We start from the raw sequence: 71054 nt of genomic DNA, 5'->3' as shown, positions 1-71054 counted from the left end.
ATATTTTTGTTTTATACTTAATAATTTTGCTTAAATCTATATCATAAGATTAGAAAATATTCAAGACCTTTGATGAACAAACATAAACAAACAAACACTAACGAAGACGTAAACGAACATTATCAAACATTAACAAACACAACTGAACAGACATAGCCTTTGTTCGTGTTCGTTCTTTTAGTTAATCGAACGAAATTCATTGTTCATGTTCGTTCATTTATTAAACGCTTGATTAATTTACAGCCATAGTTTCTTCTTTCTGCAAATTAATGGTAATTGTTCAATTTTATCTTCAGATATATGCATCTATTTTTGTGATACTGAATCGCTCTCTGCAGCCTTGAATTGTTATATGAAAACTTTATGAGATCACTTTCAACAAATTTATCTGGCTTTAATCTTTTTTTTTTTTTTTTTTTGCCAATTATTATCAAGTTTCAGATCATATATGCTGAATTTGTTATAAATAATAAGTTTACATTTTGCTATGGTGTTTTAGGTTATGCAATTGTAGAAGGAAGGTCTGTAAGACAGAGGCGCCTTCCGTGTTGCGGCATTGGTGTAGGGTGGTTCTTGTAAGTTTTTATCTTCTCGCATCATTATTTTCAAAGATTGTCAGTTACATGATATAACAGACTTATGATAATGATTAGTGGTTTATAATCTTTATAAGGGTTCATTATTGGTTTCTTTTTGGCTGCAATCCCCTGGTTTATTGGAGTATTCGTTCTATTGTGTGCTCGATATGATCACCGCGAGAAACCTGGATTTATCGCATGCTTAATTGCTGTAAGATAACATTCCCACTTCTATGTTAATTCAAAAGTTTAAAGTTTGATGATGAATAATGTGTAATGTGTAATTTGTTTTCTTGTATTGAAGGCTATTCTTGGAACGATTGCTGTAATACTTGGTGTCGCGAGTGATGACTGGTACTGGGATTGATGACGTGTCAGCCATGCGGGCAAGCGAAGGCAGGTGTACAGGCCTAAGAAGTGGATTGATGCATATATGAAATCAATTCAGTTAAGCTGAATGGTGGTTTAAGTTGTTAAATCACTTTCAGTTTATCGGTATTTATTTTTATTATTTTTTGAGTTTTTATAGAATGCAGTATATATATAACTATCAGATGACTATAACTGGATGATTGGATGAATGTATAAATTTCCTTAAATCTTTCTCTCTTGGAAAGCGGTTTTTTATTTCATTCATTGATCACTGTAATCTCGGCATAGTGGAACATTTAACTCGATTGGTGTTTTGTTTAAATACACATGTTCATGCGCTATAGAGCCTAAAAGAAGGAAACATCACTCAAAGGTTAATATACATGTTTATTATGATGATGCTCGACCGAATAATAATCTTATAAAAGCAACCGTAGTGCAACATGCTTGCACGAAAAACACATTATACGAAAAACACATTATACCAAAAACTAAATTCACAAAACAAAATGAAAGAAATCAAAATTTTGTGACCGTACCAAGTACATTATACCAAAAATCCAAGACTCTGCAAATTAGCCCTTACAAGCATCTCCATTCGACATCATGGTAAACAACAGTAGTTTGGTAATTCGCAATCCATGAGTTTTTGTAACTAATCACATATCCGAATACCTATCTCATTATCAAACCTCATGTGTTTTGGGTTATCTCGTCAGGTTCAAATTCTTTTGTCAATCCCTAGACGCAATTCGATACCATAGTTTATGTTAAATTACAAATTTACCTCAAAGTCTGTCCTCTTCTTTTTAAAAATTTTTATTTTATTTTATTTTATGTTATTCAAATTAGCTCTGTATTTTGATGTGGAATGATAAGAAAAAGTAAACCAAAACAAATTTGAAGCAATGGATTTGATCAGTGCAAACTACAAAGAACCACAAGCTAAAACTTGTCATAAACCTTAAAAAAAGCGATTTTTAAGATATCCCTATTCAATTTGTGAGCAATCTGTTTATAAATCAAATAAAAACTTCTATAATCTTCCATGCCAATCATCTACGCATACTGGCAGCCCCCATAACCTGCATAATAAGTATAAAAGTATGAAATAAACTTCATATATATTTTTAATACGGATCAAAACGGGCTAGTTGATCACTTACTTGGGTCACTGAGTGTAAGGAGACCAGAGTTTTTAAAATTACAGTTCCAAGTGTTTCTTCCTTTTGACTGGAAATACAAGTTCATGGCTACGGATGCATGGTTGATTGCATAATCCGGAGAATAGCAAGGACCGCCCTGTTGAAGACAACCACAATCCACTTGTGAGCATGCAAAGTTGATATTTTCTAAAAGAATCGCCTGGCTCGATGAGGGTTTAGCCACACACCATGTTTTCTGCAACCCAATAATAAAAGAATAGTTAACATGACCTAAACGTTAAGTACAATCTAGCATGCATGTTCTTGATCAGATATGAATAAAAGACAGTCAAAATGCATCAAGATTGTGTCAAGATGCCATTTTTGGTAGATCTTATTAGAAATCTTGATTTTAATTACCTGTGCATGAACGAACCTCAGTGTCCCAACTGTGAAAAAAGAAGAAAGATTAATATGCAAGCAAGATTCATCATGAAATGTTAAATTCAAGAAAATATTTTATGAGTTCCCATAATGCATGCTAGATTTATGGAAATTTTGCAAAATTCTTTGGAAAATGAGTTGCCCTTAAATCCTTTGATGATAATTTTTCGGTATACAAGATAGAAACCTTTGTGTTTTGTACTTCTGAATACTGAATATAATATACCGTATTTAAGATTTTGTTTGGTAGCTGTTGAAGTCGCAACTAAGGTAGCGACTTCAACTGCTTCAAGACAAAATGTACTATCATTGTATCAGTTTTATGAGCTTCAAAACACAGGGGTCACTATGTTAGATACAATTAACCTAGATACGTAAACAAAACAAATTTATCCATTTCTTATCAATCCTTTTGAAAAACAATATTCTAGATTTTTGCAATGTAGAGTAAGGGCAAGAAGGTAAATTGATCACCTGAAAGGAAGCACAGCAGGAGGAGGGAAACATAAGCAGATAGTTTCCCAGCCATTGATATTTGATGATGTTAGATCTTCTGGTTTGTTGTTTATGTGAGGAAGCAAACGGTGGTATTTAATGGGAGTGTTGAGGAAGCAAAAATAAAATGGAAAAAGAAAAAGTGTTTCAAAGATTTCAGTTACATGACTTTACAGCTCAGTTTTGATTTCCATTGATATGTAACATGCATAAAAACTGGTATTATTTTGGTTATAAAATGATTTTGGTGTGAGTACATTGTATCTATTGTTTTAAAAATGATAAATAAGACGGTGATGCAACTACTTACCTTATTTTCTTCCGTCTCGTTGTATGTTAAATGTATTAATGAGAATACAGTATATTTAATTAGTCTTGAAGGAAGATATATGGAAGTGATGAAAGAACTCAAGAGTGATGGGATGTCAAATACCAAGGAGAATCGAATTAGATCTAGCTTTGGATTTCATGTATTCTATAAAGAAAAAAGAGATTGAGGTACTTTTGGTCATGTGAGTTAGGAAATCTAAAAGAAGTACATATGCCATGAGACTTCCAACATTATTCTAAAATAATATCAATTATTAATACAATTCTGAATGTAAAAATGTCTTGTATAAAACATCAAGCAGTATATTTAACTATTACTTCTACTTCTGAATTTTTCAACATATGTTCACTGAAATGCTCTTTTCAAGTTGATATAAATCATCCTCGCTTCTTTTCGATTCACTTCTTTCACTATTTGAATTTCGTTTCACTTAATTTGATACTGATTGTGAATCTCGTTTAACAAATATTAGCAGTGATCACCACTTTATCATCAGTAGTGATCACCACTCCTTACATACAAATAACTTTCACAAGATTTATGATAAAGTGTACTTTTTTTTGTTCTAATATTAGAATATTAGATATTTGTATCTTGATATTTTTCTTCATTATAGAATATGAGACGAGCTTAAAGATCACTTGTAGAAAAGATAGATAAATATGTGATTTTGAACTGACAAAAAGGTTTTCCAAGGTGTTGGAATGATGAATCTGTAAGGCTATCCGTTATGGTGGGGGGCATCGAGCCCCTCCACCGTGCCACGTCATCGCATCGTAGAAAATGAGGCATCGAAGCCCGCCCCGCTATGATTTAATGCCCCTTGGGCGCCCCCAATATGTGTGTGTATATATATATATATATGCATATATATGTATGTGTGTATGTGAGAGGTGAAGAAAGAGAGGGCCCACCACCCTTCCTTCCGCGCCCGTCGTCCAGACGATCCTTCTTCCCTCCGCGCCCTTACTGACGGCGCCCCGCGGCGGTGTTCCGCGCCCCGTTCCTCCCCCTTCCGCGCCCCATAGCAACCATAAATAGCTGTGAGAGAAAACTTAAAATTTAGTCGATAGTCGAATGATCAACCGTGCTTGCTCTATAACAAATCTTTCTCAAAAAAATTTATCACTTGTAATAAGTCAAAACATGTTCAAAAGTTTTACCATAGATCTGCAATTGGAAAGAAATTAAGAGCAAGATTTGTCATTTGTCCAAGAAAACATTTTTCATTAAACACAACTATATTCACAAAAAGCATGTCTATTTATTGGACCATCTGTAGCGGCCCAACACCTCCAACTATAAAAGTTTTCTCACTTTCTGGTAAAAATTCAACGAACACAAAAACTTACCACATTCCCTCTCACCGCATCATCTAAAATATCAAATGGGTTGACGGGTAGTAACATAGTTATAAACTTGTTGATCGATTTGATGTTTGGTAAAAAAAATTGCATTTAATGAGTCATAAATAATTTATTGGGTGGATCTGCTTAATTAAACAGGTTAAACATTTTAACACAAACACGCTCAATTTATAAATACAGGCCAACCAAACACGATATATTTATTTATTTATTAAACTCAAACCCGACTATTTTTGTACTTATCGTTTTCGTTAATGTTTGTCCTTTTATAAAACGCCCCAAAGTCTACATCGGCACACAGTAGCCGGCCACTACCAGTCACGATTGCCAAACTTTTAAAAACCATGCACAATTTCAAATTTAAAAAACCACGTCCACATATATTAAATGAAATCCATGGGACCCTTGCATTGCATCTAGTTGAAATGGATAAGGAGTGTTGATTGAACTACATCAAACTTGTTTTCTACTGCTTCAACAACTCGATATGATAGGAGAAGTTGCAGCTGTTCCCAGATCACTCTGCCTACTTCATCCCCAACGAAAAACCGGATCCTCAATTCCAATCTCAGTTTCAGTCCCTACGATTCGAACCCGGTTTCCACAAACACTTAGGACTTTCTCCCTCCAAAAATTCACCAATGCCCGCCTTCATACCTTCTCAGTTAACATTGCGGCTGCTTCTTCAGGTTTGATCAATCTTTTCTCATGTACCAAGTTATTTGATCATTTTTTGTTGTGCTTTATTATAATGGATTTTACAGTAGGAAATCCTGAGTATGCTGAGGAACCAGCTACAAATGTGAAGTTTCAGACATCTTTGGATCTTCCTGGTTGCTCGACTTCGTTATCTTTGATCGGAACAGGTTAACACTTCAACTTGAAATCCCACATGCACATTGACCCAATCTAAGATTTCCTTTTAATATTTTTGTGTATTTCTCTAAGCGAGCCAGGCTAGATTGGGCTCGGCTCCTTTAGGGTGGGCGAATTGGCGAAGCTTGAACGGTTACGAAAACACAGGGATACTAGGACTCTAGGAGAGCTATGCGAGGCAAATTGGGTAGGAATGTAGGAATATGAGGTGTAACAAATTTAGTCTCTAGTGGGTTGAATTAGGCAGGTGGGTAGTACCTAGTTGGCTAGTTGCTAGGTAGGTCATTGGTGGCTCTTACAAACTTATGTTTATCTTAACAAACTGAAACCTTTGGCTTAAGCTAAAATTGCAAAAACCTTGAGCCGGCTTGTGGCTTGTCGAACTAGCTCGTTTATTTAAATATAATTTTATATTTTTATAAATATTGATAAACACAAAAAGTGTATAACGAGTCAGTTAAATGAGCCTAAAGGGTGAGCCAACAAGCTGCATAACAAGCGAGTCAACAAGTCAAGCTTACCTGGTTTGGGCTTGGCTCGTTTATTATGAATCAAGCCAAGCCAGCTTTGCTTAATTACAAATGAACCGTATCATGTTTTTCATTTCTTTTGGAGCTAGATTCTAGCGAGTAATGCACTTTTTGAGTGGTTCTGTTTCTCTGTTTTGCACAAATTTAACGCACGCTCAACATCTATCACAGGATTCCGGGAGAAAGTGTTTGCAATAATCGGTGTTAAGGTTTATGCGGCCGGTTTATACCTAAACCCGAATATCTTGGACAATCTAAACCCCTGGAAAGGACGAACAGCACCTGAAATCGAGCAAGATTCTTCATTGTTTGACTTAATTTATAAGGGTAATCACACATTGCTCAACAATCAAATAATGATCAAGAACTTAAAAGTCGACATGGTTACATAATTTAATTGATTTCTAATGAACTTGCAGCTCCTTTGGAGAAATCATTGCAAATTGTTTTGGTTAGAGATATTGATGGAAAAACGTTTTGGGATGCTCTAGACGAGGCTGTATCACCCAGAATCAAATCACCAAATTCCATTGATAAAACAGCCCTGTCCACATTTCGTAGCATCTTTCAAAATCGACCGTTAAAGAAAGGAACTTTCATATTTTTGACATGGGCTGATCCTTCCAAAATGCTGGTTAGTTTGATCTTATTTGATGTTTAGATTTGTGTTTTATAATAATAGTTTTTAAAAAGATATGCTTATGATTATCTAGTATTGCATGATCATTTTTAAAACGTACATTCAAACGCTCCCTAAATGTTATTTTTTTATTGTGGGATTTACAGGTTCATTTATCTAGTGGTGGGTTTCCATCAGCTGTGGAAGCTACGATTGAGTCAGAAAACGTGACGTCTTCTCTCTTTGATGTATTTTTTGGACGTGCACCGGTTTCTCCTACGTTAAAATCTTCAATAAGCAACAGCTTGGCTTCGTTTCTCAACTAAAGTTAAGTTGTTGGCTATATGAGTATTTAGCACAGCTTGGTTTTGTGAATTGAGTTCTTTTTTATGGTTTCTTGAATAAAAGTAATTACATCTTTATGCTGATGAATGTTTCAAGAAAATAGTTGTGATTTGTGATCTAGAATATGAGGCTTTGATCATACAAGGTGGTCTGGTTTGATCTTTATCGGTATCTTTTAACACTTCAAACATGTTTGGTCTTTTTGATGGTTGTGTTTCTTCTAGGCACATTAATGTTATAACAGATACATGACCAATTCCATTTAAAGGATAGCATTCTGATATCTTATCAAGATAATATTCTTTCTTCATGTCTTGAAAACTGTTCTCAGATGTTGTATTAGTTCAAATGACTGCTACATCACTTAAAATACACTAGAAAAATGTCTGAACGTTGGCTTTTAAAGACTAATGTTACAAGCATTGTTAGGCTTCATCCGACGATTTTCTCCTGGTTAAAAGCTCAGTAAAACGACAACAAAACTATATGCGTTTGAAGAAACACTAAGTAACCCCGGGCAGATTATAGGTAATCTGAGGGCCAGGTAATGTTTCCCACGAAGGTTAGGTCCAGCAGAGTAAGTTGTACTTCAGGGAACCTGCAAAACAGACACCGTAAGCTCGTCACTGAGAAGGGGGGGGTTCCTCCTTGTGACCACCCTCCGGCGTGAGAATCAGTCTATATTGCTCTTTGAATATAAAAGTATATGAATACTATAAGAGCAGTTATCAAGTAAGTTATACGAGATTGTAGATGATCTTACCATTCCAAGATATTGGAGTATTTATAGCCGAAGGTAGGTTTTCTAGAAGGTACAGCCGGCTGAATAGTATTCCTGTTCAACCAACAGTGGATTACGCACAGGCCATACTGGTTGGTGGGTAGGTTACAGCCAACAGTAATAAAGTCGGCTGCACTATTCCACCAACTGTAGACCATGCACGTCCCACTGACTGTGGATTGTACGCAGGCCATGCTGGTTGGTGAATTGGTTACGGCCAACAGTAATACTATTCCACCAACTGTAGGCTGCGCCTGCTCCACAGTGAGGGTTGGTGAGTAGGCAGCGGCTAATAGTGACAAACAGTACTAGAGGGTGCTCCTCCTCGCACTGTTGTCGGTGAGCTGTCACCCTGTGATTGGCTCATGGGCTGTTCTGGTCAGATCGTCTGTCCTATCCATACCTTGGTAGGTATGGTACAAAAGATCTTTCAGAATCAGACTGGCTCATTTGGGCGGGATTGTTCCCGCCTTGCTCATGCCTTCACGTGACTGCTGAAGTAGGTAGTCTTGTACGTGTAGCCCTGCTGTCTGCGGGTAGCCTTCCCTGATGGCTTGTATCCGCAACTGCGGGAACAGGCGGGGTACTTCACCATTGGGAGGCTTTCCCTGCGTGTACAGCTTGCGTACTGCGCGTAAGATTCTATGAGCATGGTGGGTCCTGCGGGAGCAGATGGCCTTTGCGCAGACAACCCTGTTCAAGGTGAGTCTTGCGGGACCAACTGGTCTCTGCTGGGACCTACCTCTTCAAGTCCCCCCAGTCCAATGTTCTTCTCATGCGTGTTTAATAAAGTGAGGTGAACTTTTGGACTTAAGCAAAGGGTTTTGAAAAGGGTTTTGTAAGGTTTTCCATGGGAAGTCCTTGTCACTTGCAGAAATGCCCGAGTTTCCTGCTTAGTCTTTGGGTATGATGCGGGTAGGTCTGTAACCTCCTCGCAAGTCAGGAGCATTGAGTCCCAGTTGTATGTATTTTCCATGAGGTTTTGGTAGTTTCGAACATAGTGATCAATTATGTTAAGACCACCAATTCCATCTTGGAGCTTCAAACAACGTAGTTCTCGACGCTCCCGCTATGCGGGGATGTTATTTCCGTTTCCGCAAGCATTGCCCAGAAGATCCTTCTTGGTTTCAATTCCCAGCGGAGCGCTAGGTATGTGAAGGGTTTTGCCTTAACACTGTACCTGCGCTCGTCTTACGGTTACTTTACTTCCAAGGTATTCCTGGCGTCAATTCCCTGCGGGTGCTAGGTATGTGAAGGATTTTGCCTTTACACTGTACCCGCACCCGTCTTATAGTTACTTGGTTGCCGAGGAATACTTGGCTTCAATTCCCTGCGGGTGCTAGGTATGTGAAGGGTTTCGCCTTAACACTGTACCCGCATCCGTCTTATGGTTACTTGTTTGCCAAGGTTTTCTTGGCTTCAATTCCCTGCGGGTGCTAGGTGTGTGAAGGGTTTCGCCTTAACACTGTACCCGCATCCGTCTTACGGTTACTTGTTTGCCAAGGTAAGGGGGGATTTTCCCGCTTACTTTTTAATATTTTCGAATTTTGAATTTTGAAATTCGAAGAGTTGGTGAAAAGATAAGAACAGTCCAAACCTCTGAAACGTCGCGCGACAGTTTCTTCTGACTGTGTCAGGACGTGCAGGAAGTTATGGTGACGTGACAGAACATGGTCATTCCAGTCGCTTTTTCAGGCGCGTGGGCGTGATTTTTCTGGCGCGTGGCCGCGAAATTACTGGCACACGTCCTTTCAACAGCTGTTGCCAGCCTGCTTTTTGCCACGTGTCATAGTTTCATTGCACCTTTGATTTCTCTCTCCTCCGCATTAAATTCACCGCATTAATTGCGATTACTATATAAAGGGGAAGAGAGTTATCTGTAATTCACACTTTCACCTTTCTTCTTCTTCTCAAGTAATTTCCGGCAAATTTTTCTGTTCAGTAAAGCCTTACTCTGAAATCTTTTTCTTTTTTCCACCATGTCTTCTCATGATACTGATGATCAGAAGACTGCTGGCGAATGCCAGTGTTCTCTTCCTGTCGATCTGTACCAGTATATCGTCAGGAAGTTCATGCTCGAGTCTCTCGAGCCTGAGTTTCCTGAACCCCACCATACTGTGTACGATGCCCCTAGTGGCAAGATCGGGGTTTATGCTGCATTCTTTGTCTACGGAAACCTTAGGTTTCCGTTGACAAAGTTTGTGTACCGTGTCCTGGAGAGGCACGGTGTGCACCTGACAGAGGTGCACCCCATGGCCATTGCCAAGGTCCGGCACTTTGAGTGGGTGTGCCGGATACTGGGCCTTGAGCCCTTTGTTGACCGTCTGATGACCTTCTACACTTGGAGGTGCATCCAGGGGTGGTACACTCTTACAACCCGTATAAAGGGTTTAAAGATTTGTACCACCGAGCGGAGTCTTCGCTCATGGAGAAGAGAGTTCTTCTTCATATCCGCTCGCGCCGTCCCCATCGCCATGAAGTTTAAGAATGGCCAGGCGCTTCCGAACCTTCCCGCCCTTAACTACGAGGAGGCGGAATGGTTTTCGAAGATATCCCGGGTCCAGTCCCCGGTTTTCCGTTTTCCGGAGTCGGCGATGGTGATGCTGGGGATGAGCCGGGTGTGGAAGGCGGCGAATGCGGATAAGGTTCCGATCGTCCTTGAATATGGTTCGAACTCTACCCCTTATGGTATGTCTTGTTTCTTTTTTGCTGACTACGATTTTTTCTAACTTTCTTGTTGATTTCAGAGGGTAACGATCTTCAGTCGCTCCTGAATCCGCGGGAGGAAGATGGTCCTGCGCGGATGGGTACTCGTGCTCTGGACGAGAACGAGTTGCCCATCCTCGAGCAGACTGCGGGTCGGTTCGTGGAGGTTTACCCGCCAGGCCAAGAGATCCTGAGCCACCGTCGGCCAGGTAAGCCTATCTTCTACCCTGAACCTCTCAAAGCTGTGCCTGCTGCTGGAGTTCATGACATTTCTTCTTCTGAGGAATCCGCAGAAGGTCCTCCACTGGTGCGGAAGAGAAAGGCTGCCGTCGCGAAGGGCAAGGAGAAGGTGGCCTCTACGGCCGACCCGGTAGTCCTATCTGACTCGGAGTCAGATAATGCAGAGGTGGCGGGGAAGCCCGGTGGTGAAGAGACCACCGCTCCGGAGGCTGCAGGTGTCACCTCCGAGGAGGCAGCGGCAACGACGGTTACCGGTGTCAAGAGGCCGGCTCCATCGGGTTCGCCCCCGCTCGTCCGTGCGTTCAAGCTCAAGAAACCCCGTAAGTACCCCCATAATTCTTGTCTAGATTTGTTGTTTAAAATAAATTTTTCTAACACTTTTGCTTGTGTAGGTGTGGATGTTGACGCATTCCAGGGTGGAGTTGGAGCAAGTATTCCCCCGCCAATGACGGTAGGCTCGGTCAGCCTTCCCGAGGCATCGACCCAGGCGTCTACGCCTGCTTCCGCTGGTTCCAGCCTTCCTGAGGCTGTTCCAGCTGAGAAGGTGTCTCCGCCGTCCGTGAGTGCAATTTTTACAGCATCTTTCACGGAGCCGGCGGTTACTGTTGCTGAGGAGGTGGCGCCAACCATGGCTACCACAGCGGCTGCCACTATACCTGCGCCACCGGCACCGACGGCCGGACCTTCAGGTATGCGCCAGGCTTCCCGCCGATCTATGCCACCTTCCCGTCTGCCTGACCTGTTGGATGGATTTCCTTTAGGTTCAGGTGATGGGTTTGGCGGCTATCGGCCTGTTATTGACCCTACAGGTACGTAGGGTTCTTTTTCCTTTACATATTTTTATCATCTTTTCCTAACTGCCTTGTTTCTTTTGCAGTGTCGGATTCCAATGAAGTGTATGTTCCAAGATGGAACATACGCCGAGGAACAACCCTTCGCACCCCTGTGGAGTGCGTTGACTGGGCTCGCCACGCTGCTCCTCATGGTGCGTTGGGGGAAGCCATGGCTAGCTACCAAGAGGGTAGGCTAACCAATGAGCTTCGGGTTCTCCAGGCCCGAACGCAGCCCCGCGTCGAGCTGCTTTGTCGTGAAAACGACAAGTTAAAAGCAGCTCGCGCCAAAGATATATCTGAAGCGCGGGCTCTTCGGGAGGAGAACCGGCAGTTGGCCGCTGCCGCAGCCGAGAAGGAGAAGGCATTCAAGGCCCTTGAGGTTGAAGTCCAGGCGCGACTCGAGGCCCGCTCCAAGGCTGCCGAAGCTGTGAATGAACAGCTTCGGCTGGCCAAGGAGACTGCGCGAAACTCAACTGAGAGGGCTGCCAAGGCTGAAGCTGTTGCTGAGCCACTTCGCGAAGAGAATGAGCAGCTTAAATGCAAATTAAAGGCTCTTCAGCATGCTCATGACGCCTTGGCAATGGAAGATGCCAAGAAGCTGCAGGAGATCCTTGACCAGAGGGGGGTGCTTGACCGTACTGAAAGGAAACTCAAAAGCGTCGAAGAAGCTGCTGCCAAGGAAGTTCAACTTGCCAACCTTGATAAAAGCGGAGCCGAACGTGCTTGTAAAGAAAGTCAAGCTACCCTCCAATGGTTGCTTCGAGAAGCGTTGCCTCAGGTATCCTCTTTTTCTTTACGCTTTCTGCTCGTAATTAGAAAATGTTCTAAGTATTCTTTTGTAGGTTGTGCGTCAGGTCCTCTCAGAGACCTCTTACGACGATGCAATGAGCGCAGCCCTCAACGCTTCTCATGAGGATGGGCAGAAGACTGGCTTCCTGCTTGGTCTAGGGTTTGCTGAGAGAGGCTTTCCGCCCTCCAACTTCCCTTTATTCAATGTTAATACTGAAGCTGCTTATGACCAAGCTGTGAATCAGTACGCTGCCTTCCCGCATCCAGTGGTGGAGAAGGTGAATGAAGTCGCTGCTGCTGATGATGGGCTAAACATCCTTAAGGCTTTCCTTGGGCAGCCGCGCTCTGATGGTGCTGGCCCAAGCGGAGGTGGCCCTGAAGCCTGATCCTGAAGATCCCTTCCCGCTGCTAGGATAGACTTAGCTTTGTATAGATTTCTTTTAGGCGGGTAGTTACCCAGCCCTTCTTGTAATTGATTGTGAAATATTAATCTCTTTGCGTATAAGATTGTTATTTCCTTGGGTTCTTTGCTTTATAAACTTATGACTTGCGTACTTAGTTTAAATTAGCAATTTCCCAAGTGCTTAGAATAAGAACCTTTGAACGTGGTTGATGATGGGTTAAAGTTTCGCCTCCTCCTTCGTGATTGTGCGGGTAAAACCGTCACTTGCACTTGGTAGGATGGCTAATCTTTACCCTTTATCTGACCTGCGTGTAGGTTTTTCAAAATTTCTAAGGCATTAAGTTAAACCTTTGAACGTGGTTGATAATGGACTAAAGTTTTCGCTCCCTCTTTCGTGATTGTGCGGGTGTAACCGTCACTTGCACTTACTAGGATGGCTTTAACTTTAGACCTATATCTGACCTGCGTGTAGGTTTTTCTTGTCCTTTTTTTTTTTTTTTTTTTTAAGTGTTCATAAGTTAACCTTTTAACGTGGTAGACGGTAAGTTAAGTTTGGCTTCCTTGTTCGTGATTGTGCGGGTAAGACCGTCACTTGCACTTACAAGGATGGCTAAACTTTACCTACATCTGACCTGCGTGTAGGTTTTCCTTAGAAACTTTTTTTAACATTTTGGCGTTGTGTTTATGCGGGTATTGCCGCCTTCCACACGCAACTACTTGTTCCCGTAAGGGAAGTTCATAGGTTACAAGCTATCAATACATCATGAAAGGAGAATCATTTCCATTAGAAGCGGCTCTAGGCCTTTTCTTTACAAGTTGGAATTGATCTACATATAACATTTGCGTAATTGAGCTCCATTCCATGTTCTAGGGATGGGAGTGCCATCGAGCCTTTCGAGCCGGTACGCGCCCTTTCCCAGAACTTCTTTGATAATGTATGGCCCTTCCCAAATCGGGGCCAACTTTCCTGGGCGTTGTTGGTTCGAAGCCTCGTTGTTACGCAGTATGTAGTCTCCTTCGTTGAAGTTGCAGAGTTTTACCCGCGTGTTGTAGTATTTTTGCATTTGTCGTTTGTAGTTTTCTTCACGCACGGCGGCTAAGTCTCTGCGCTCTTCGGTTAGCATAAGGTCTAACCATCTCTCCGCATCATTGTCTTCTGGTTGGATTAAGACCCTTGGTGAGGGTAAACCGATTTCGACTGGGATCATGGCTTCAGTGCCATAAGTGAGACTGAACGGGGTTTCTCCCGTACTGGTCTTCTTCAGCGTTCTGTTTGCCCAAAGGACGTGTGGAAGCTCGTCCACCCAACCGGATCTATGTTCCAAGAGTCTTTTCTTTATGCCTTCGACGATGCTCTTATTTGCTCTTTCCACCTCACCGTTACCTTGCGGGTGTGCCACTGAGGTAAAGGTGTGGGTGATTTGAAGTTCTCTCAGCCACTGCTGTAGCTTCTTGTCAGCAAAGTTGGTGCCATTGTCGCTTACCAAATTCTGTGGAAGTCCAAAACGACAAATAATAAATTCCCAAATAAATTTTTTGATATGCTTTGCGGTTGTTTGGGCTAAAGGTTTCGCTTCTATCCATTTGGTGAAGTAGTCAATGGCTACCACTAGGAACTGAACATTCCCAGCTGCTGTTGGAAATGGGCCTGTCACGTCGATGGCCCACTTCTGAAATGGCCACGAGGAAGTGACAGGAACAAGTTCATTTTTCGGGCGATGCGTGTTGGGTGCGTAAAGCTGGCAAGATCTGCATTTTCTGATGTATGCCAACGCGTCCATATGCATCCCCGGCCAGAAGTATCCCGCGTTGTTTAGCTTGGCTACCACAGCGCGGGGGCCTGCGTGTACTCCACAGATGCCTTCGTGAACCTCCCTTAGGAGGTAGTCAGCATCTTGGTTGTCCACGCATCTTAACAATGGGCCAAGAAAGTTACGTCTGTAAAGGGTGTCATTGACCAGCTGATAATTTAGTGCTTTACAGCGTAGTTTTCTTGCCTGTGACTTCGACTCTGGTAACGTTCCTGCTTCAAGGTATTTTATTATTGGGGTCATCCATGTTTCTGTACCGGTTTGGATGACACAAATTTCCTTGTGCGGGACTGATGGTGTTTCGAGGAGTTCCACGCGGATGTCCTTTCCCAAGTGGGTGAAGGCCAGTGATGCAAGCTTGCTTAACGCATCCGCAGATTTGTTTTCGCTGCGCTTGACGTGTATCACTTTACAATCATTAAAATCGCGCATGATGGCTTTGGCTTGGGCAAGGTACAGGGCCATTGTGTCGTTCACAGCCGTGTACGTCCCGTTTATTTGGTTTGCTACTAGCATGGAATCAACGTGGGCTTCCAAATTTTTTACACCCATCTTTCGCGCAATCCTCAATCCGGCCAGGAATGCTTCATATTCAGCTTCGTTATTCGTACTTGGAAAATCCAGCCGAATAGCATAAGTATATTCCTGGCCTGCTGGATTTGTTAATTTTAACCCTGCGCCCGAACCCTCGTTACTAGCTGCTCCATCAGTATAGAGTCGCCAGACTTCATCGATTTCGTGTGCTGGGGAGGGTTGAACCTCCTCCTGGCACTCTTTCTCCCGTGAGGCGGGGACTTCTGCAATAAAATCAGCCAGGACCTGACCTTTAATGGCTGGTCTCGGCTTGTATTGAATCGCATATTCTCCCAATTCAATTGCCCATTTGGCTAGACGTCCCGATAACTCGGGTTTGCCTAGAACATTTGAGAGTTTGAAGTTGGTGAGAATAGTGATTGGGTGACCCTGGAAATACCGTCTCAACCTGCGTGACGCGTGTATAAGTGCCAAGACCAGCTTTTCCAGGGTAGAGTACCGGGTTTCCGCGTCTGCCAGCACGCGGCTAACATAATAGATTGGCATCTGGATGCCTTTTCGTTCTACAAGCAGGACTGCCCCGGTTGCTCTATCGGTTGCGGAGAGGTATAGGATTAACTCCTCTCCCGCTTGTGGTGCTGTGAGTGTTGGGAGTTCGATCAGTCGTGATCGAATCTCCTGAAAAGCTGCTTCCGCTTCTGGTGTCCAGCGGAAGTGCGTTTTCTTTAAACAATTTCTTAGCGTTGACACAAAAGGGAACGACCTATCCGCATGGTTTGCCAAAAAGCGGTTAAGCGCGACTAGTCGTCCATTAAGTGTTTGAGCCTGTTTTATGGTGGTAGGTGATTCCATTTTGACAATGGCTTCGACCTTTTCAGGGTTCGCTCTGAAGCCATCTTTAGTAATAATGACCCCTAAGAACTTCCCTTCTTCCACCCCAAATGAACACTTGCTCGGGTTGAGCTTCATGTTTATCTTTCTGAGCGTGTTGAAAGTTTCCTCAATGTCTTTCAACATCGTCTCTGGCTCGGGGCTTTTGATGACCAAATCATCCATATAGACTTCCAAGTTTCTCCCAATTTGGGCGTGAAACTCTTTGTCCATTAGTCGTTGGTACGTGGACCCCGCGTTCTTAAGTCCGAACGGCATCATTTTATAACAAAATGTGCCATCGGGCGTCCGAAAGGCGGTTTTGTCCTGGTCATCCACAGCCATGTGGATTTGATGGTACCCCTTATACGCATCCAAGAAGCATTTAAGGCGAAATGGTGCCACCGAGTCCACCTTAAGATCAATTTCTGGCAACGGATAACAATCTTTGGGGCATGCTTTATTCAAATCTTTGAAATCTATGCACATGCGCCATTGTTTGTTATTCTTCGGTACCATTACGGGATTTGCAACCCATGTTTGATATTTGCTAACGCGCACGATGCCCGCATCAAGGAGTTCCTTGACTTGGGTTTTGCACGCGTTGGTTTGCTCGGGCCCCATTACTCTGCGCTTTTGTACGATCGGCGTTACGGCCGGATCGCATTTGAGCTTATGCTCTGCCTTTCCCCGGGGTACACCAGTCATGTCGGCTGGTGTCCACGCGAAGATGTCTGCGTTTCGCTGCAGTAAGCGCTTGAGTAAGGTGCGTGTTGGATCAACAATTGTCGGGCCAATGGTAACGGCCTGATCGGGATATTTCCCATTGAATGCCCACTGTTCAGGCTCAGTGATGGTTTGTTTGGCCATCTTCGGTTTGGGTTTAGAGGAGACAGATGCGATGCATACCTGGGGAATGCCCGTGATCATCGCTACGCCTTCAGTTGTTGGCCATCCCATCATGCCGTGGACTGAGGATACCACAGCGTTGAATCTTGCCATCCCGTCTCTCCCGAATAGGATGTCATACGTATGATGTGGTTTTTTCATCACAACAAAATCCACATCCTCCGTGCGTGAATAATTCCCATCAGTGAGAGTGACGGGGAAAGATAGGATGCCCAAGGGAGTGTTCATGCTGCCGTCAAACCCTTCCATTGAAGCGTAGACCGTCTCCAGGCGTTCCTTGTCTTCATCATCGAGCTTGTCGAAGAACTGCCTGTACATCACTGTCGACGATGCGCCATTGTCAACGAGGGTGCGGGAGGTGATGTAGTGCCCCAGCTGGCTTTTAATGACAATGGGGCCTTCTTTGTTTGGGCCTCCCGGCACTCGCGGGAAGCGCACTTCTGCTTCCTTCCATGCGCATGGTTCGGTCATTGGTCTCTTTCTTCCTCTGACCTTACCATGGACCATGTTGATGCTAATGTCGACGGGCTTCCGTCCGTTACCCCTGTACCTGTTGTCGTTCCTTCCTCCCTTCTTGATAGATGCCACGAGGTGTGCGAGCCTCCCATCCTTGACGAATGTCTCGACGATGTCCCTCAAGGATGTGCACTCCTCAGTGCTATGGCCCTTTGTCCCATGGAAGTCACAAGACTTGCTTTGATCCGCATTGGGTTTCTGTCGGATCACTGGAGCTTTTGGCCATGGCAGTTTTTCCGTGGCAAATATCTCCGTGACGCTCTTGGTGAGTGGCGTCCAGCGGTTTTTCCGGTTCAAAGGGTGCGTTTTGTCCCTTCCGCCAACCAGAGGGCGAGAGCTTGAGGGGGCGTCAAAGTTTATCCTTGACTGCCAAATACCTTGCCGCCTCTTTTTGTTTAGCCGGGCGGTTCTTACATTATTCTCCCTTGTCCTCTGCGTGTAGAGGTTTGTATTGTGGGGGAGATCTCTTCCCAGCTGTTTCTCTGTTTCGGCAAAGCGCTTGGCTGCCGTCATTATGGCATCCCACGTGGATGGCATACCGTCTTTACCCGTCAGAGTGCGGATGAGTTCTGGGTATTCAGCGCCCTGAATGAAAGCGGCGCGAACGAGGTCTTCACTGATGTTGCCCAGACTCACCTTCTTGGAGTTGAAGCGGGTGATGAAGTCCAGTAAGGATTCATCCTCTTCTCTGACACAGTTGAGGATCGTCCACTGCTCCTCAGTGTGTTTCCTCTGTTGACTAAACTGTTGACTGAACTTGTTCTGGAAGTCTGCCCAGTCATAAATGTGGTGGACCGGTAAACGGTCGAACCATGCTCTGGCTGCTCCTACCAGAGTCATCTGGAACATGTAGCACCACGTGGGTTCCGTCCAGTTACTGACGGTTGCCCCCGCAATGAACCTGTTCAGATGGTCATCTGGGTCGGATAGACCATCGTATGTGCCAATATTGGACATTTGTTTGGCACTCCTCGGGGCGATTGCTTCTGCAATGTCCCTTGCAAATTTTGACCTTCCTGCGTTTGTAGCAGTAGGTCTAAAGGCCTTGGAGAAGTCACGCTCGCTTTTTTCTGTGACTGGTTGGAATGCTTCCCCAAAATTCCTTTTTGGCTGGGGATCCGTTTCCTTACGCTTCCCTTTCGTCCTATGGCGAGGGTTCGCGTCGGTGTCGGAGTCTTCCCCCTCGCCGTCTGAGTACTCGTACTCACTACTCATGTTGAGGTGCTGGCGAGTACTACCGAATTCCTCAGCTTGTTGGACTGAACGCAAGCGTTCGTCCAACTCAGCCTGAAATTCTCTTTGACGTGCCTCGGCCCATGCCTTCACTTGATCAAGTGTTTGGCGAGGGGCTCGAGGTCGTTTTTCCAGCTGGGCATCAGTGAATCCCAGTGGAATATTTACTCCACTTGCCCCTACATGAGTGACTGGGGTAGTGTTCGTAAAATGTATTTCACTTGCCCCAGCTTGGGTGGCTGGGGTAGTGTTTGTAAACATTGTGTTGCCGGTGTTTACCCCAGTGGCTGGGGTTGTGGTTACCGGAATTTCTCTAGTCATCTTGGAAGTTTTGAAAAACTGGAGAAGGATGTAGTTCTAGCTTTATGCACGGATGGCGCCAATGAAGAAACACTAAGTAACCCCGGGCAGATTATAGGTAATCTGGGGGCCAGGTAATGTTTCCCACGAAGGTTAGGTCCAGCAGAGTAAGTTGTACTTCAGGGAACCTGCAAAACAGACACCGTAAGCTCGTCACTGAGAAGGGGGGGGTCATCCACAGCCATGTGGATTTGATCATCTAAATGTGTCAAACTACTTTGTACACACAACTATACTGCTTAATAAAAAGCATATTTTAACACGTCTACTAATATATTAACAACCGATTTGGTTGAATTCTGTCTCTAATGGGTCAGTGATGTTGCTTAAAAAGGATTTTTCAATAAGCAACCGGATAGGTTAAATCGTCAAAAGTTAGTCAATGTTATTTTAAAAGGGATCGATTTTATAATAAGCGAAGAGATAAGTTAAAATGTCAAGGGTTGACTTCTAATGCATACAATTTACAAACATTTTACTTAATATTTGATGATGCAGATTATTATTGTAATGATAACATTATTTATTTATAATGACACACTTAATAATAAGCAAACAGACAGTGATGTTTGTGAAAATATACAATAAAGAAATTTCATCCATATTAATTAAAACGGGGCTAATCTCTATTTTACCTTATGGAAGGGCAGTCTTGCCATTAGGTATTGTAACTCGGCATGTTGTAATGGTTTTCATGCGGCTGATCCTATGAAAGGATGGTCTAGCCATTAGTATTGTAACTCGGCCGTTGTAATGAATTTCATGCAGCAGATTAGCTCGGTAGTCTTCATTGGATTATCATTTCATGCATGTTTCTATTTTCATGTAACCATGTATTCTTCTTCCCGTGTATATACACACACAAATAGACACGTATGGTCAATTGATATATAGGAACAAAATGTATTAACAAAGATGGAGAGACCGACCATGATAATTATTAATTAACGTGTGAACTTTCAACATAAAAATTAGAAAAGAGTAAGGTAGCGTTTGGTATACAGGAATGACAGTAGGAATGGAATGATTCATTACGTGGAAATGGAAAAAGTGGTGTTTGGTTGCTCAATGGAATGAAATCATCCATTACACATGGAATCTCATTCCATCAAAACCATTCCTTCTCACCCCCCTTCTTTTTTTTCATTTCATTCCTCCTTCACCATACTTTCTCAACAACACTACCACCTAACAACAACCACCACCACTACCATCGGCACCACCACCAACTGCCGACACCACCGCCGCCGCCGCCACCATCGCCACCATTTTCGTTGCCGGAGCTATCACCGTCGCCATTGTAGTTTCTTTTTTTTTTTTGGTTAAAAAGTATTTTGAGATACGAGTGTTTTTATTATTTCTATTTTATTTCTACAATTTTTTTGGATACCAAACACTAAAAATTAATAATTGATTTCATTCTCATATGTTAACCAAACAAGACAAAGGAATGTAATGATCCATTTCATTCCTTTGTCCATTTCATTCATTCTCCCATTCTATTCCCCTTTCATTCCATTACCTCCAACCAATACCCTAAGAAAACTTGATGCACCATTAAGTGGTATCCTGTTAATTTTATAATAATTTAAACAACATATGATAGTTGAGTAAGATTAAAGATTCAAAAAGTTTTGAATAAACGTAAGGCAACATGTGAGAAACTTGAGCATTGCTGTATAAATAAACTAGAATGGAGCCTTTGTGATAAACGGTTGGTTAAAAGGTAAAATAAAAAGGTTAAATTTAATAATATACATATTAGCATGTCTTATGGATTCAAAAGATATAAATAATTTACTAAAATAAATAGATTAGTAAGAATAATTTGTATTTGCATTTTAAAAATAATAAAATGGAATGTTGTGAATTTATACCAATTAAGAAAAAGAGAAAATTGACATTAATTAATCCTAGTTGAGTTGGTAAGCCATAACATTTTAAAAGTAATGTATTGAGTTCAATTCCCACCAATAAAAATTTATATACTAAAATTGTAAAAGAGAAACTTGTATATTTGAAGCCTATATGAAGGATCTAATTGAATGATAAGTAGAAAAATTGCGCTGCTTTAATAACATATAGTTAGACTTATTATGTATGGAAATTAATTTGAAGTATTTAATAAGTTTCTAGAAGTTTTCCTGTAGAAATGCAAAATAAAATAATAAACCCACGTGTGCTATATGTTCTATATTATTATTATTATTATTAAATTATATTAAAAACCTGAGAGATGAAGTCATTGGTAGTTGGAACGGCAACTAACGGTCGGTGCACCTTGCCGACGACGTCGCATTCGTCAACTTTGTGAGGTATGTATATTTGTATTGATGGTCAACGGGATTATATTCTATTAAGGATGGCGTCAAATCCATTTATAAGATGGTAAAAATGGTCTTAAACATATTTTGACTAATAATCAAATACTTAAAATACCAATTTATATGCCAAAGTTGAAAAGCAATTTCAGATCACATTTGTTTCTTAAATTATTAAGTTAACTAGATTAATAACCCGTGTATTACACGGGCTGAAAATGATATAATGTGAATAAAAAATATTTACATATTTAATACAAGTTATAAGTGAAATCAAGCATATAAAACAATTATAATTATTTAAAAAATCCATAATGCCAAATAATTTTGTAAGATATAATAATTTCTCATAATTAAATTATATATTACAATAATTATAATAGTGACAAAGGATTTAAACATAAATTATTCATAAAGGAAATAATTCAATGGAAAATGTTTCCATCGGGTTTGAAAATACCGGTTGTTTCAACAAACTTATTTTGAATCATATATGAACCAGAACTGCTCGTTTAAATTAACATAAAACTAAAAATGCATGGATAATGAATTTGACTTTTAAGTTAGATAATACTATCATTTAAAATACCCCGTTTCGACTCAAACTCATTATGTTCATAACTCTTTTTTACCCGCTCGTTTTCACCCGAACTAATTTGATACTCTTTTAAAACAACTTGTTTTTACCTGCCCTTTTAAATTAACATAAAAACTAAGATGACATGAACAATAAATTTATCTTTGTTCTATATATAAACTTTTATGTAACATTGTAGCTTTTGCTGTTTTTTAAAAGTCATGTAAAGCAAGAGGTTGAATCTTACACACACACATAAAATAACCATGACCATCTTTTTATTGAAACTAGTCAAGCTTGCTCACTCACATATAGAGAAACGACCTTAGTCACAACACCATTAGTTATGTCATTTACCGACTATGAGCGGATTGGTTTTGTCCATTATGGGTTAATCACAATTGTTAAAAAAAACAAACTTTGAGATAACCATAAAAATAGTATAATGACAAATTATTTGTGAAATATTATGAACTGTTTGTGAAATTATCCTTGAACCTAAAATATATCAAATTGCTATAATTTCTTTTTAACTATGCTCCAATTTTTATGTCCAAATGTAGTCAACTTATACCAGACACTTTTGACCCGTAAATCTGTTATATCTTTGTTAAAAAAAATTAAACCAATTAATCAAGTTGTTAAAACCAGCTATTCTTTCCAAGGTAATAAATTAATTGAGTTAATTAGAAATTGTTAGCAATATAATGTTAAGAAAATAATAATTGGTTTAATTGAGATAATTAATAAATATTAAATAGTAATAAATGTATTAATTGTTAAATCATTTAACATAAAAATTATTAAATTGAATGAATGGTAATTAAAAAATTAGTTAATTAGGTGGAATATGTATAAATGGGAATTGATTAGTTGGCATCCTATGTGAATGACATATTTAAAATCCATATGAAACATGTATTGCTTTAATATATTAGGTAGATCAGATATTTGAAATTTCTAGCAAAGTGAAACCAATAAATTATTATGACTTTTTAAGTTAATTAATACATTTTAATTGTTAAGAATTGTAAAACTTTTCTTCAATATATTTATTTATAATATAAGTATTTAAATATTCATTTCTTTTGTCTTATTTTATATTTTCTATAAGTATCACTACAAAAAAAATTAGCCTGCGGCAATCTTTATTTTATAAAAAAAACTATATTAAATGAAGTTGCATTAGACCTGATGCAACCTTTTTATCAGATAACGTGACTGTTTATTTCAAATGCAACATTTTAAAACGTTACATTTGAAATAACAGTTGCGTTATCTAACAAAAATATTGCATTAGGTCTAATACAATTTCACCTAATGCAGCTTTTTTTGTACAATAAAAATTGCTTTAGGCCAATTTTTTAGTAGTATATTATTTTATTATCGATATTACAAAACTTTGTCTTCTACACACTATAGTTTCAATACTAAATTTACCAAACTTATAATTTACAATTTATTCGTAATATGAACTTATAACAATCTACAAATCTAACACAAAATTATGAAGTATGATTTTAGTCGAAACTATGGTTGGGGTAAGTTTTTAGTCGAAGTAGTGGACATATTCATATAAATAGGTTGCATTTGGGTCCATTTTGACGGTTCACGGGTTATTTTAAAAAATGTTTAAAATTAGGTTATTTATAATCATCTATATCTAATTTTAGTAGAAAGAATTAGGCGTGATTTCTTATGGGGATGTACGGTGGAGAAAAGGAAAATTCATTGGGTGAGCTAGGAAAGGGTGACAGAAGATTACAAAAAAATGGAGGTCTCGGTCTCAATTCGTTAAGGGACACAAATCTTAGTTTGTTAGCAAAAATGTGGTGGAGATTCAAAACGGAGCCGAAAAAACTTTGGAGATGAGTGGTGTCTGGCAGGGGCGGACCTAGCATTTAGTTAGGGGTAGCCTCTGTGACATTCGTCAATTTCGGGTCTTGTTTGTATTCGTTTTTGTATTTGTTTATTATGTAAACCGACCCGATTCCGAAACTTATGTTATAATCAAAATAATGGATTTATGTTACAATATTGTTTCACACTTGTTGGGTCTTGAAAACATCATATTTTTATTTTTATTTATTTATTTATTATTTATTTATTTATTTATTTTTTTTTGTTTTGTGTTTTTGTCTTGATCCATTTTGCATGAAAACTCTTTTGTCTCACACCCATATTTGACCACCAACATTACCCTATATATACACCACATTTCCTCTTCATTTTCCCTTGCTACAACTCCAAAAAAAAAAACTCTCTCAAACATCAAAGATTCAAGATTATCTTCTTAAGTGTTCTTGAAGGATTTTGGTTTTTCATCTTAATTAGTTTATATAGCCTTATTAATACTTGTTTATGGTTGTGCAACATATATATAATATACACCCCTTGTTTACCTTTGGTAGTTACTTCTCCGATTCCGGTCGGTGAGGTTTAGGACCCCATAAGGCAAGGCTTTATGGAGGACTTCGTGTCCTTGATATATATACATCTATATAACTTGTTCATACATATTAATCTTGCTTATTTTAGTTTGTTGGTCATGTTTACAAGTTCCATGGTTATGGGTTTTTAAGAGTCTATGCTTCGGTTTAACCGTAAATAGCTCTAAACCGTAAACCGAACTTTGTTACTAGTTTTGTTTGTTTAAACATACTTAGTGTTAGATCTAAGTTTCTAAAATCATTTTTACAAATTCTATGGTTATGGATTTGTAGAATCTTACCTCGGTCTTAACCCGAAACACGATCCGAACCGAAAACCGAACTTTTGTTTAAAGACTTTATTGTTAACTTTTGGTATTTTTTATTTGTACATTATTATACAAGTTATTTAGTGTTTGGACATGTGGAAACCATCTATGAACTTGTTGTAAGATGGAAACCGAACCAAACCGATTCTTGCTCGCTTAAGACACACAAGTGTGTTTTTTTTAGCCATCAAGACTTGTATATTTCTTTAAAAGTAGTTACAAATTGATTTTTAAATATTTTCTTAAGTACTTGGAAATGTTGGATCCAACTTGATCTCATAAAAAAGTTTGGACCGACAAAACCGAACACTCGCTTAACGTGCGTTGTTAGTTCTAAAACAATGGAACTACATACTTGGTTAAGTCTTATTACATTTTATTGAGTTATCTCATAACATTCAATATTTTGGAAAGTTGACTTTGGGTTTGACCAATTATCAAGACCCGAACCGACAACCCGAACACTCGATAAAAAAAAACCGTTTTAGTATCTTTATTCCAAAGGGATTTGCATTCTTGTATTTTACCCACCTTATTACTTAACATAGGTTGAGTAAATATTAAGGTTAGATACTTTAACCCGGTTTCGAGCAAACTTACATTTTTAAAGGGTTATTATTATAAATTCTTAAATAGTTACATTTTAAACCTTGAACTTTAATTATTTACATTTCTCAACATTTATTTTGTTTAAAGACCTTTAAGACAACCTTTCTAAATTCAAGACTTCATTTCTTTTTAGGCATTGTGCGTTAAACTCATCGTTCTGACAAATCTCCAAATTATCATATTTCAAGTTTACTACTTGAAGGTGAGTATTTCATACCCCATTTTCTATCTTTTATTTTCGGGGTGACATTTCATATTTATTCAACAAAATGTTTTATATTTGAATCTTAAACCACAAACGTAGTTGTATACTTTACCTAAATAATTGCTCGATTTGGTGTTCTATGCTTATATGCCTATGTGTTTATCGCTTTTGGTTGGTGGAACTATAAAATCCTAGACTATTTGGCATCCCCTTATAGCAAGGTGTCGTTAACGGAATGAAATTAACGATAACTATAAAATCCTAGACTATTTGGCATCCCCTTATATCTATTTATCCAAATTACCACTTTTATTTATCGTTTCGTATGCAAGTTTTGTGGCTATCTTTATTATATACTAATATGATTAAACTTATGAATTGCTCACCAACCTTTGTGTTGACAAACTTTATTTTATGAAATGTTGCAGGTTTGCATCTTGGTTGATTTATGATTGTGAAGAAAACGACATCAAAGACCTTAGGATATTAGTAAAAATGAACAATATCAAATTTGTCATATTTTGTGATATCTTGTTTATGGTTATTTTATGGATAATTGTTATGTGACATTTTCGATGTTGTGAAATGAAAAGAGTTTATTAAATACTGTCACTTTAATTAGTGTCATGTGCTTATGGACAATCGTTACACCTCGGCATGTTCCGCCGCCTTTGGTCGGGGTGTGACAGCCTCCGCTACCCCTCAACTTTTCATCGGCAGTACAAATTTTATAAGCTTTTGTCGGTTTTCGTTTTTCGCTACCCTTGAAAAAATAGAACGTTACCCCTGTTTGTTTAAAGTCCAACAAAATTAAAATCCGAAACTAATTAAAGCCCAACCAAATTTCAGCACAAACTAAACAAAACCATTTGTTTGTATTTTCCTTATCCTTTAACATTTGTTTTAGGTCAGACATCAACGTTCAATAAACAAAGTTTCATTCAGTCGTGGCTTCCACCCTACACTGCCCAACCCCCTGCATGCTGCAACCGAGTAACCAACGCTCGGTGCTCCTTTAGTCCCTCACTCCCTCGTCAACGATTTGAATTCTACTTGTTCAATTTATGTATTCTTCTACTTAAAATTGTAATTGTTTATTTGTTTATATAAATTGTTAATTTCGAATTGTTTATGGGCAATTAAATGATTTTTTTAACAATGAACTTCTTTTAATTTTTGTTGTCTTTAGGATTTGAACCCGATACCTCTCCTCCAAACCCATGTGTTTTAAAGGTTTTGCCTTTGACAATAGAGCACCACCCCATTGGTAGCAATTGAATTATTGATTATGGTTTGTTGGACATTCGGATAATATAAATTGGAAATTTAATTGATTAGGGATTTATGGTTTATATGTAAATTGAAATTTATTATAGATTTATGGTTTAAATTTTATCCCTTCTAAAATTAGGGAACTTGGAAGATGAAACAACAAAGTCTTATTAGCAATCTTTTTAAACGGAAAATAAAAGAAAATGATGATATCGGTACAAAGGCAAGTTAAAAAAAAAAAAAAACTATTGTACGAAATATCGTAAAAAAAATTCGGTTATTGTATGAAGTACGGTAAAAAAATTTCGTTTTCATTGTATAAAATACGGTAATTTTTTTTTAGCGTTACCCCTGAGATAATGGTCTAGATGCGCCACTGGTGTCTGGTATTCACTTTAACAATCACCTGATACCTACAAAAACACTCCTCTCAGGCATTTTGGAATAATATTGTAAAAATTGACAACGAATTGAAGGGGTGTAACGTGTCGCTAAACGAACGGATGAAAAGTAAGGTGGGTTAACGGGAAACAAATACTATTTTTGCTCGATAATTGGATCGGATAGGTACCGTTGAGCAATCTATTTCCGTCTTTATTTAACTTAGAAAGAAACAAACGCTGCACTATAAGAGACAAAACGTGGGAGGATCCTCTATGGATAGCTGAAGTTGGAGTTGGGTTGAGGAACCATCCACATATGTTGAAGTTCAAAAGTTATGGGAGTTTATTATGATGTTACCAAGTACTGTTTTGAAAGAACAAGATGACAACTGGGATTGGAACCTCGAGGAGGATGGACATTTTTCTACTAAGTCATGTAGAAGCCAATGCCGAGGAAACACTATCCCACAATTGGAGTTTATTATGGATTATAATAAATGGGTTCTCCTAAAAGTCAACATCTTTGGATGGAAGGCGGAAATGGGTCGAATTGCTACTTCGGACGCACTATTTAAAAGAAAGGTTGTAATGAAATTAATTGGTTCCCACTTCGTGAAGAAGAAAAGGAATTGGCGGAACATATCCTACTATCTTGTTATGTTACATCGGTGATATGGCAATTTGTTACTAGTTGGTGCGGTATCCCCTGTGTTCGCATTCAAGATTCGAGATCTTTTCAAAATACACCTCAATAGCGGTTATGATAAGTTTAAATGTAAAGCAATTCAACCGGTGATTAGTACGGCATGTTGGTGTCTTTGGAAGTCAAGAAACGAAGCCTTGTTTGACAACAAACGAGCATCCATCAATAGAATCAAGGAAGACATCAAGAGAGTTTTCTTTGGTTGAAAAATAGAGGGAAGTTAGTAGAGGTAGATTGTGATAGATGGTGTTCCTTTTTAAATAGTTAATGATTGTATTTTAAGGTGTACTTTGTAATTTGTCTATTGTTTAGCTCCTTGCTAGTATAGATTTATTATTATTTTTTTAAATAAAATCAACTGTTAAAAAAAAATCTAATCTAATTTTAGTATTTTGTAATAAAATCTAAAAAACAATAAAACCTGCTAGTATAGATACTATATAAGACTAACTAGAATGGACACCACCCTTCACCGCTGCGTGAAGATGACAACATCAAGGGTGTTGACACCGTTCACCACTGATGCCTCCACATCAACAAACAACATCCTTTCTTTGACCACTATCATTCTTTTTTTTGCTGTCTTCACAACTGCTTGAAGATCTTCAATTGATGTCATCAGGTGGCACCAACTACAATACTCCTATAATAATATTTTAGTATATAATCTCTCAAAACTCAAACTTTCAAAGGCTTACCATTCAATTTTCAAATTCCGACCATCATTAAAATATTGGAAGAAAGTGATAATAATAGATAAGACCAAGAGTATAATATGAATGAAGTAAAGAGACAAGATAAGGAGCGAGTAATATTATTTTGTTAATAAATAATCAAAACGGTTCCTGAAATTTGGGTGAGACGAAGAAGACCCAATCCAAAGTTAAGTTAACCTTTGAACATCAGCAAACTCTCTCTCTCTCTCTAGTGGATAAGAAGATAATAAAAGCATTCGAAACCCACTTCACCTGGACTCCTGTTATCCATCTAATCATCAATCTGTTCACTGCCGTTGTGTCGATGATACTGTCAGATTAGTATTTAGGGTTTTCAAGAATTTTATGAGTACGGTGTTGGCCGATTACATTTCTGGTGATTCCGATTTGTTGATTCGTAGTCGTGGTAGGTGGGGCAAAGGCGGCTGAGCTGATTTTTCCCTTTCTTTCTTTATTTATTATCTCTCAATTCACACCATTTCAGTTTCAGTTTCAATTTCAACGATGCAGCAAGATCGCCCAAGAAAGGTTTAGTTTAAATACATCAAGTTTATTATTTTATATTGATTTTGTGTAGTATTGCTTGTGGGTCAAATCTTTATTTCTGAGTATACTTGTGCACCAACTAAAAAATTGGATCTTTATTAAGACCTCAATTCTGTGATCAAGTCAAGGTTTTTAAAATTGATTTTCAATTTCTGGGTATTAAATGTTACATTGGTTTCATCAATGTATAATTCTGTACCAGTCAAAAGTTTGATCTTTAAGACAGACCTCAATTTTGGGATAAAGTTAGGGTTTTTATTTTTAAATTGATTTTTAATTTCTGGGTGTTGAATGTCACATTTGTTTGATCAAAGTATGATTATGTACCTGTTTTAATGTTTGATCTTTTTAGAGCTCAATTCTGGGATAAAGCTAAAATTTTTTAAATTGATTTTTAACTTCTGGGTATTGAATGCTACATTTGTTTGATCAAAGCATAATTCTGTACCATTTAAAATTTTTGATACTTAAGACTTCTATTTTGGGATAAAGTTAGGGTTTTTTAAATGATTTTTTAATGTCTGGTTATTGAATGTTACATTTGCTTGATCAACGTATGATTCTATACCACTATGCAGTCGATATCGCCGATATATCACCGATATATCAGTGATATATTGGTTATCGGTTCCTTGGTGATATATAAGTAATAATATCGGTGCAGAATATCGGTACCGATAATATGAACGATATTGACCGATATTTGACTAATATTTGACCGATATTCGACTAATATTTGACCGATATTCGACTAATATTTGACCGATATATCACCGATATTCCCGATATCAGTGTTTTAAGTCTTAATTATCAACTTATAGTGTTCAATGTTATTGTTTTAAGTTTTAATCAATTCTTACTTGCTACGATTGTTAGTGTTTTGCAATTTGCAAAAGGTTAATTTGTTAATGGTAGGAGACTATACTGAATTATTAGTGTTAAATTGCTATATATATGAATTTTACATGATATTAAAATTACCGATATCCCACCGATATCTCACTGCGATAACCAATATCCGATATTTTTCCGCATTAACTGCTTAGCTACACATACCATTAAAAATTTGATGTTTAAGTTTGGGGAAAAAGTTAGGTTCTTGAAATGATTGAAAATTTGGTTATTTTGGAGCAGAGCTCAAAAAAAGGAGAGTTCTTCACGGAATACGGTACATCAAACCGTTACAAAATCTTGGAAATCAGAGGAAAAGGAAGTTATGGAGTCGTTTGTGCAGCACTTGACAAACAAACGGGCCAAAAGGTTGCTATAAAGAAAATAACCAACATTTTTGAGCATACCTCGGATGCTATTCGAATCCTACGCGAGATTAAATTACTTAGACTCTTACGTCATCCGGATATTGTTGAAATTAAACATATTTTAATGCCACCATCAAGAAAAGATTTCAAAGATATTTACGTTGTATTTGAACTCATGGAAGCAGATCTTCATCAAGTCATAAAGGCCAATGATGACTTGACACACGAGCATCGTCGGTTTTTCCTTTATCAAATGCTTCGAGCTTTGAAATATATGCATACGGGTAACTTTTAATTTTTTGACGTCAAATTATATCTATTTTGTTGGTACCCAACCTTACGCTGTTTGTATGAAATAAATTCAGCAAACGTGTATCATCGCGATCTAAAACCAAAGAACATATTAGCAAATGCAAATTGCAAACTCAAGATATGCGATTTTGGACTAGCACGTGCTGCGTTTACCGATACCCCAACAACATTATTTTGGACGGTGTGTTATTTATGATTATCTAAATTAATGATTTGTTACAATTTACATATCATGTTTTGTAACACACATTGAAATATTTTAAATTATTCAGGATTATGTTGCAACGAGATGGTATAGGGCTCCCGAGCTATGCGGATCTTTTTATTCAAAGGTATAATTTAGTAACCCACGAGGGTATATTGGTCATCTTAACATAGAAAGTCAAAATAAGTCAAAATAACACGCTTTGTTGCTTAGATTTTGAGGTCCTTGATTGGATCTATTGAATTCTCTGGAGGTTGAGTTTTCTTCCCTTCAGGTAACTGTATCGGGGCTTGTATCAATTTGTGGCCGGTTTTGTTGTTATGCTTGATTTTAATTTCTTGTGGTTTTTATATTTTGTTATAATGTTTATTGTAGTATACTCCTGCTGTTGATATTTGGGGCGTTGGATGCATATTTGCTGAAATATTAACCGGAAAGCCACTTTTTCCCGGAAGAAGCGTCGTTCATCAGTTGGAGCTTATAACAGATCTTCTCGGGACACCGCCATCAGATACAATTTCTAAAGTATGTTACCTTATTTTAGTTCAATCAATCAATCAAGGCCAGTATTTTTCTTATATTTATTAACGTTCATGAATTAACACATAATTTGTATAAAATATTTCTTATAGTTAATAGATTACAAATTGTCATAATTTAAATTTATACTACAGTAGTATACAAGTATGTCCTTTTCGGGATAATTTCATAGTTTATAGTAAATAAAATAGATTAAAATTAGTGTCCTCTTTACTGTATTAAAAAGTCCAAAAATAGGCCTGCAAGTGAACCGCAAACAATCACTCTTCAGAGGGCATGTATTTAATAAATGAACAAACATAAACAAATTTTTTTTGTTCTTTTAGTTAGACGAACAAACCTGAACACATTGCCCGTTCGTTTGTTTATGTTCGTGAACATTCGTTTACATCGTTCTTTCGTTTATGTTCGTGAACGTTCGTTCTTTCTAAATGTTTACACTCATTTATGTTTTGTTGGTTTACGTTTTTTTGAGGTCGTTCTTTTACTGGTTTACTATGTTAGTTTAGTTTTACTAACTTCATATCCCACAGTCCCCCATATTATTGTCCACATTTACGTTAAAATGGTTTTAGCTCAGTTATGCTCATTCATTTATATTCACCAATGCTTATTTTTTTACATCATGAACCTTTCGTTTATATTGTTAACGAACGAATACGAACACGTTCATTTTTTTAACGAATGAGCATGAACAAGAATACCCTGTTCAATTGTTTGTGTTTGATCGTTTGTTTGGTTAAACTGTTAAGTTAATAGAACAAACACAAACATGCTCCCTTCGTGTTCGTTTAGTTTGATTACAGGCCTAAAAAATATCACTTTAAATCATCTAAATTTTTTACTATGAAATTGGTAACATAATTTTAATGTTTTAATATTATGAACTTCAGAAGGATATATATGAAAATTTGAACTTTCTTAAGGATATATGACTATATGCATATGAAATTAAATTAATCATTATATTTGTAATCTTTAAACCTATGCAGGTTCGTAATGACAAAGCAAGAAAATACTTGGCCGACATGCCTAGAAAGGAACCAGTATCATTCTCTGAGAAGTTTCTAGAAGTTGACCTGTTGGCACTTAAGCTATTGGAACAGTTATTGGCTTTTGACCCGAAAGACCGACCCACTGCAGAGCAAGCCCTAGCCGACCCGTACTTCAAGGCTCTATCAAAAGTCGAGCGTGAGCCGTCATGTCAGCCATTTTCCAGACATGAGTTTGAGTTTGAGAGACGAAGGGTCACAAAAGATGATATTAGGGAATTAATATACCGGGAGATCCTTGAATATCATCCTCAGATGCTCAAAGATTACATGGTGGGCAATGATCGGTCTAGTTTCCTTTATCCTAGGTTGTTATTAACTTAACATTAACATTGTTTCTTGTTTTCTTATCCGATTGGACTCTTTGTTTGTTTTAACATGTTTTATGTTTTATTTTCTAAACGTGTAGTGCCGTTGGCCAAATAAAGAAGCAGTTTGCTTATTTTGAGGAAAACGATGGGAAAAGTGGGCTTGTTCTTCCTCCAGAGAGAAAACATGCTTCCCTCCCAAGGTAAGAACGTTACAACTTACAACTTATATATTTTAAAGTTAAATTACCGGTTTTAGCAACTAAGTTGCATTTAATTACCTTGCTCATAATCACATGTAAAGCATGTGGTAGGTTGTTTTGTTTACAGATTTTTTAAAAATTGCAGACGTGGCGTATCATTTGTCATTTTAATGTGTGCATATGCCACGCGACATTTAATATATATTTAAAATGGTTTTTTGAAAACAGCTATGCTTTTCAGGCATGCAAATAATTATTATTTCTTTTACTATTTTCTTCCATGCAAGCATTTTGCATATATGAAATCTGATGTAGTGGCTCGGGTCATTAACCAATACTACATTAATAATTTATAGGTTAAATCAGTTAAAATGAAGCTGGTGAAAAGTGATGATAAATTGTAAGATACTTTCTATTTTACCGTCTAATTTAACTTGTTTTTTGTTTGTGATTTTTGTATATTTAGGTCTATGGTTTCTTCAAGCACAACTGCTCCCAAGCTGCAGCAGTGTTTGGCTTCATTTGACAACCGACCAAACGTATCTCACGGCAGCAATGTTTTTAATGCCACCACTTGGCCGCCCAAAGGTAACTCATTTTTCACTTAAACTACATAAATCAAGCGGTTTTAATATTTTGGCTACATGCTTATAATTTGGTTTTCTGTCAAATATGATTAGCGAGAGTGGCGGGTCCTGTTCTTCCATTGGAGGATAGCTTAAACATGAAAGATGAGTATGATTCGAGGGTAATGGCTAGAAATAGAAACGCGTTTGGCCTTTCTCCACATTATGCTAGGAGCAATGGTGGGGATAGATCACGCAGTCAACAGAAGTCAACCGACAGGAAGTTGTCCTCGGGGTTGGTCAATGGTAACTTGTTTTACAAGGAAGCACATGGTCAACAAAAGTCAAGTGAACCTATTGCCCTTGATGCGTAGTTTATGTAGGTCCAGTAGTAGTCGTAGATGTCATTGTTTTCAGCTTCTTTCCACTTATTAGCACTTGTCTTTGTTAGATTTTCTCTTAATTTTATGATATGATATGATATGGACACTAATTATTATATGATATGATAACATTTATAAAACACCAAAGTTAATTTTATGTGAAGGCTACCACACACACTAGAGATGGCCCCTTTTAAGGTCTGATCACTTTATCCCATATCTAGTGACACAATCAAAGTCAACAAGACCAAATATGATACAAAGAGAGGTGGCATGCCTTTTGATTAAAATAATGAATTATGTATGTGTTAGTGATCTAGTTTGTCCCAAAAACATTTATAATTTAATTCTAACATGCAACATAATATAGAATGTGTATGGACACATTAGCCAAGGATTAGAGTTTGTTGTTTATTAAGAAAAGGAGAGTTTTAAAACTAACTATTAAACTATATGTTTTAGAATTGTCGCATGAGTTATATCTTGTTTGGTACATTAAGAAGAATATTAAAAAAAATGATCCAATTTCTACTACTTAGACTGTGTTAGTCGGTAATAAATAGCTCCCATAAACGTGGGATGAGGCATCTGTGCACTTGTGATTTTACGATTCTTGACACATTTGTGTTTTATACTAGTTTTTATTTACAAGTATACTTGGGTCCATACATAATTCACCTTAGTTTTAAGGTTTTATAACTTATATTCTCCTTATTGTGGCAAATGTAACTGTACAACCATTTTTATGTAACTTATACTTAAATGCGTCAATTTCACTAAATTATTTTCTAACACAAGCAGAGATGTTACCATTTTCATCAAAAACAGCTTCCATCACTTCCTACTATCAATTTTTTAAAACACTTGTAACAACTCAAAACCATTCTTGATCACCTGTTGACAAAAGTAATAATTTGAGTTAATTTGACAAAAAAAAAATCATAATTTTCTTCAGCAATTGTTTACACGTCGTGTTCTTTATTCAACATCCAAAACACATTTAGTAAGCATATCAAAGAAGAAACGACTATTTTCTTTTATAAAATCTCTTAACAAACTCACACAAAAGGAATTGTTATGTTTAATCTTAGACTGACTTCCAGGAATTGTTATGTTTCTATAGCACATTTAGACGTATGTGATTTAATACAACTTGGCTTCTACAAATGCATTCTATATTTGATTGTAAAGCCAAATGAAATCAATAAGAATATCAAAAAGAAGTTGAATACACTGTGAAATTGTAAACATATAAAACAATATAAAAAACTGCAGTGAAAGTGTACGGATAAGAACGACCACTAGATTGCCAGCATCGAAACACGACGACAGTTGATACCCATTGTTCATTGTTGCATCATCTTTTGTCTCGGAATTCACAAAAACATAAAGCCAACTGGTTCTAAACTATTTGCTTTAAAGATTCTCTTGACCACATATAAAGGTGACGTTGAAATAAAGAAAAAACATAAAACATACTTCACAACAAATATAACTTGTTTAAATAAAATTTCAAATCGAGTTCACACGATCATAACCAGCGGCCAAAAAACAAGCACTATAGATAAGATGTGCATGAACCGTTAAAACTGGCAAACCAAAGCAAAGACCAATATTTTTCAGTTCTTAGAATATGCGGTTATGTTTAAAAATAAATAGTCATGATTCATGATTTAATGAAAGATTCAAACTACCAAGCCGACCGGTTGGTCAGCCCAGCCAATCCAGCCAATTTGATAACTCTAGTTGGTGTCTCAGTTCTAAATTGTTGTCAAAATAGATCATAAAAGCCCTATTTAAAACACACTTATTAGTTTGCCTATCTAATCTAACATATTAGTATGTTATAAGTTAACCTTCGAATATGTGTAAATATAATGATTTAACTTTTTCTCCTAATCATAAATGTCGCTATCCAATGTTGTATTTACAAGAAGTTTTAAAGATTTATGAATTGTAAAATTTTGTTTATCATTAATAATATCTCATGAATCCATAAGATATGCTATTATATATATTATTATTATTAAATTTAATTTTTTTATTGTATTTTTTTAACCACTCGTGTATCACATGAGCGCTATCTTAGTATTGTTAATACGCCATCATTAAGAAAGAACTATAAACCACCAATTAAACCATCAAAGCTGCAGCCAGTTAACCGGCTGAAAGTGGTGTACTCACACCGCTTTCTTTGGTTAACCAGCTGAAGCACTTCATAGGGAACCAAAAACATGCTATTACCTGCTTTAAAAGCAAGAATTAACACATCATAAGCAACACCCACATGACCACATCCCTCATCTGAAACCAAATAAAATTTGAAAAAATAAACAAAAAATGTTCATTTTATTACCGATCTAAACAAAAAAATAAGGTCAAAACAGAGAGTCAAGGCGCAGTTTGTAAATTTACATCTGGAACATCTTCTTTGAAGGAATTACTGATGGGATTCGGTCCCGAATGTACCTCATGCAGCTGCAACCTCCTCCCGATCTCATCCTCCATCAAAAACTAAACGGAAAAACAAAGATTTAGGAGAATAATTAGCATCAATTAGCAAGAAAGTGACTAAAAACAAGAAGATTATAATGACAATATTTAATATTTACCTTATTGTTCAACTTTAACGCACCAAATTTGCCAAGCTCAGCATCTGGTAATAAAAATACTTACATTAGTAGGTAAAACGACATGATAACATAGGATTAAAGATGGACATTTAACCTTCAGGTTTAGACTGAAGAGATAAGTGAGTTTGAAGAAGCATAAGAAGAAATATGAAACATAGAGCCATTTTTGTTCCTTGAAAAATTGGTTAAATGGTAATATAGTACACATTAATAATGCTCTTTAAAGGAGACATGAAAAAGATAAAGAGAGAAAAAGACCCAAATAGAGTTTACTTTTTCTTTATTTCTTTCAAAAGAATTCCAGACGTCGAGTAGGTCAGTGTGTACGTTAATTGGGGACAGTATAATAATATGCAAGGACGATTAGCTGAATTTATACAGTAATACATGTAGTTCTTGATTACTTTCAATTTATAATGCAAAATGATCGTGATTTATGTTTAACGTGATTATGAGCGGTTAGAAAAAAAATATATAGCAGCACAAGAAACATCGGTCCTCTAGGAATATAATGAATGCTAATGTATGTATATATGCTTATGAGTGTGTGTATAAAAGTTATAATATAAAACGAATTAATCTCGCATTCTCCCCCCTTTCCATTATATGATTTTTTATACACTACTTTATTTTTTTAAATTTTATTTTGGTACCTAAGGAAAACTGTTGAGTGATGAATATGAATGACTATTTTCTTATTTGTGTCCACTAAAATATTTGTTATAAACGAAATATTTCATGTATGTATTCTATAAAAGAAAGCAAGAGAGTTAAGTATAATCTTTTAAGAAAACTATTGTTTATGGGTAAAAATAAAAAAACTTATGTTAAATATGCGTAAAAAGAAATTTAATCTAAAATTGGGCAAGTAAAAAATTTTAAAGTAAAAAAAAAATAGGCAAATATAAAATATTGAACTTTTAGAAAAATAATTGTAAAATGGTCACTTGTTATTTTTTTTAATAAATTGGGTATATATGATATTTTTAGTGTTGCATGAATATATATATATGATATTTTCAATGTTTATAACGGGTATATATGAAATTGCCCATTAAAATATATATAATGTATATAAATTCGTTAATAAATCATAAACGAGCAGGAGCTTGAAAACCTATCGCGAGCCGAGCCGAGCTCAAGCTTTAGAAACATTGCTTGTATTGAGCCGGGCTCAAGCTCTACTAGTTTTAGCGAGCACAAGCTCGGGATCGGCTCAGCTCATTTACTGAACCCAAGTAATGTTTTAATGCAGAAAAAGACACGAACTATACCTTGTTTATGTCCAAACAGAATCTTAGTTAAATTAACGTTATTTTCACTAAATAGATTGAAGAAGATCCAAAACTGCCTTCCTACGAGGCATGCTCGGGATGGCTCCTTTTACTTGGACACAAAGAGAAGCTGCTGCAGCTGCAATTAATAACATAAATCATAAATATATAACACAAATAATATATACAAAAAATAATAGCAAGAAAACAACATATACTAACCTGCAAATCTCAAGCATTCAGCTTTAGATTTCCCTTCAACAAAAGCAACAGCATAAGCAGCAGTAAACGTATCCCCCGCACCCGTTGTATCAAGCACTTTTTCTGCCTTGATAATACCTTGTTTAATCGGTTCGTTTCCTTCGGTGAACAAAACTGACCCTCGTGAACCGAGTTTCACAAGCACCTCTTTAACTCCCTGTTAATATATTAATAATAAAATTACTTCAAAAACCAAAAAAAAAAAAGTGAACTTTAATGTTTTTAATCATGTTTAACTTTTGAAACTTACCAATTTGTGACATTCAGCCACTGCTAGACTAATTTGTTCAAAGGTTTCAGTTTTCATTCCCGTTAAACGCGCGAGTTCGCTTTCGTTTGGACTAAACACATCGACTTGTTTTAGCAGCTCTACAGGAACCGGTGCATCCATTCCTCCTGCATCAAGAATCACAGGAACACCTGCACTTCTTGCAGCCTGTAATCATAAAATTACAAAACTTTAAAGGCTTCAAATTCAAAAACATATTTACACACCAGAATCTAACATATAAAAATAGAGTGCTCCTATACATACACTACCTCCACATATCATACACACAACATTATTTTTACAAACCGCCACCCTTTCACATCTGCCAATCTCTCCACTTATTACACAGGTCGTATAGCTATTGCCAAGCTACTTAAATGACTCATACAACGGCTCGTATAACACATTCTATAAAGCTAAACGTGCCGTATAAACCTTAATTTATTTATATACGGCCCGTATAACCTTTTCCGTAAAGCTATACAGCCTGCATAAGGTCACGACTCATACGGCCTTACAAACCTTAATTATTTTAAACGGTCCTGTAATGTTATACGGGATGTATAAACCTTGCTTTGTTTGATATGAGCCCGTATAAACATTTCTAAAAAGTTACACAAGCCGCATAAGGTAACAACTGCCGTATAAACCTCATTTTATTTTCATACAAGCCCGTATAACCTTTTATGTAAAAACATATAACCTATAAGTGATGTTCATATCTTCATATATCCTTTTCACATACAAATATAACCAAACATGACATCAAGTTAGCACCTTTGCAACTTGAATATTAATCGAATCCGGAATCTCCCGCTGAAGCAAAACAATCCCAGCATTCTTCACCACCCCCAAATCCCCATCACCCAAATATTCATCCCACCCACACATATTAGCACCCCCAACGATAATAATCGAGTTCTGACCGTCCGACTGAAGCATAACAACAGCATGCCCAGTGGGCACATCACCAATCTCATTCACATAATCAACCACCACCCCACCACCCTCAAGTGCCTCCATGATCAACTTCCCATGAGCATCTTTCCCGACCCGACCCACGAAGTAAGTCGGGTACGACAGCATTCCGCCGCAGACCGCCTGATTAGCCCCCTTTCCGCCAGCTAGGGTTTGACCGGTTTTAGCGGAGATTGTTTCGCCTTCTTGGGGGAGGCGATCGATTTCCACGTAGATGTCGGCATTGGCGGATCCCACGACGACTAGTGGCGGTGGGGTTTCGGCGGTTGAATTGACGGCGATTAAAGATGGGAATGGTTTTGGTTTCTTTTGTGGTGATTGGGTTATGAAATTGGGGTTGGTGGTTGGGGATTGGTGACGGTGGTGGTGGTTGCCGTTGGTTCGGGATCGTGGGTGCCACGGTGTCGCCGGCGAGATGGATGCCATGGTGTGAGTATGACTGTGTGATGGAGTCAATGAAGGTCAACAGTGAGCTGCACCAGTACGTCTATCCTCAAAAATCACGAAAAGAGAGAAGAGTATTTGATTTTGTCATTTTGATATACAGAATGATCATTTAACTAGCTAGTTTGGCTAGTATTATGGATTATTAGTTAATAATAGTTGGTTGGTTTTGGACACGGATAAACCTGATTTAATTCCACTTAAATGTGTAGTAGTGGTAACCAAGTAAGCAGGGGCAAGTGTTAAAAAGTTTCAAACACCTTTTACAATATCTTTTTTTTCTTCCTTTCTCTCTCAAACCACCATGTGTACACATGATCCACTTCAAAACTAGGGGAAGGGGGGGGGGGTTCATTTTGACCTCCACTAGAGATGCAAACAAGTCGAGTCTGAGCTCGACTAGGCTCGTTTAACTTACACAAAGCTCGGCTCATGAGTAGATTTTGAAGTTCGAGCTCAGCTCGTTTACTATTTGTCAATTAAATTTTCTATAATTATTATTTTATATTTTTTCTATTATAATTAAATAATTAAGTTATTCTTATTTCTTTTTCATAACATTATATATATTAATTAATAATTATTAAAAAAGTTCTAAAAATTACATAAATGACAAGCTCGTTTAGGCTTGCGAGCCGGCTCGGGCTTGAGCTCGTTTATTAAATGAGCTTACTTTTATGTCCGAGCTCGTTTATTAAATGAGCTTACTTTTAGGCTGAAGCTCAGGCTCGATTAAACTCGAATCGGGAGCTTTTTTTATGAGCTGGTCTCGAGTACCTCGCGAGCAACTCGTCTTGTTTGCAAACATAAGTACATAACCTCCACAACGAGACCACTAGGGGGTGATCTAATAAATCTAAGCACATATAGTATCGTGCTATGCCTTAGCAATCCTTTTCATTTAAATGAATATAAATGTCAACTAATATATGTATGTAAAAAAAATTAAAAGAATGACTTTTTTTTTATATATTACATCAAAATGTGATTTCTATTTATATAAACATAATGTAATATGCCAAAAACTATGGATCGGTTAATAGTTGAGCAGGAACACTGTTCTGGGTGCCTTGATACCAAAATCGAGAAAGGGAGAGAGCTGGGATTGGCGGCATAGGCGGATCTACAACGAAAGTAGCCGGTATCCGGGACACCCTCAACTTTTTTACGAAGTGTAAAATTAGTGTAAAATTTTTTTTCTTCTTTTTATAAATTTACATACCCCTAGATCAAAAACAAAATAAAATTTGGATGTCCTTGAATATTTCTTCTAGATCCGCCTCTAATTGACAGGTGCCACTCCTTCTGCCCTTGGATTTACTGGCATGGGAGAAATATAACTTCTTTGTTATACATGTTTTATCATAGGATTTATGGTACAAATCCAAGTAATGTGATTATACATAACATCACAGTAAGAACACCACATTCATCAATATATTGACTCAAAGATAGATCGCTAAACACCAAATTGTAATGAGCATTGCATAAGATATTAAGTTGCAAAGCCGATGGACATTTAATCGCATAACAAACAATATAACTTTATACATATTATTCAATTTTTGTTAAATCCCAGGGTAATTGAACCTGTAAAATCATGAGCTGGGAAACAACTTAGCTGACTGAAAACTACAGGAACCAGCAACGTAATTTACTCTTTTCTAAAATACAAATGCCAAATTGTCAATATCGAAACATACACACATATGGAGGCCGAAATGCGTAAAAGCAATCTAGAACGAAGCATACACGATTGATAATAAAGCTAAACGATCAGTTCAGGTTCCAAACTGTAAACCAAAAATCACAAACCAGCACATAAAACACATCATCCAAAACTACCATTAAAAAAACCAATTTATAAATGTTTAATAACTGAAACATGTCTCATATAAAACATTATTTATTTTTGCAACTGTTTGTATATATATTATGAACTGAAAAAAGGTGAAAAATTACAAAAAAAAAAAAAAAAGATATATATCAAATGACAGATGAAGAGTGCAATGACCACACCATTTTATTTTTCTTATACACTGAACAATGTTGAGTTGAGATTGCCACCTACTTTGGGTTCAGTTTCAGAGAAGCACTGCATAAACACACATTTACTCCATATATTATAAGCTTATAATAAAAATATAGCAAACTTATTTAATGAGAATAATCATATACCTGTTGATGCAATAACGTTTTCCGGTGGGTGGAGGGCCATCGTCAAACACATGACCAAGATGAGCATCACAAACCGCACATAAAACTTCTTGTCGAGGCATAAATATAATTGAAAGATCGAGTTTTGACTTCACATTTGTTCCTATCGGCTCATAATATGATGGCCAGCCCGTTCCACTATCAAATTTCGTGGATGACCTTTGAAACCAACAACTTGTGTTAGTTTCAAACAATAATCACAGATAACTAAGCGTAATTATATACATAATTGTCTTTAGTTATATACTTTATTGTGCGTAATTATATACATGAACTTGGTACGTTTCGCATGGAATATTAACTTACTCGAATAGTGGAGTGTCACAACAGATGCAATGGTAAGTCCCGGGGGTCTTCGTGTTCCAGTATTCCCTAAAAAATAAAGTTATAGAAAGTTTCAGTTTCTACCCGTTTACTTAAGAACTTAAGAACGATCCAACCCGTGTCAAATAAAAAAAGCCGGACATTAACATGTTAGCATGTCTTAACCCATTTTTACGCGTAACACAACCTGCCCATTTTACAACTCAAGAAATCATAGTGGTTATCATACCCAGTAAAAGCCCTTTCAGTTCCCTTTTGTCGAGTTACATAAAATTGTTCTCCGGTTAGCTTCTTCTTCCATTCTTGGTCACTTACAGATTTATAGTCTTTGTTTCCTGCCTCTGCAATTGATCAAACAAACAATCTTATAATTAACAAAAAAAGCATTGAGAATAAGCGTTTTGTAAAAAAAAATCCCTACTATTCTACCAAATAGTTCCTAATTCGAGCAAATCTCATCACACCACCTTAACTTAGAGCCTCAACTAACTGAGGTAACTGAACTGAAATAACCAAACCCAAGTAGAAACTGACGGTCTCCTTTTATTAAATATAAGCGATTTTCAATTCGGTTTTGGTTTTGCTATCAACCAAAAACCAAACCAAATGTAACGAATGTTAAACCTTAGACAAACGAATCAAGAACACCAAATACGATATTGCATAAAACGTTTATGCGACTCTTTCCATTAATAAGAAACAAGAACAAAATACTTTCTACCACACTAAAAATAAACCTATTGATGAGTTTATATAACACCTATGGAACAATAATCATACTAGACTTCTACTTTATCTAATAATAAATAAAAGATAACAATAACACCAAGTTATTCAACTTGGTCCATGAACTTTTGATCTCCACCAAACCGCCCCTTGAGATCTTCCGTACCACCCTTATACTTTTCGTATTAACCATTCGGGTCCTTCAAGTTGGTATTGCACCAAGTTTTACAGAAAACCCAATTTTAAGTAATCAATAAGAAATTAATAAACCGTATAGCCAAAAAAAATTAGATTAAAAAATGTAATAACCCAATTAATCAATAAATTTTTAGTTCCAAAATTTTCAAGTCCAAATGGTTAAAGCGAAAACACTGAAACCAAACCGAAGCCATTGTAAAAATCAAAAACTGAACGGTTTTGAAGAACCCAAAAACCGAATTTTTGACTTTTAGGGAGCGTTCGTTTCACAGAATTCGTGGGAATTCAAAGGAATTGAAATTAAAATCCCATGACATGACGTGTTTGTTTCATTGGAATTGGAATCTTAATTCCATTTTGCTGTGTTCGGTTCAAAGAATTGGAATTGGAATTCAATTCCTTCAAATTTCTTTAAATAAAGGATCCTTCCAAAATGTGAAGGATTTCAAGTGAATTCATTGAAATACTTTCTCGAGTTGTTTTTTTTTTCTTTTTTGAACGAGGACAACGAATAGAACATTTTAGTTTTTTTGCTTTTTTGGTTTTTGATTTATATTTTGAGTTATGAATTTTTTATTATTATTTTCGAATACTTTTTTGAGGGGTTTTTTCTCTTAATAGAAAACCCCCTAAAAAAATCATAACGGAAAATATAAATTAAAAACAAAAAATCTAAAAAAACTAAAATGTTTCCGTCGTTAACCTCGTAAAAAAAATTAAAAAATAAGGATTCCAATTCATTTTTCAAGCAAACACATCAAGAATGGAATTGGCTTTCAATTCCTTATAATTCCAAGTCCTATGCAAATTCTAATTCCAATTCTGTGAAACAAACGCACCCTTAGTTCACTTTGAGCCCAAACCGACCTGAGCACACCCCAAGAATTATGTTTCCAAACACCTTAAACTTGCTAATTTTGCCAACGAATGTTTCAGTTGCTACAACTGGTATCATGAAATCGGATTCAAAAGCGAAGAATCTTGTGGTTCAACTCAATGACACTGTAACATAAGAAGACAATAAAGCATCATAGAGAAAGAGTGAGAGACCTTGTTGACTCGAAGAAGACGAAGAACCCATAGCTCGAATCGATGGACAGCTTCTTCTTCTTCTTCTTCTGGTGATGGGTAGACTGAACTTAGATGATCTGAATTGGGGTTTGGAGGATAAGTGAAGTGCGAGTCTGAAATTGGTACAGGTTAAGGAATGAGACGCCATTATTGATGATCAATGGTCTAAACAGTACGAAGCCGGTTAACGGTCTGGGCCTTGGTGGCGTGTGAACGGGATGAGTGTGGTCGTGTGGACATGTTTTCGACAAATGTCAGATTTCTGACCGTGTAGTTAATTTGATGCATCAGCCCAATGTAAGTGTTTCATCGAAGTGGGCCGACCCAATAAGGAAATTGTAAAATTTGGTGCAATACCTAATACCTTCCTTCGCTCTTCATAGGCTTTTAACCGCCCGACAACATCATTATACCTTGCGGGTTTAAAATCCTAGATATGTTTCAGGGATTCAACCCGGGCCTTCTGAGTTTGGATGGATTGGGCTGCACACCCCCAACCCCCTTGCGAGTTGTGCTTCCGGGTTGAAATCCTGGGTTCCGGGACATTCAAAAACTAACATACTTGAGGTCAAACTCTTTAACTTCTAGACATTCAAACAAACAAGATAAACTTGTAAAGCATTTAAACACTAAACAGGAAAATCTAACTTTCAAACAATTAATTAAATCCTAATTAATTAAACTAAGCTTGCTACATTTAATCCCTTCAACTTTCATTTAGCCCGTTTCATGAATCATGATTAACTTCCAATAATCTTGTGCTTAATGTGAATGTTACAAAAATTTTGATTGACAAGTAGCTTCTACAACATGACACTAAGTTGGTATTTTTAACATGACACTAAGTTAGTATTTTTAAGTCTATTTATTGTAGCTTTTATCATTAAACATACATGTTCTGGTCCCACGTCTATTAAGTAATCTGCAAAGACTCAACAAACATATACTGTTTTTGATGCCCCGCTTTAAGTTATGGGCATATCAAAGCGCCTTTGACATGAAGTTTTATTGTTGGCCATCTATACTTCCACTTCAAATCCTGAAATCCCTTTACATTTTGGTACTAAATTAATGAATGAGAATATTTTGACTTATGAAGCCTACAATAATTATTCATGATTCCAAACTCCACTTTGAAATAGTGTTCATTTATTTTTCATTTTTTTATTTATAAAAAATGGAACACCAAAAGAAGTGGAGTGGTTCACTAAATTCTAAAAGTTTATTTACTATGAAATCCTCATCCTTATTCATATAATTTAACTAAAATTCACATTATTCATAAAAGTTGTTCGTTTTTTAAAGGTCTCTCACATTCAAATCCCCATATATATCCATAATCAATTAAATCATACACATTTTTACTTACAATCATATTAAAATATAGAACGTGGGTGAATACTGAACACCCAAATATAGTATTTTACTTTGATTCCCATGTAATTTGGTAGGGGCGTTCAGATTTCGATTCGCATTAGAAACATTCGAAATTCGATTCGATTCGAATTCGATTATTAAGATTCAAATTCGGTTTTAAAAAATTCGAATTTGATTCGTATTCGAGTATATTAATCGAATACGAATTTATAATTTATTATTCGATTCAATTCGAATTCAAATTATATATGCATATATGTATATATAATTATTATTTTTTTATATTTGTCAAATCTATAAATAATAAATGTCCATTACAAATTAATTAAACACAATAGGCCATATTATTGTTTCTTAGCCCACACTAATATGTGGTATTGTAACTACTTTAAATTTATATGTTTGTTTTGAAATTATGATTATGGTTTTTGAATTTTTGGCAGCGGTAAACTTGAATTAGATCGCATGTATTTGAATTAAAATCGAACTTATTCGAATTCGATTTGAATTCGAGTTTCAAATAAGAATTCAAATCGAATTTCGAATTTAGCATATAATACGAATATGAATACGAATCGAATAGTTTAACTTTTAATCGAATACGAATCGATTACGAATACTGGCAAAAAAAAACAGATATTCGGATTATTCGATTCAATTTAACTTGAAAATTCGTTATTCGATTCGATTAACACCCCTATAATTTGGGGTATAAAGTTTGTGAAAATGAGCAAAATCACATAATTTAGTTATATATTGGGTATGAGTTATATATTGGGTATGAGGTAGAGGATGAGTGAAGAGGACTACATTGTGAACTCTCTTACATTCACTTCATTATAATTATTATGTTCATCAGCAAAAGTTTGTTAAAATATAAATATTTGTATATGCTCAACATAAACATAAATCGAGCCAAAATGAGACTTATTCAAAAAAAAAGGAAAAAGAAACAAATGCATTGGTCTGTTAATGCTTCGTTTTCAAGGTATTTTAACAACCTAAAGAATTTGTTTGAACCACTAGTACCGTCCACTTTACTCATCTCACACATGACAGGTTTAAGGAATAAAGTTTATCCTCCAAATCAGGCAACTACAAAGAATTGTATAAATAAAGTTCATATTACCAGCTAATGCCTTTAGCAAAGTATGTAGATAGATGTGACGACTATAAATGCCTTTATTATTATATGACCCACAATCTTGTTGGCTTTGCACCGGAGAACATTATCCACACAAATATTAATATCAGATATTATTTTAATTATTGACATACAACTTGCATCTTCTCCTTCAATATATAACTAACTATCATCCATGCACAGGAAACCTGCAACAATGGCATCCTCTTCACTCATACTAATCATCTTCTTCTGCATACTCTTTCAGATATTCATATCAATTTCTGAAGCCATTCTTCCGCCTTACTAGCGCCTTCAACACTAGGAGACAGTCAGGCTTGACAGATTGGTCAAGCAAACATATGCAGACGGCCCACCCCACCTGACATCCAGGTCAGAGGTGCTGCTGACAAATTGGCGGTTGATTAAACTCGACTAAAAGGGTCCAGTTTCTGGTTTTCCGTTATGTTTTGTTATTTCGTTAAGGTGTTTGAAACAGAATGTATTTTCTGATACAAAAATGTAAAGATTTGTTCATGATATGAAAAACTGAATATATTTCTCCAAAGAAGTCAATTACCTGTGACTTTCTAGTCGTTATGACGTCACAACATTCCTGCAGTCTCCCTCACCTGAGAAAATTAATACAAAGAGATTATGAAATAAACAATCGCCTATGCCAAATAATATATTCAATTATGAATGAGTTGATTCATGTTACGAGTTATCTTTAACAGTTTAATCATGTGGTTAAATGATTAAAAGTATATTTGCGCCTTTGACTACACAGATCTCTAACATGGATGTTAAATGGGTAAAAAATAGCAAAAAGGAAAACAGGTCGATTGGTCGAAGGTCCCATAACGAGTGTTTTAATGGACACGGCATATCCTGAATTGTTTTCTTCTAAAAGCAAAGATTATTATTGTAATAATATGGTAAATGTAATCACATTTAATGCACCAATTATAAAAAAGATTTAGAGTCTTATCTATCTGACAAACACAAGGCATAAACTCATAAATGATGGATTTTGTATTAAAAAAACAGTTGAACCATGCTAAGATCAAACATGAAATGATAAACCCACAAATACATCATATCATACGAATATATATATCACCAAGTAAAAAAACTAGAAACGTGCCACTTATAAATAATTTGTTACCATTCTTGTAAATAATATTTAATGTGCAACTATAATTTAAGCTTAGAAATTTTAGACAATGTTTCAGGCTAAACCATTTTACTTTGACCCGTTCGACTTGCCTCCTCTGGTGACTTGAGGAGGGCATTTCCACTGTGATGGCTCATACTAGTAAGAGCAGTAAAGGTATTAAAAAAACACTCATCAAGATTTTAAGAAATGGAAAATTCTCAAAATAGCCCAAAAGAAGAGAGATTCTCAAAATTTTGAAGATTACATAAACGTCCATCCAAAACTCGTCGGCGGAGACAGGTTTTTAACCAAATCTGTCTTCGCCGACGAGTTTTGTTTGAACCAATCAAAACCAACCACGTGTTACAAAACTGTCAGGTCAAACAACTTCTGAACCAAACCCCCTCGACTCATACAACTTTTGAAAAAAATCCGTCGTTTTCGAAACCCGTCGTCTTTTAACCAACTTTTAAAATTTTGTTTTTTTAATATTTAATTATAATAATTAATTTTAATCATACTTAGTTTTTCTTTTATAACTTATAAAATATACACGCCCTGCTTGCGGTGCGCACATATAATGTATATATGTGTGAACCCTTGGGTGGGCAAAAGTAAAATTGCACTAATTTTGACGTTATTTTACTAATCACGTGAAAATAACGTTAAAAGTGGCGGAAGGTTAATCATCATGTGGTGGCGTTGATAGCCGAAAGACAAGGGCACATGCACCAATCAGCCGGTGTCCCGATGATTGAGTGTTATGTGTCTTATGTCCAAGGCTTGATTCAAAACTACTATCGAGCCGGGGGTCTCACCGGAAGCAGCCTCTCTATCCCTATGGGATAGAGGTAAGGCTGTCTACATCTTACCCTCCTCAGCCCCTACCATAGCATTGCTATTGGTGGGATATACTGAGTACGATGATGACGATGATGATGAACTTATAAAATATACACTTTTTAAAAATTTTCAAATATACCGTTGAGACAAACTTATTTTTATCTATGTGCCGATATAAATTTTACTCGAAACCGAGTTAGGCCAAATTTATGTCAAAACGTTCAATAAAAACTAGACCCGACTCGGTTTTGAATAAAATTCGTGTCGGCGCGTACATAAAAACAAGTTCGTCTCAACGGTATATTCGAAATTTCATAAAATGTTATATTTCAAAAGTTATAAAAGAAAATAAAACATAAATGAAATCAATTATACTAATATAATATTAAAATAAAACTTAAAAAGAGAAATTAACCGGTGACGGGTGTAAGTTTTTTGGTCATCGATTCAGTATGGGTTTTGAGCATTTGAATCAGTAACAAACTTAACCAAAGATGAAGAAAATATCTCATGTTTTAGTGTTTAAAGTAAGAAGTTTAAACATTATCTCTATTCTAAATAATTTTTCAGTTTTTGCATGGCACACGCCTCACATATGTAAGGCACGCACTTCACACACTTCAAAAACGCATCAGAGTACCACGCACTTTTTAAAATCAAGACCTAGAGTAATCTTTTGACCTATGAGAATGGCATCATCAAATGGTCAAACATTGCAGTTTCTAGGGGATGATGAAATTGTTAAAGAAAAAGAAGCATAACGAAACCAAAATCCATACCTATATGCACTATTAAACACATGGATTATGAGTCTGCAATGTGTGTCCTGCAAGAATCCTAGAAGTTGGCAATAGCCGTTTAACAGTCAGGCAGTAAGCCATAAAACTGCACCATGTAAAGAGTGAATCTTTTGTTAGTTATGTAGCCTTGGGTTTACTTTACTAATTTATCACTTATTTAATCAGAAAATCAGCATATCATGAAAACAGAACACAAGATGCCACCTTTCAATATTTCCATTGTCCAGGCCGATCCAGGAGAATAATATTTAGCCAGAACCGAGATTTCACACCTGAGAGATGAGTCCAAATGGCAAAAATAAGAATGAATTCTATAACAAATGGCATGCATCGTATGCAGCAGATGTAAATATTACTTTTGGGAACAGCAAACATTTAGGCAAGACCTAGCATATAGTGGTTAGCCCATAAAAACATCATAAAAAAGGTAATATACCCTCAACAAGTAGGAAAACTAAAAAACAAGATCCTTATGTGGTATTTAAGACCAAGATCTAAAACAAATAATGATTAAAAAGAACTGTTCCTCTCCTTACAAGTTCAATCACTCGACTCACATTCAAAGATACTATAAATAAGACTAAAATATCAATCTTTCCCCATATACTCAACAAGTCAACAAGACTCCAACAAATATATAACACTATCTTAAATCAATCAATTCTATTATCAAAGATCAGAGACTACAAAATATTAATGTCTCGCTGTAGCCCATAACTATAATTATAGTTATAAAAGTGGCCGTAAAGAAACACCAATCTAGTAAATCACATTGGCAAAGCTTTTGAACTCTCTAATTCTCTATAAGGACAGGACAGATCATTGTAAATAAACCTACATGGCTTCATATATTCTTGAAATCTCTTAAATCTTAATGTCAGACTGCAAAAAGCTTCCTCCAATGTATGGAAATATATCATTTCATGCTTTCTCACCAGTGGCTAGACTTAAAACTCTCTATAACTAACTTCCAAAGTTCCTAAGGTCATCACGTACATGATTTAATAAAATACATAGCAGCACAAAAGTAGATTAAGACCAGCCCACCGTTACCACCTGATTTTCATTACCAAGTCAAATTTATTTATAACCTACAATTGGATATGGCTTATAATAGATAAAAGCGGCGGCCACAAAATACTAAAACAGTCTTGTATCTTATATGAGCATAAACAGATATCGTAACTGTTATCAAAACAGAGACATAATTTTCAGAATGTGGAAACTTCGGAAAGCTTGTCATCAGAAAATCAGGACTAAGGTTAAGGATTTAATATTAGAACTTGAATTAAATCCTACAAAAAAGCAAATTGATTCTCTTTTTATAGAAAGCAACTACTCATTACTAAAAATGCTAAGTAAATTACTAAAATACCCCTCTAAGGATTCAAGTCACTTGTTTGACAAGTAATAGGATATAAATAAGAAAATTTGGTTAAAAATGTAGGAAGCTTGATTTTGAAAGATGAGGCGCTCCAAGGTGTTTGTGTCCTGAAAGCCAAGGCGTGAAATAAGAGCTTCAAATAAGTAAGACATTTGGTATTAAAAAATGCCAGAAAATTAATATAGATACTGTTTCAACTTGTTATTTTGTAAACACTTATATTAAGGTAAACACATAGAAAGAAAAAAAAAAACTATTTACAACCAAAGAAGTTTTATGTTCAACCAAAAGAAGCCTAACTCTAAGTAACACCAAAATAACAAGTAGTCCATGCAGAAAGTAACTGAAAAACTCAGTCAAGTTATAGTACAAGCTCATGAAGCAGCCTAGAGAGAAATCATGAGCCTATATAAATAGGAGGTTAGTAGTGTTATTAGAATTTTATTACGTCTCCCAGCCAGCCTTCTCCCTCATCTCCCACCCTCTCTCTCAGCCTATATAAATAGACCGCAAGCCCCTGATTGCAACAGTGAAAAAAAATACTTTTGACTCAACCCCCGACTGCAGCGTTACTGCCTCTTGGTTTGAAAACTCCGACCTGGTTCAAGAAGTGCCGCCTCAAGCCGCTCTGCTTCATGTAAACACTCCACCTCTCACTGCCAAGAACCTTTCATGTGCTTTTTGATGTCAATGTAGAAAGGAGAATACGACAAACATACCTAGTACAATCCCACTCATAGCAGTATAGCTACTTGTGGGGTCTGGGAGGGTGTATCCCAAAATCCCAGGAGATAGAGGGATTGCTCCCGCTGAGACTCCCGGCTCATAAAAAAAACCTTTTTTTGTGTGTACAGTGCAAAATTAGTCCAGATAACATAAAATGTAGCTAAAAGAATCAGAGCCGCAACTATGCACAAATACTAACAGTGGAAGTTTTAAACTACCGCTAGCATACAGTGATAAGTAGACTCTGGTAGTTACAGATAAAAGAGCAAAGAGAGAGAAAAAAGATCACTAAAACCTACACAAGTACCTATACACCCCTAAAAAAATCTATATGCCCAAATACCACTACAACATGGCTAAATATAACGCACACAAAAGTACAGGAATAGCTAAGGGCCCAAGACTAATCTAGCACAGATCTAAGTTGTTCCATCACAACTCATTTCCATGCCTCTGGAGTAAACGAGGGTCAGATTAAAAGATAAAATATATATATATATAGGGTTAGTTTCATTTGAGAACTCAAAAAAAGTTAAGAACTTTTAGGAACTCTTAAAAACCAAATATTTTTTTAACTTTTTTTATATATTAACATTATTTGAGACTTGCTTTATCATACTTATAAAAAAAATTTGATTACATATATAAATCACAAGTTACACATGTGTAAAATTATGTAATAAAAATTTACATGTGTAAAAAAACATAGATATGCGTAAAAAAAATAATTTTCATAATTGTAATCGTAAATATAGATGTCAAAACTGATAAAACTACACTTAAATAACATCAACATACAAAAATTTTTATAAAAAACGTTAGTTATTAAGAGTTCCTCAAGTTCTTAAATAATTTAAGAGTTCTCAAATGTTACTAATCCTATATATATATATGCACTAGCTAAGTAAAAAATAAATACCTTCTAGATTCAACATAATAAGCCACAGAAAAAGGGAAACACTGATTTGCTCACAAAATTTCATCACTTACTTGATTGTGCGCCTCCACTCCAAATACCGTAGCATCATGCAATTAACAATGTCCATTGAGGCGTTGGCATTAGACTGTTTGTTGTACGCATAACCGATGCCAAGCCCAATAGGCTTGTTGATCATTACCCTATTCCACAATGTTCTTCATATTTGCACCATGTACATGTGTGTGAACAGAAGTCAACTCTTCCTATATTTCGGCTTCACATAACTAACATTTATAATACTAACTACAGTGTATTAAACAGGTACACCTTTTCCCATCCCATAAAGAGTAGTACCATGATCAATAATAAAAGATAGAACAAGGAAGCAACAAGAGTTTAATGGCCAATGTAGAACACGGGAAAATTTTGCAGTGGTTGTAATTGATGATTAAGAGATATACATCGAAGAAAAAAAAATTGATTTTGATTTATAATGTACAGACATCAAACATGATATGACATGACGAAGGCAAAGGCTGTCTTCAAAACACAAACGAAAAACTGCCCAACATAATGGAGTAGATAACTGCTGCATATTAATCCAGCAGCAAACAATGAAAGTTTCATCATGAAACAATAACAAATGAACAGCTATTAATAGTACTGAGCTGCAAGTCAGCAAGAAAACCCATCCCCTCCCCCCTCCAAACAAGAACACGATTGAGTAATGAGGTACACCTTACATAAAACTAAACCCATCCAACAATGTGGATTAGACAAATCATAATTTAGTAAATTCTAAAAGCTGAGATAACTCGATCCTCAGAGAGCCAAAAATATTACTGAAGAGCAAGGTATTGTGCAGTGTAGTTTATTGAACCTTGAGGTCCCAAATCAGCCCCCCCCCCACCACCACCACCAAAGCACGCACACACACAACAACAACAACAACAACAAAAGGGACCCTCAATGTTCCCATCCAAGAAAGACAGTTTAAACAAAATAATAATTCAGTAGCTTCTAAACTAGATAATTGAAGGCTCTGGATGCACTCAAGGCACCAAGAGTGAGCCTTGAGCCTAGGCTTTCTAAACAAATCGCATGGTATAGATAGACCATTTGTAAGGTTTTAGAGCTAGTTTAGGCGGTTCTAGACCTTTCTGGAAGTTTCAGACCACTTTTAGCTGTTCAGGCCAGAATTTGGCCAAAATGCCGCCGGCTGCCTTGATGGCTGCAATGCGTTTTAGCTGCTTCTCGCCTTGCCTGACACCTGAGACGCCTTTAACTACGTAGATTCTAAAAGTCGACTCTTTTGGATAGCAAACTATAAAACCACAACACTTGTTACAGTAAACTTATAATCGGTATTTCCTTTGTTTCCCAATGATGCACGGTACATGATCTACAATATACATCACCACAAATGCACAGACATGACTGATCTGAGGTAGCAGTTTGAAAGTTTTGCACAGAACTTCATATCTAAAAATGCAAATAAGAAACACATAACACACAGTGACCATATAGTCCTAAAATCCAAGAGGTTCTATAGCCTCCCCACCCAAACGTGTAGTGCTTTAGCCTAGCTGTCATAATTAGCTCTAGGCTCAGTTTTACAGGAAATAGTCTAAGAGATGCATAACGGTTGGTGCACTTGCAAGTTGATGCGATTGTACATGTAAATCTATCAGCTTAGTAACACTACTTTACCTCAATTAAAAAGAAACTCCAGACACTTGTTAATAAGGATTGTAATCAAGAATCACTTAAACCACCCTGTAATTCCAAAGGCATTTAATGTTTTGACACCATACTTAAAAAATTAGTATTCTGTGAAAGACTAGAAGCTTAAAGATCATCAATAACAGATTCAAAAACCTTAACTAAGCATCCCTTGCTAACTCATCAGTCTTCAAAAAAAATATTGTCAGGGTAGGTTAAACCCATATGAGTGTACGACACATAAATACAGCCTTAAGTAGCTGAAGATTTAATCAAGGATACTGAAGTTCTATTTTGAATGACATCAGCTAACCAAAGTACAAATGAATGTTAATTATATCTTGCACATCCACAATTCACTAATTAAACAACAGTCAAGAAAAATAATCCAAATGATGGCACACACAAATGCTTCAAACAACACACAGACAAACGACATCAATATAAAAGGCAATTCTAAGTTCAAATTAACTGCTGAAAAGCAACAATATCCAAATAGCATATGCATATAGTAATAAACGTCTCTAATGAGACTTAACATTTCAAACAAACCTAGACTTCAATTCAAAGTACCATATTTTTGCTCTGGTAAGCAATCCAAGAGACCACAGCTTTGCATGCATAAGTTTATCGGTGTCCTTGAGCCCGTTGCATGTCATACGCGCCCCATGATCCGGGTCCAGGTCCATACTGAGGATAGCCTTCAGCACCAGGCTGCACCTGATAGTTTGTAACGGCAGTATGTATAAAAATTTAAGCCCCAAAAATGAATGATTATTTTTTAACAAAATCTTAAGTAAATATTAAAAGCAACAGAATGAAGATAAACTGACAAACTACACCACCAAAAAAATAAATAAATAACTGAAAATTTGAAATAACATACAGGATTCATTGGATTAGTAGAAGCCATCCCATAATTTGCAGGATAAGGATTCACTCCATAGTTAGCTTCAACATTGCCATAATTTGTGTTATAGCCTGTGTAAAAACACCCAAGATAACCATTAAAAATGGAAATATATATATATAGGGGAAGTATAGAATGAAAACCCACTTGAGTTGTGAAAACCCTATGTAACATCGTTTTTTTTAAACACTTGTAATGTGGTAACATCTAATACAAAACATCGAAAACTAAAAAAAAATTGTTTTGCTATTTTTTAACATTTTTTTTACTAATTTTTATATATGTTTTTAGGAGAGAGAACAAGTTATATTTATATTTACATTTTTTATTCACTTTAATTGTGGACCACAAGATTTAAACTTTAATTAAAACATGTGGTTGAGAATGGGTTTCTAGAGTTTTCACAACTCAAGTGGGGTTTTTATTTTAACCTATATATGTGTGTGTGTGTGTGTATACATATATATATATAGAACCATATGTGGGTGTTATATCTGCTTATTGTTGTATAGAAAGCATTAAGAAGAAATAGTTTTATAAGCTTATTCATACCAGGATTTGGATTCACTACTGGTGCTGCAGCACGTGCTCTTTTTTCAGCATTAGCCATCTCAGCTCGCAACTTTTCCAATTCACGAGCCATAGAGAGTAAATTCTTCTCCATCACTTGACCGTGTTCATAGTTCTCTGCATGAATCTTTTTCTCATGTTCAGTTGCAGCCCTTGAAGAACAAAATATCATGTCAATACACATTCATATGCAACGTAATTGTTTTCAGGAACGTTATATATTTTGAACAAAAAATGAAAACAGATGGTGGTTCTACAAGTAAACAAAACTTAACATCAACATAAATCATAATTGCATATCAACATGCAAAGCGAATAAACATCAACAGCTCAGCATAACTAATTAAATGGTCTATAGGTATGTCAAAAACATAAAATATTACAACATTATTACTAGAGATCTAAGCATACCTCACACGTTGCAGTTCCTGTCTAAGCCCTCCAATTTCCGACTTTAGTGCTGGAACTTGCTGCAAGTCAGCATTGGCTCTAGCAAAATCTTGAGTCATAGCCTGGACTTGAACAGTAAGCTTTTGTCGTGTGGCAGTCAACTCCTTAATATCAGCATGCACTTTCATAAGCTCAGCCCGCATGCCTTCAACGCCATGAAGATCATGCTCCATTTTAGCCGACTTCTCATACAACTCCCTAATCTGCATATCCTTCTCCATCAAAAAGTTTCTCGCAAAATGATCAGTTTGTTGCAGCTCATGCTGTGCAGCCTCTAACTCCTGCTTAAGTGCAACATGAGTTGCAGCTAACCGTTGATTATCCACCAGCAGCCCTTGAATGTCCTGATGTTGAGCTGCTAACTGTTCCTCAAATATAGCAGGGTGAGGCGGGTGCGGTCTGTGGGCCCGTGCGAACTCAGCTTCCCGCATCTCTTCAAGCAAAGCAGGGTGAGGCGGGTGGGGCATTGGGCCTAGGTTCCTACCAAACGGTGGCTCGTGTATGAGCGGCATTGCACCGTGTGGGCCCGCTTTCATTGGTAGTGGAGGTCCACGATTCCTCCCAGACATCTTCCTCGGTAATAATATTCAACAAACGACAGAAGCTAACTCCTTGAAGTGTGTATTATTAAAATCCAGTATATGAATATATATACCTAAACACAAAGACATAAGAAAATAAGTAAATTACCATAAGATTAACTCATATGTGGATATTGTATTGCTAACAGCACCATAACGTAACAAGCTCCAATTTCTAAAATAGATGTTAAAATTATTAATTACTCCAGAAACCTAATTAAGAGCTTTGAACCTTAGGCCAATCAAATTACTGATTGAATTTTGTCAGATCGGCAATAATTGTGCAGTAAGTTGGTAGTATTAAATTATTTAATAATAATCAACGGATGAACTGGAAAAAGGAATCGGAAGAATGATGATCAGCGGATTAAGAAAAGCCCTAATTGACAAAAACCTAAATAAATAAAATAAAAAGAAAAAAAGCAAACCCTAGAAAAATCTAATAGATGATCAAGTGAGCATGCAAACCTCTGGTGTACGGGGTCTTCGATTGAGAGAGAGAGTCCTTGCAGCGGCGCTATGAGCTTGTGGGTATGTTAAATCCGATTTCTAACCCGACCCGGTTAAGGTACGACTTGTTGTGTCGGGTGGTTCAACAGGAATAACTAGTTTATACAGTAATTCTATAATCAAAAATTAAGTTTCCAACAAAGTTTTTTAAATAAAAAACGTAATATTAAGGTAAAAACATTATTGGCATGAACTCGAATTGATATAAACGTTCGGACTGGAATTCGGACTCCCCACTAAAATCGGGAACCGGTAGGGTTGTAAGCGAACCGGACAGCCGTCGCAGAAAGTTTGTTTATGTTCGTCCATTTAATAAACAAGCCGCACATGAACAAAAAAATTTCCACCCGGTAAGCTTAACGAATGAACATGGACAAAGGTTGCGTTCGTTCAATAGTGCCCGTGAATGTTCGGTAATGTTCCTACGGTAACGTCTGTCCGGTAATGCTGCTTGTATCACCATAACGGGCTTCAAAAAAGAAAAACAAGGTAATGCTATTTGTTTTCAACTAGTTTTCATTTTCTTATTAGGCAAATTGAAAATAAATAATCCCAACTTTTGTGTATTGGCTGATAATAATCCCAACTTTAAAAATCACTACTAGCGGTCCCAACTTTCAACTATTTTTGTCTTAATGGACCTCTGTTAAAAGACACTTAACACGGTTAAGTTTTTTCCCGAGTTTCAACCCGATGTTTTAGGGCTTTTGATCGAAAGAATGATACAAGTCGACCGATGTAAAACTTATCTCAAAACAGTTATCCAAGAAACGAAACAATATTTAAATTCGGGTGTTTGAATTTCCAATTAACAAAAATCAAGTAATTTGAATCACCATTTTGCGATAATTTTTACATCAGTCGAATCGTATCGTTCTTCCGATTAAAAGCCCTAAAACATCAGTTTGAAACTCAGGAAAAAACATAATGGCGTTAAGTGTCTTTTAACGGATGTCCATTGAGATAAAAATAGTTGAAAGTTGGGATTGCTTGTAGTGATTTTTGAAGTTGGGATTATTATCCGCCAATACACAAAAGTTGAAATTATTTATTTCCAATTTGCCTTCTTATTAATATGTAATACTTGTTTCTTTTATAATTGTAGGAAAATGATAATATTACAATGATATTGTGTATGTTGAAATTCCTTAAATAATTAATAATTTGAAGCTTGTTTCTCATGAACACTAGAAGATTTGTGTATTTTGAACTCCAATTATTGTTTTGATATGACTATGTTTTGGTTGCTATATTAAGTGTTACATTTTTTTTATATCATATGGTGTAATTCCGGATATGTGGTTGAACTCTGTAGATTTATGATTATTTTTTTAATTAGTTTGTAATCGTTTGTGTTTGTTTGTTGATTAGATTCGTTTATGTATATTTTCCATTAATGTTCATTAGTTTCCGTTAGTGTTCGTTTGCCCATTAGTGTCTGTGTGTTCATTTGTCCATTAGTGTTCATTAATATTCGTTTGTTTATTAGCATCCATTTACAATACTAACAAGCGGACACAGACGGACATGGACAGACTCAGTTCCTTAATGTACGGACACGGGCACGAATTTTTGTTTGGTAGAGTGTTCGTGAACCGTCTGTTTGTCCGACAAAAGCTTAACGAACGAACACAAATAAGGTCTCGCTCGATTCGGTTCGATGGTTTACAACCCTAGGAACCGGAATACTGATGACTAGCAATATTGGCAGGAACTGGAATTGATATATGGCAATATTCTGAGCAACCAAATCCGATGATAAATAGTTTATGGAACTGAAGTTGATAGGTTAAAAGTTTTAGTCGAAAGGTTAGTAAATCGTTTATGAAACACAAGGCAGCTAGGTTAAAATGTTTACCCTCCTGGGTTGCTAAACGTCTTTGGTTTAAAATGGATTTCAGACATATGAGTATTTTCATTGATTTGATGTTGAAGATTTACTTGTGTTTATATAACGTTGAAGTGTAATATCCCATTATTTTGAAAATAAATATAATATTAGTTGTTTCATTAAATTTGTACTATCTAGTTTGTGAATATGTTTCTACGCATGAAACAATTATTTAAGGTGCTAGATGTTTAAGAAAGCATCTGAATTCATTTCAAGATTTATAATAATAATAATAATAATAATAATAATAATAATAATAATAATAGTGTTGATATAATACATATGAAAATATTATAAATAGATAGACAAAAGTATATTATATAAATAGATAGATAAACATGGATGTTTATCTTGATAACAATACACAGAAGTTGTGCCAGTTCATATGCCACCAATTCAGTTTATTAACACGTGTTGGGACAGGAAGCAATTCTCACCAATAGATATTTTGTTTCCTTATTAGTGTAAACTACTTTTTGAGAGCCGCAAGATAGAGTGATAGTGGTGATCAAACAAAACGAGAAAATTTGTTGTGGTTCTTATAGTAAAATAGTAGCGGTGAACGGTTGTGATAAACTCCGTTTATATGAACAAAAGAGGGGCGAATACGAGTTTCATGTAATCTAAGTCATCAATATTAGAAGGAGATAAAAAGAAGTTGACAAATGATTCACCAGAAAGATTCTCTAGACGTCCAGATGAGTTCATACGACTCTTCATATAAATTATATAACTTAGTCATAAGATTATTTTGGTGATAGAATTTGCGTAAATATGATTTTATTTGCATGAGTATTGACAGGTGACGCTATGATAATATATTGGAAAGTATAATTAATACCACGGGTTTAACGTGGTGGGGGTTAAATCACAATTATGTGATAAATATGCCAAAGGTGTAACGTGGTGGGAGTTAAATCACCATAGAGTGAATTATTGCCACGGGTGTAACGTGGTGGGGGAATAAATCACAATTATGATTGATTGTTGGTTAAAATTGTGATGTGAAAAACATTATTATATTTCGATAAATGAACTTACTTAGCTTTGCTAATATTATCGTAAATAATGTTTTTCAGGTAAATCACCAGTGCATGAATAGAAAAGTTTGGTCAAGCCTCAGTACGTTGAAAGATCGAACATTATGTTTATAACCCATGTTTGGATGTATAAATTATGGGTTAGTTAAATAAGTTTGATGATGTAACTTACTCGACATATCAGATTTCTATATAATGTGGATTTTTAATATAGTTGTTTTGTCATATTATTTTAATAAAACGCTTCCGTTTGAAAAATTTGGGACCGGTTTGGAATATATTATTAAAATAATAATATAAAATGACGTTTCAAAATAGGGCGTTACATGAAGCGAGTTTTAATTCTTCAAGAAAGTCCACTCTTCGGTTTTTGTCCATATGTTGTTCATCAATACACGGTATCGAACATGTCTATTCTTTTCAGCAAAGTGTTGATCCAAAATTGTAACATTTACTACCGGACCTTGTTTTGCCTGTAAATTGATGTTTGTTTTGTGTGTACCTATTTGGATTCCTTGTAATCGCTGATATTGATGTTTGTTTTGTGTGTATTTTAAGTAGCACTTAACTCATGTATTGTATTTTTAGCAGTGGCGTACCTATCCTTTGGGTAGGGGTTGGTCGACCCCTGTGATTTTTTTTACTAGTGTATATGTGTTAAAATTCCGACCGACCATTGTATAATTTTGACCCCGACCCCTGTGTGATCTCCAGAATAACACAACTCGTTGGAATTTCGAGAACGACCTGATGAAATTTAAGACCGGCCCTAATAAAAAATATTTATTTATTTACAACTATATTTATATAAATGCATATAAATAATACACCAACTAAATTCGAGTTTTTTAGAAAACAATTTACATACAAGTTTAAGTTCAAATGCTCAATTAGCCTATACTTAATTTTTAAGCATAACTCTCGAACTCCCAACCTAATTTACATATAAGCTAATTTAAAAAAAAAAAAAAAGTTATGATGGCGGAAGTAATATGCCATGTGAATTCAACGGATTAATTGTTTTAATATAAAAAAAATGTTTTGGTTATACTTATTTTGCTCACTTACTTCATTTGCATTGATGTATTGTTTATTCGTTAATTGAAGTTAGCGCTCGTATCATTATTATCCATTGTAACTGTAAGCGTTGAAATTTGCTTTTCGGCAATGGAGTACGTAAAGTCCGATTTGCATAATCAGATAGGTGATGAGAGTCTAAATGTAACATTTCGGATTTTCTAAACCCGTATTCGTAACCCGACTCGTGAATATTTTAGATCATTATTATTAATAAATCAAATGTTTATAAGTATCTAAGTTCAATTATGTTCACCTTAGGTCCTTCATATTTTATATGTTGTTTAAATACTAAATTATATCCTAAAAAGTTCATAAAATGATCAAAAACTAAACCATAGGGACCATTTGTGTCAACGGCTGAAACCACCCACCTCCGGTGGTCGGAGCACCGCCCGGCCATCCCTAGGCTCACCGTTGCGCGGCGTGGTGGGATATCTGGTCAGTTTTGTAACTCGATTTCGTTTCTTAACTCGTTTAAGGTATAAAATCGCTAATTTTAGGCAATTAGAGAGAATTAAGGACCAAGAAACAATCCTATAACTGAAACATAAGTATAATCTCGTTTGTTATCATTCAAGATCAAATCTTTTTGATTATTCAGTGATTTATTCATAAGAGTATGATTTACTTGCTTAAACGGGCCAAAAAGGCCATAATTAGTTGGGTTTAGTTATTCCTATATAAACACATCGTAATTCCCTGCTGTAAACTTTTATCTAACCATAATACACCTCCTCCAGCCGTCACCTACCTCTGTTTATACCCAAGCCCTTCGGTTTTTACATATTCGTTAAAGATACAAGACTTGATCGTTGACTTTGCTTGCTTTAGGACCTTTGACTTCTGTTTCTCATCGATCCTTTCACTTTCCAGGTAAGTTTTAAACTGTAAAATCGTTCATACATATTCCCTAGTCAATAACCTTCAATCAATTTCGGTGGTTGAAGGGTGTTGACTGGTCAATTCGCTTAAAACCCGTTAAAGGGCAAAACAGTCAACAAGTTTGACTTTACGTTTTCTCATGCTTCTGGTCGGATTCAACGTTTGGTCCAGAAGACTTTTATTCTTGTAATGAAATTTTAAGGCTACTGACCAAAACCCGACTTCCGACTCACTGTTTGGATTCTAGTACCAGCTCGCTTAAACGTTTAATTCAACATAACTAGAGTTCTACTCATCTGTTTGGATTGATTCCAGCGGCATTAAGTTCGTTTTTATTTATAGTTTCGTATCACAAAGTTTCAGGTTCTGATCATTAGTCTCGTTTGACGCTTATTGGACGACTCGTTTATCCGTTGACTCGTTTATTCTTAATTATACTCACTTGCCTTTAATCTCAGGTGATTTTTATCATTCCCCTATTTTACTTAGTTTTTTAAAACGTTTTGGGGACATATGCTTATATCATACTATATATATACATACTTATACATATATATTAAAAAATAGCAAACGTGTAATTGTGTGAGATTAATCAAATCTTTTTGTTATGTGCTTATTTGTTTTTGTATGCAATCGTTTGACATATCCCCTTGGAGAGGGTTCTCATTATTGACCACCGCCCGATTCGCTTGGCAACGGTCTTATTCTATTTATTTGCTCGTAGTTGATTTACCGGCGTCCAATTCGCTAAGCAATGGTTTAATCGACAATCTATTTGTTTATGGTTTGATTTCATTACCGCATTTATTACGTTTTGCTTATTTTTCATATTAACTTTATTTTGGTGTCAAAAAAACTGGTGATAGACTCACTCAACATGTGTTGTTGACAAAACTCCATTTTCTACGCATATGCGGGTTGTCTGAGTTGAAGGATGGACATTTAGAAAGACCTTAGGGTTATATTGAAGACAAACTTGAATTTAAATGATTGTATATATTTATTTGAATTGTTTTGTTGTATTTGATTATTGTGTGTATTATTTGAACAAAATAATTAATTAGATATTGTCATTTATACTCATGATAGTATCTTCGAGCTGTGAGCAATCGGATCACGCCGCGGCATTTCCTCCTTCGGTTGGGGTGTGACACTAAACGATGGTTTAATTTTTTTCATTAAGAAAAACTTGCTTATAAATGTCAAACTAGATGATGTTTTGATTAGATTCCAAAAAATGAAAACCCGTAGAGAACAAAGCTAGATATATTGTATAATAATTATGCACATATAATAAAGTTTCTCGTACTTTTCTTCTTTCTTTTTTTTTATTATTTTTGTTACACGATGCTTTGTTTGATTATCATTGTTTCTATATATATGACCGACGCAATTTGACCCGGCCGGAATGATCGAACTGGAAAAAAAATATTATATAAAGATAGTCAACTGCGTACGGACACAAAAGATTTCCGACCCCCTGTGAGAAAATTTCCTGGATCTGTCACTGATTTTTAGTGCCGTTAAAGTAATTGATTTTTAATGGTATGTATGTATTAACTTTTGTGCTGAAAAAAGTTAGTTCATAAAATATGTGTAATAGCAAGCTCATATAATCGTGTAAAATTCCCCAGCCTCCATGTAAATCAATCAATAATGACACAATGGACATAATGTTTGGAAGGTCTCTCTATTTATGTGTAAGAAGTAGCCACATGATCCTATGAACTTGATTTTAATAATGACACAAACACGTGGTACTTTGTCACATGGCCTCTTTAACACCATTTTGATCAAATTCATGATTTATTTAAATAGTAACCTAATTGATTGATTAACCAAATGTAGTTTGATTTAACAGCAAAAATACTTAATAATTAGGGTTACTTCTTGAACGAGAACGATATCAAAAAAATATTACCATTAGAGTTTGCAAATTATAGTTGAATATACACGATTCCTAAAACTATTCCATAGCTAACATTTCATAAGATAACTAAAAACAAGGATAATGCAAAAGTAAATATATTTCTCAAATCTTCACCTTCAAAATCCCTAGTGGTACACGTGCGTATATCTAAGCTCTCGCAACTTCCTCATCAATAGAAATGTTCTTCATTGGTCTCATGTTCCATTGCCAACAACTTGGTGATTGCCATCAATAGTCGTTCAATAACAACCTCTCTTCACCAGTAGTAGCTTAGCTTCAATAGTAAATTGTTCAATAGTGAAAACTTACTCTTTGTTATTTGTTGGTACCAAGTTACTATCAAGAGTAACTTAATCTTCAATAGTAAATTTATCTTAGCTTCATCACTGGTAACTTTCTATCGACCTTCAACACTAACTTGCATTTGTCAACGATAACTCGAATACCAAGTGTGATTTATCACTAGTAGCAATTACTTTAGTTTTGTAACATCAGTTATAAGGATATTAGATTTAACAATTCCATTCAACCTCATAAAATGACAAATGTTTGGGGTATTCTCTCAATTCTCTAAGCTAGATGTCGAAAACCTTAGGGGGCGTTTGGTTCACGGATTGATTTGGATTTGAAATTGGAATTGGAATTAGAATTGGAATTAGAATTTGAATTGGAATTTAAATCCCTTTTGCAAATCCTTTGATGTGTTTGGTTATAACTTTGTTAACGGAATTGAAATTGGAAAATAGCTCAAAAAGACACATTTGCCCTTACATTAAAACATGAGTCAAAGAAACAAATGGGTCTGCTATATCCTCAACCACTAAATCAAGTAACCTTCCTTCTTCATCTCTAAAGCAGCCAACCACCATCTCCGGTTACAACCGGCGCCGGCAGCCACAACACCTACTCGTCTCTCACTTCAACGACAGGAGTGGCTGGAGTTGCTGCGACAACGGCGGTGGCGGTGTTGCTCGGTTGTTATCGGCGTCCGGTGTTGCTCGGTGGCGGGAGTGGCTGCGACAACTACGGTGGCGGGTGACCCGGCTACTGCGTTGGTTGGCGGTGGGTGGGGGGATCTGTTGGTAGAGGCAGAGGGTTATTTATGGTATTCAAACACAATCCCATGACGTCCTTCCAAGTAGTGAAGTAATCTGAATTCCTTCATTTGTGTGATTTGATTTGAATGAATTCCAATTCCAAATCCTTTTATTAACCAACCAAACACACTAAGGGATGAAATTCAAATTCCAATTCCAAGGAAATCCCTTGAATTCCAGTGAACCAAACAGGCAATTAATGCTTGGTGACAGAATATTTTCATTAAGAATGAGCACAAAGTAAATTTCCATTGCAACTCATCCTACATCATTGTCCCTTTTGCTTACTCTTTCCACTTCTTTATTCAATAAACATGACTAAAGGAGATTTGCTTGTATTCAATAGGTATATTGTTATTTGTTTCCTATATATGGTGATGATACAGTCCTCTTACGTGTTTTTTTATATTAAAGGATATCTCTACATTTTGTTGATTCCTACGTGATATATATGTCAATCAGTTTTGGAGGTTTTGTTTTAGATATTATTAAAGTTAAACCAAGGGTTAAAATAATTTATTGACTTACTTTGTGATTGATGCTTTGAACATTTCATCCGTATTTTATCCACTAATGACTACATTCATGTTATTCACTCGTGTTTGACGTGACATATGGTAACCCGAGAATAAATCGCTTAAGCACCTAAGTATTTGCTACCTATAATGCTTGTAAACGACCCATCAAAAGTGATCGTCAAAAGGTCAATACGACCCACTTTGACCCAAACTCGTCAAAAAGTTAGCACGGCCCAAACTCGCTTGACGCCTTGACCTTGTCAGGAGGTAACAAAGTTACCTGAGACAATTAAAAGGGAGGGCTAGATATTTCAATACTTAAAAAAGACAACTTTTTCGTGCATAGTTTTTAAACATAAAATGACTAAAGATATTAGATAAATATTATACTTTTAACTGTTAAATTACCAAAAAAGTTGTAACTAATTGTTCATGTGTTCTTAGGTCTCTTTAATGATCTATCGTAACATCACACTCACCATGTGACTGTTAATTAAATCCTCAAATCCTCAACGGCTAATTGAATGAAAAAAATTGTCCAACAAACTAGATTGGTTGAGAAAAAAACTATCAACCAAACGTCCGAACCAAAATAACCGACTCAAATTAATAGCCAATGATCCGATTGTGTTTATTTTGAAAACCAAAAATTACCATTCAGTTGTGATAATGCTTTTTCACAGCTTGTTGTATGAGACGAGTAATTTGGATCATAGGAGACCTAAGGTGTTGGATGATATCATTCTCATCGCTTGATGCATTTGGATGGCTAGAAATGATCTCATCTTTTCGAATATCCCGGTTAGCTTATCGAAGTCTATGGAGGACATAAAATTGTTGTCTCATCTTTGAGTGAAAAATCGATATCCCCTTAAAAATATTAGATGGATAGACTGGTGTAATTTCGTTTTGTGACCTTTTTAGGTTGTTTGGATCCCTAGCATCTCGCTAGTTGTTTTGTTGAAATTTTTCGTACCAAAGAAAAAGGTGGTTATTATGCTTCGCACCAAACTGAACATGGTAGAATGTTTGTCTGGATTTATGGCCCAATTCATTATTTTGAGCCAAAAGTTTTGATACCCGAATTCATTTATAGGTTATTAGTGAAAATTCTAGACAAATTCTAAACCCAAATTCATGCCTTAGGGTAATCTTTTTCCAAGTCAAAAGGATAAATTTCTTTCAAGACAAAAATTTTACCCCACAATGCAAAACCGTGCATGAAGGCCCATCGTTTGAATGTTTGTTATTGAATTTATAACACAAATTTATTATTTTGGATAAAAAATTTCATACCAAAATTAATGAGCCAGAATTTTTCATTAATAAAAAACATTCAAACAATTACAATGAAGTGACAGATAAACGGGCAACAACATGCGCCACAACCCCCTTTGGATTTAAAAAAGATGATTAACAAAAATTTCTAGTCAAAAAGTTTGTAGCTCAAAATCATTGATTTGGACCAATTTGTCCGGACCACTAAAGTCCAAGCTCAAATGTAAAATAGAAACCGACACATAACCTAGCCGAACCAATACATAAACCAAAAACAGAAATTTCAGTTTTGGTTTGGTTTGAGCCCAAACCGATCCATGCACAGCCGGGACTGCAAAGCCCAATTCACGCCCATTGTCCCAAGCAAAACATAACTCATTTAGTCAAATTTATTAAATGGTAGGAAATTTGAAATACAGGACGAACCTCTCGACAACAAATGGAAATGAATATATTACATAAACGACGTGGGACTTCAACTTTACAAACAAATTCAGACGTTGACACAAATCCAACAATTCAGCACCCAGCCCGATCTTTCACGATAATCAAAGATCAAACTCAAGACCCAATCCAGTTCACACATGCAAAAACCGATGCGTGTTTGATCACACAGTGAAGATATGAACTTACAGTGTTCATGCAACTGACTGTATTAACGGTTCTCTGGCTTGTTGTTTGGATTCATTATGGTAGTAGAAGTACAAACCCAATTGCACGATTCCCAAGATCGTCCCTATACCATTCGGAACCTAAAATTGAAATAAACATATGTATTAGGCTGATTAATAATCATCATCATCCAAAACCGAATAATAATATAAGAAACTAGAGCTTACATAAATAAAAGGATCGAAATTGAAAATCCCATATAATAAAAATGCGGTGCTCATCAAGAAAGTGGAAAGTGAGAGGTAAAATGGCATGAATTCAACACTTCTGGTTTGAATCACTACATTCTGTAACAAAAAATAATAATACCATTTAAAGTTACGAAACTTAACCAAAGTGATAAGATAACAATATATCAAGAGCATACCATTACAGATAATGGGGAAGCAAACATTGATATAAGCGTAGCACAGCTCAAAAACCCGATGATTAAATGTCTAACTTCAAGATCAGTAACAAGCAAACTCCCGATCACAATGGCTGCAAATACAACAAACACTGCCAGCAGTAATCCAGACATCCTGAACTGCAAAGATGAAATCATGCTTAATATTTCAAATATTTTGATACATGTATTAGATTATATGTATTCTAACCTTGTTGCGTTTCTCAGTATTTGTTATAAAGATAATAATGTATGATAATTGGAAATCCACACCGACAGAATTGACTGTCGTGACCAATAAAGTATCATATGATATGAGCGGGCTACCGTACCAGGCGCAGATCAAGCAGTTCAACAGGGCGTAGATGTACGGGATTCCAGAAAACTGTTCGGTTGATTGATTTCTGATGATTCTTCTAAAAGTTGGTCTGCAAATAATAATAATTCAAAAAGTTAGTTATTGTTAAAAGTAATTGTGAATATTTGACTATTTGAAATATCTTTTGTTGATGCTTACATTGGTGACACAAAAAGTCCAAAAGCAAATATGTTACCTGCAAATATATACTATAAGGTGAATATTCAACTTTTGTGCTCAAAGCTTATGAAATCAGATTCAGTTTCATATCTAGGTTTAATATAACTAACTTTAAACCCTAAGTTTTGAAATTGATAGCAGAAATTTGCCCTAGAAGCTTAATTGTAATCAATTAATCACGGATCCTAATTGTCGAAGCACGAAATGAATCTAACCTGATCCAAGACGATGTTTCCACGGATTTTCGAGATGAACGAACCACATCTTGATCTTCTTCATCAGCTGCGCCTGAGACCTGCAATGGTTTTCGGGGGTGTGGAGGTGACTGCTAAGATATCCTGAGGATTTCTTGTTTACAGACACAAAAAGTGGTGGTGGCTCTTATTGAGCATGACCTTCAATAAGGAGGTGGAGACCTCCTTATATAGAGAGTCTCATGGCCACCATCATGGTACCCTAATGGGCCTAGCCCAATTAGGGTTACCTCCACAAAACCCCCTCAGCCCAATAACATTGTATTAGTCCATGTAATAAAATAAGCCAAACATAATAGATTTAGGGTCGTAGAACCGGGTTTTAGTACCATACCCCCACAAGCCCCCCAAGTCCAGTGTTGCTCCTGGGCGCGCAAGCGTCTAGGTGGAGCGCTGGACTTTATAAGGTGTGAGGCGGTTTTTTCCCTTTTCTTTGGCCTTGTCTTTATTGTCTGAGTTTTGGGAGGTTTTCCCCATGATGGTGACAAGCTGTAAAAATAATGAAGCCTGCGCGTGAGGCGGCTTACGAGCTATAATAATAGAGCCTGCGCGAGTTGCGGCTTACGAGCTGTAATAATAATGAAGCTTGCGCGTGAGGCGACTTGCGAGCTATGAGAATAATAATGCCTGCGCGCGAGAGGCGACTTACGAGCTAAGAATAATAAAGCCTGCGCGCGAGAGGCGTCTTACGAGCTGAGAATGATATAGCCTGCGCGTGAGGCGCCTTACGAGCTATGAGAATAGTAAAGCCTGCGCGCGAGAGGCGTCTTATGAGCTTTGAGAATAATAATTAAGCTGGCGCGCGGGGCGACTTACGAGCTGAGAATAATAAAGCCTGCGCGCGAGGGGCGACTTACGAGCTAAGAATAATAAAGCCTGCGCATGAGGCGTCTTACGAGCTAAGAATAATAAAGCCTGCGCGCGAGAGGCGACTTACGAGCTAAGAATAATAAAGCTTGCGCGCGAGAGGCGTCTTATGAGCTTTGAGAATAATAATTAAGCTGGCGCGTGAGGCGGCTTACGAGCTGTGAGTAATAAAAGCTTGCGCGCAAGAGGCGTCTTATGAGCTTTGAGAATAATAATTGAGCTGGCGCGTGAGGCGGCTTACGAGCTGTGAGAATAATAATGCCTGCGCGCGAGAGGCGACTTACGAGCTAAGAATAATAAAGCCTGCGCGCGAGAGGCGTCTTACGAGCTGAGAATGAAATAGCCTGCGCGTGAGGCGCCTTACGAGCTATGAGAATAGTAAAGCCTGCGCGCGAGAGGCGTCTTATGAGCTTTGAGAATAATAATTAAGCTGGCGCGCGGGGCGACTTACGAGCTGAGAATAATAAAGCCTGCGCGCGAGGGGCGTCTTACGAGCTGTAGCATAATAAAGCCTGCGCGTGAGGCGTCTTACGAGCTAAGAATAATAAAGCCTGCGCGCGAGAGGCGACTTACGAGTTAAGAATAATAAAGCTTGCGCGCGAGAGGCGTCTTATGAGCTTTGAGAATAATAATTAAGCTGGCGCGTGAGGCGGCTTACGAGCTGTGAGTAATAAAAGCTTGTGCGCGAGAGGCGTCTTATGAGCTTTGAGAATAATAATTGAGCTGGCGCGTGAGGCGGCTTACGAGCTGTGAGTAATAAAGCTTGCGCGCGAGAGGCGTCTTATGAGCTTTGAGAATAGTAATTAAGCTGGCGCGTGAGGCGTCTTACAAGCTATAAGAATAATGACAGCTTGCGCGCGAGGCGTCTTATGAGCTGTAATAATAGTGGAGCCTGCGCGTGAGGCGGCTTACGAGCTATAAGAATAATAACAGCTTGCGCGCGAGGCGTCTTATGAGCTGTATGAATAATAAAAAGCTTGCGCGTGAGGCGTCTTACGAGCTACTTTATGTCCCGCGCCACGTGCAGATGTTGCATGCGCGTGCGCGTAGACTGTGATATGTGTGAGCATGTGATGCGTAAGCATGTGTAATATGCGTGAGCATATGTGATGCGTGAGCATATGGTATGAGGATTCCCAACCCTTA

General features: G+C 36.6%; 7 protein-coding genes across 10 annotated transcripts in view; 2 read left to right on the top strand and 5 right to left on the bottom strand.

The window, feature by feature from the left end:
• Nucleotides 1–1810: 1810 nt before the first annotated feature.
• LOC143619968 (major pollen allergen Ole e 10-like) lies at nucleotides 1811–3069 on the bottom strand. Its single transcript, XM_077091780.1, has 4 exons — nucleotides 3014–3069; nucleotides 2516–2544; nucleotides 2117–2351; nucleotides 1811–2035 (listed from the first exon to the last, which is right to left on the bottom strand). Exons 1-4 carry the CDS (start codon nucleotides 3066–3068, stop codon nucleotides 2010–2012), a joined length of 345 nt encoding a protein of 114 aa, XP_076947895.1. The 5' UTR covers nucleotide 3069; the 3' UTR covers nucleotides 1811–2009.
• A 2150-nt stretch (nucleotides 3070–5219) lies between these two features.
• LOC143620127 (fatty-acid-binding protein 3, chloroplastic-like) lies at nucleotides 5220–7266 on the top strand. Its single transcript, XM_077091889.1, has 5 exons — nucleotides 5220–5421; nucleotides 5497–5598; nucleotides 6310–6465; nucleotides 6558–6772; nucleotides 6925–7266. The coding sequence occupies exons 1-5, from the start codon at nucleotides 5220–5222 to the stop codon at nucleotides 7081–7083; spliced, it is 834 nt and encodes a 277-aa protein (XP_076948004.1). The 3' UTR covers nucleotides 7084–7266.
• A 21855-nt stretch (nucleotides 7267–29121) lies between these two features.
• On the top strand, nucleotides 29122–34075 carry LOC143620030 (mitogen-activated protein kinase 19-like). The gene is made up of 9 exons (XM_077091827.1): nucleotides 29122–29159; nucleotides 30312–30720; nucleotides 30802–30929; nucleotides 31021–31080; nucleotides 31329–31478; nucleotides 32486–32853; nucleotides 32955–33056; nucleotides 33523–33644; nucleotides 33737–34075. Exons 1-9 carry the CDS (start codon nucleotides 29136–29138, stop codon nucleotides 33994–33996), a joined length of 1623 nt encoding a protein of 540 aa, XP_076947942.1. The 5' UTR covers nucleotides 29122–29135; the 3' UTR covers nucleotides 33997–34075.
• A 3780-nt stretch (nucleotides 34076–37855) lies between these two features.
• On the bottom strand, nucleotides 37856–39848 carry LOC143619967 (ribokinase-like). Its single transcript, XM_077091779.1, has 4 exons — nucleotides 39222–39848; nucleotides 38424–38609; nucleotides 38135–38330; nucleotides 37856–38051 (listed from the first exon to the last, which is right to left on the bottom strand). Exons 1-4 carry the CDS (start codon nucleotides 39846–39848, stop codon nucleotides 37960–37962), a joined length of 1101 nt encoding a protein of 366 aa, XP_076947894.1. The 3' UTR covers nucleotides 37856–37959.
• Nucleotides 39849–41789: 1941 nt separating this feature from the next.
• LOC143620126 (peptide methionine sulfoxide reductase B1, chloroplastic-like) lies at nucleotides 41790–42755 on the bottom strand (the record flags this gene model as incomplete). Its single annotated transcript, XM_077091888.1, has 4 exons — nucleotides 41790–41961; nucleotides 42045–42242; nucleotides 42390–42455; nucleotides 42637–42755. Coding segments are annotated over 4 exons (411 nt in total), but the record flags the coding sequence as incomplete, so codon positions are not given.
• Nucleotides 42756–46934: 4179 nt separating this feature from the next.
• LOC143620029 (protein FLX-like 1) lies at nucleotides 46935–57026 on the bottom strand. Of its 4 annotated transcripts, none has more exons than XR_013151279.1 (8): nucleotides 56347–57026; nucleotides 55918–56087; nucleotides 55342–55436; nucleotides 55008–55175; nucleotides 49909–49976; nucleotides 49684–49789; nucleotides 47483–47534; nucleotides 46935–47305 (listed from the first exon to the last, which is right to left on the bottom strand). XR_013151279.1 is itself a non-coding variant. In XM_077091825.1 (4 exons), the coding sequence occupies exons 1-4, from the start codon at nucleotides 56952–56954 to the stop codon at nucleotides 55083–55085; spliced, it is 966 nt and encodes a 321-aa protein (XP_076947940.1). In that variant the 5' UTR covers nucleotides 56955–57026; the 3' UTR covers nucleotides 53816–55082. The 4 variants fall into 4 exon arrangements, 1 of the variants encoding a protein (XP_076947940.1); XR_013151280.1 differs by having other exon boundaries at nucleotides 46936–47215; XR_013151278.1 differs by lacking the exon at nucleotides 46935–47305 and having other exon boundaries at nucleotides 55029–55175.
• Nucleotides 57027–67709: 10683 nt separating this feature from the next.
• The window catches only part of LOC143619966 (bidirectional sugar transporter SWEET2-like), a 4921-nt gene continuing 1576 nt past the window's right edge, over nucleotides 67710–71054 (bottom strand). The window contains exons 2-6 of the mRNA XM_077091778.1: nucleotides 68767–68803; nucleotides 68461–68677; nucleotides 68232–68390; nucleotides 68032–68151; nucleotides 67710–67944 (exon numbers count right to left, since the gene is read on the bottom strand). Of these exons, the coding sequence (XP_076947893.1) occupies nucleotides 67831–67944; nucleotides 68032–68151; nucleotides 68232–68390; nucleotides 68461–68677; nucleotides 68767–68803 (647 nt within the window). The 3' untranslated portion in view covers nucleotides 67710–67830. The remainder of the gene's footprint in view (nucleotides 67945–68031; nucleotides 68152–68231; nucleotides 68391–68460; nucleotides 68678–68766; nucleotides 68804–71054) is intronic.

This window comes from Bidens hawaiensis, unplaced genomic scaffold (assembly GCF_021521415.1).
Source record: "Bidens hawaiensis isolate Kalapana, Puna unplaced genomic scaffold, B.hawaiensis_p1.1 tig00002525_1, whole genome shotgun sequence".
NCBI classification, from domain to species: domain Eukaryota; kingdom Viridiplantae; phylum Streptophyta; class Magnoliopsida; order Asterales; family Asteraceae; genus Bidens; species Bidens hawaiensis.
This window is presented reverse-complemented; position numbering and strand designations above follow the sequence as displayed.

What these genes read in the sequence shown, in the direction of transcription:
- LOC143619968 (XM_077091780.1), bottom strand. Translation starts at nt 3,068, where the DNA reads ATGGCTGGGAAACTATCTGCTTATGTTTCCCTCCTCCTGCTGTGCTTC. An exon ending in CCTGCTGTGCTTCCTTTCAG is followed by an intron (nt 2,545 to 3,013) that starts GTGATCAATTTA and finishes CTTTTTTCACAG; the next exon opens with TTGGGACACTGAGGTTCGTT. An exon ending in CCTTACACTCAGTGACCCAA is followed by an intron (nt 2,036 to 2,116) that starts GTAAGTGATCAA and finishes CTTATTATGCAG; the next exon opens with GTTATGGGGGCTGCCAGTAT.
- LOC143620127 (XM_077091889.1), top strand. Translation starts at nt 5,220, where the DNA reads ATGATAGGAGAAGTTGCAGCTGTTCCCAGATCACTCTGCCTACTTCAT. An exon ending in GTTTGACTTAATTTATAAGG is followed by an intron (nt 6,466 to 6,557) that starts GTAATCACACAT and finishes ATGAACTTGCAG; the next exon opens with CTCCTTTGGAGAAATCATTG. An exon ending in CTGATCCTTCCAAAATGCTG is followed by an intron (nt 6,773 to 6,924) that starts GTTAGTTTGATC and finishes TGGGATTTACAG; the next exon opens with GTTCATTTATCTAGTGGTGG.
- LOC143620030 (XM_077091827.1), top strand. Translation starts at nt 29,136, where the DNA reads ATGCAGCAAGATCGCCCAAGAAAG. An exon ending in GCGGATCTTTTTATTCAAAG is followed by an intron (nt 31,081 to 31,328) that starts GTATAATTTAGT and finishes TGTTTATTGTAG; the next exon opens with TATACTCCTGCTGTTGATAT. An exon ending in TCTAGTTTCCTTTATCCTAG is followed by an intron (nt 32,854 to 32,954) that starts GTTGTTATTAAC and finishes CTAAACGTGTAG; the next exon opens with TGCCGTTGGCCAAATAAAGA.
- LOC143619967 (XM_077091779.1), bottom strand. Translation starts at nt 39,848, where the DNA reads ATGGCATCCATCTCGCCGGCGACACCGTGGCACCCACGATCCCGAACC. An exon ending in TTAATATTCAAGTTGCAAAG is followed by an intron (nt 38,610 to 39,221) that starts GTGCTAACTTGA and finishes TTATGATTACAG; the next exon opens with GCTGCAAGAAGTGCAGGTGT. An exon ending in TGAATGCTTGAGATTTGCAG is followed by an intron (nt 38,052 to 38,134) that starts GTTAGTATATGT and finishes TATTAATTGCAG; the next exon opens with CTGCAGCAGCTTCTCTTTGT.
- LOC143620029 (XM_077091825.1), bottom strand. Translation starts at nt 56,954, where the DNA reads ATGTCTGGGAGGAATCGTGGACCTCCACTACCAATGAAAGCGGGCCCA. An exon ending in CAGGAACTGCAACGTGTGAG is followed by an intron (nt 56,088 to 56,346) that starts GTATGCTTAGAT and finishes TTGTTCTTCAAG; the next exon opens with GGCTGCAACTGAACATGAGA. An exon ending in CTACTAATCCAATGAATCCT is followed by an intron (nt 55,176 to 55,341) that starts GTATGTTATTTC and finishes ACAAACTATCAG; the next exon opens with GTGCAGCCTGGTGCTGAAGG.